This window comes from Chionomys nivalis, chromosome 2, assembly GCF_950005125.1.
Source record: "Chionomys nivalis chromosome 2, mChiNiv1.1, whole genome shotgun sequence".
NCBI lineage: Eukaryota > Metazoa > Chordata > Mammalia > Rodentia > Cricetidae > Chionomys > Chionomys nivalis.
In genome coordinates, this window is record NC_080087.1 from 69,188,212 (window position 1) to 69,260,300 (window position 72,089).

The window sequence follows — 72,089 nt, forward strand, 5'->3', positions numbered from 1 at the left end:
GGAACTAGCTCTTCTAGGCCAGGCTGGTCTCGAACTCACTGAGATCCGCCTGGCTCTGCCTCCCAAGTGCTGGGATTCAAGGCATGCGCTACCACCACCTGGCGAGGTGTGTTTCTTGTAAACAGCAGAACGTTGGATCCTGTTTTTGTATCCAGTCTCTTAGCCTGTGCCTTTTTATAGGTGAATTGAGTCCATTGTTATTAAGTGATATTAATGACCAGTGGTTGTTGACTCCGGTAAGCCACCACCTTGTGGTGCTACACACATTAATAGAATTGGGTTAATCAAAATGTGAGAGTTAGATAGTAATAGGCTAGAGCTAATGGGCCAGGCAGTGTTTATTTTTTTTATTATTATTATTATTATTTTTTTTTTGGTTTTTTCGAGACAGGGTTTCTCTGTGGTTTTGGAGCCTGTCCTGGAACTAGCTCTTGTAGACCAGGCTGGTCTCGAACTCACAGAGATCCGCCTGCCTCTGCCTCCCAAGTGCTGGGATTAAAGGCGTGCGCCACCACCGCCCGGCCCCAGGCAGTGTTTAAATGAATACAATTTGTGTGTTATTATTTCAGGGGCTAAGCTAGCTGTGCGGGAGCCGGGTCTGATGGAAAGCAGGTCTGCTCACCTCATCACTACAGTTTATTATACTTATAGTTAGACTAATCAGGTTCTTTTTTTTTTTTTTTTTTTTTTTTTTTTTTACATGGGCTATGACGGATGGTTTATTTGCCTTTCCGGGCTTTGATCTTCCTCAGATAGAACTCCAGCTCCTTGCCTTCTAGCACATAGCCATCTGCTCTGCCACACTGGCCTGGTCTTGAGGCGATACAGGCCAGAAGCTTGCCCTGCTGGAACTGCTCCTCCAGAAGACTGCTGATCTTGGCGTTCTTTTTCCTTTCATCGTATTTCTTCTGAATTTTCTTTGATCGTTTTTTGTTTAATATTTCTTCCTCCTCAGGAGTCAGCTTGGCCCCTTTCTTGCGGCCCAGGGGCAGTGCATAGTGGGACTCGTACCACTGTCGGTACAGGGTGCTGTCAATGAGCACAATGCAGTTCTTGACCAGAGTCTTGGTGCGGACCAGCTCGTTATTGGATGCATTGTAGACGACATCAATGATCCTTGTTTTCCGAGTACAGCACTCAGAACCCCAGGAAAAGTTCCCCACATCCAATCTTAGGGCACGGTACTTCTTATTGCCTCCTCGCACACGGACCGTGTGGATGCGACGAGGGCCAATCTTAGTGTTAGCCGCAGGCCGTCCCAGCTCATACTTCCGCTTCTTGTGGTAGGGCTTTCTCTTACCCCCGGTCTTGCGGCGCTTGTGCCAGTTGTCCCGAGAGATGCCCATCGCTCGGCGCTGGCAGGAAAGAGGAGGCACTAATCAGGTTCTTTAGATACATAGAGATTATATTCTACATAGATTAGTTTTGTTGCCGCAAGACACAAGTGCTCCTGGCTACACCAATTCCTGAGAGAATGTTGAGCACTGAAGACACTCCACTTGGAGCTTGTTTTCTTCTTGGCACAGTTGGCCTTTGAGCAAAGAACCACCCAGGCCTTGACCACTGACAACATGCATGGTGTCTGGACACGACAAGTGGGATACAAGAAAAAAGACAGTCAAATCTTTCCCAGACAGAGTAAGATGGTTTTGAAAATTTTTCTGCCTCTGAAAATGGTCTGTCAGTTACTCTAGGCCTTAGCCAAAGTTAATTGTTCCAACATTGCAAATGAGACTTTGGGTGACAACCCAGGTAGCCAGTTTGTCATTTTTTCTGCACATTTTAGAAGTTGATTCATTGCACTTCTTGTTTACTCAGGTAATATTATTTCCCTTCTCATTTCTTCAGTGGGGTTGAAGACTGGATAGTCATAGCTACTTTCCTCTCAGGACTTGGCCAAGCGCGCATCTCTCTCTCTCTCTCTCCTCTCTCTCTCTCTCTCTCTCTCTCTCTCTCTCTCTCTCTCTTTCTTTCTGGATTTTTGAGACAGGGTTTCTCTGTGGCCAAACTATTTCTAATACAAGACTTAGACTCTTATTAGTAAAATTATCAAAACATTTAGCATATATTTCTTGCTTGTTTATGCTGGTTATAATTCTAATTTTTATACTTGGTATTTGTTCTTATTGTATATAGTTTTGTATTAGGCTTAGAACTGTCTTATTTAAACAAAAGGAGGAGGTGCTGTAGGAATTTCTTCAGTCAGAAGCCTTTAAGATATCAGCATACTGGAGCATGGCCTCTTATACTCTAAATGCCGAAGTAAAGCATGTGCTCGCTCTCTCTTCTGACTGCTGGATTTGGTTCTTATTTCCTGTTTTTTCAGAGGACTGTGATCTGTGAGTCTACCCCTAAATAAATAACCCTTTTTAATACTCAATTCTGAGCTAGTGTTGGATTATTTTGCAACTCCCATCTTCAACTTGGAGGACACTTGCAATAAACATGCTAGAGTCTGGGACAGCAGAGTCCTCCAAACTCCCAGAATCCAATTTTTTTTAACAAGTTTAACAGCATACAACATTGTACCAATGTAGAGTACATTGCATTCAATCTAGGAGAAATTAAGTTGTGATACATCCTATAATAATACAATAATATGAGATGTCTTGTTGGACTCTAGCGTCCAAACACCGAGGAGGAGTTGCCCCCAGAGACGCATCTCACACACCAGAGCCGATGCAAAAGCATGAGGATTTTATTAATTCTGTCATGACAGGGTCCCTCAGCATTCGGGGAAGCCAAGAGACCTCGAATAGCTAGTACAGTCTACTTTTAAAGGGGCCACAGAAGCAAGGGGGGTTGTTTTTTGACTATTATGATTGGCTTATTTGAAAGGGCTATTACCAATAATTGGCTGGAGAGCTGTTGCCAGATCAGATGAGGTAAGAGGTCATTTTGACCCCATTTCCCAGGGGACTGAACCAAAACACACGTATATGGGTAATTGTTCAGGAACGGAGTACGTGCATGTGTAGCTGTTAGGTCTTTGGTTCCCAGGGGAGGAGAGGAAGCACTATGGCACAGAGGCTGAGAGGATTCAGAATAGTCAGAAATGGCTTCAGGATTGTCTTAAAGTCTTACATTCCCTCCTCTTATTTGGTCAAATATCTCAATCTTGAGATATTAGTAAATTTAGGGGACTAATTGGATCTGTACACAGAAATTAGCAAACCAGTGTTGTAGGCCCATCATAGATCAATAGAAGGCACCAGGTCCTCTTGTTGTGGGACTTGGGAGAGTTAGGTTTGTCCCCAATTACAGGACGTATAAGAGCTGATATGGTTGAAACTGCCAGATGAGGCTATTTCCTCATACTAGGAAGGTCCTGCTGACAAGCATAGCCAGCAAGATTGTGTCAAGCTGGGATCAGTACTATTTAGCAAAGAAAAGAAAAGGTTCCCACTATCAGATTAAACAGTTGCTGGCCTGTATTAGAGCTTGCCAGCAGTGAAGTAGGGGTTGCAGAAGGGTTCTTAGGACTAGGAGTGGGGCCCAGGGCCCTGGCAAGGGGAGCTACCTCAGTAGGGGCTCGCTGGCCCTGGTCAGGAATACCGGGTTGGGCCCTAGTACTATGGCCATTGGAGGTGTTACAGCAGCTCACAGGGCGAACAGAATCCCTATGTCTTTTCTTTCTGGATCATACAACCATAAACCCCAAATATTGCCTGTTAACCAGTTAGCTTTTTTTTTTTTCCTCAGTGAAAGTGATTGTGATTTCAGATTTTTTTTCTGGTGTGGTACGGGTGAAAGAGACTAAGTTCTTTTTATTAACCCTCAACCAGGAGACATTGACGTTGGTTTTACATCCCAGGCAGCACAGTAAAATACTTTAGGCCCCCCATACTGCAGAGTTTGCTTTTTCCCTCAGACAAATATTCAGAATATTTGCATACAGGATAAAGGTTTCCGGGGCTTTGCTCAGTATCCTCCCAAGAGTCTTTTGCTAAAACACACAGGTCAAAAGTTAGCTGGGGGAACCAGGTATTTAGGGGATGAACTCCATAAGGCTCGCCCAGTATCAAAGTTAGTCAGGGTCCAGGTTAAGTCCTGAGGTATAAACATCAGGGCAAAGATCAGCAAACCTGGCAGAATCAGGCCTCTTTGAGAGGATTTTGGGTATGCTGAAACTTTCATTTGAAAGGTCCTGGGTCATCCTGTGGAGGTGCAGGCTTGACGTGAGACGCATGGATCCAGGCTGCAATACTTTGAGGGTGGTAGGTGTAGGGTCCCTTTCAGCGAGTTTCAAGGTTCTGGGACCAGTGTCTCCGAACGTACACAGAATCGCCAACCTGGAACAGGTGTGAGATTTCTGGGTGCCCGGGCTGGTGTTGGGAGGTGCCAGCAAAGAAGCAGGGAGAGTAGCTTAGCCCAACAGGCAGCAGCAGGGATAGCTAGGGCCCCTTTAGGGAGGGTCTAGTCCAGCCGGCAGCAGCAGGCTCTGGTCAGCTAAATACCATTTCGTGCCCCAAGTCCTTCCCGACACCCATGGAGACAGTCTCGCTGCTCGCCCCTGGGAGACAAGTGGGGGAGATGTCACAGGTCCCTGTGCTTCACATGGAGCATTGTTTTGGGGAAGTATAAAAATCTAGCTCTTTTAAGTGGCATCTATGTTCTGGACCTCCATGCCCAAATATCTCCTCCAGGGGAAAATCTTCTGCCAGCCTCCAGGGACAGCTGTGGGGGATATGTATCTTGGATATCCCAGGAGGCTAGCCCTGCCACCAGTTGACAGAAATCAGGGGTGAGGGCAAGGGTATCAAAGCAAGGGCTTGAGGAGGCGTGGATTGCAGGTATGAGCGGGCAGCTGCTGTTCTGGCTGTGGGGTGCTGCAGCTTTTCTCATGTCCCTCCGGATATACCCCAGGCATCAATTCTGGAATGACTGCGAGATTTCCAGGTGTCAGGGTGGTCAGGGGTTTCTATGCCTGCGCTCAGAGATCTGGAGAGCCTTCAACCGCACCTGCAGATCGGGTTTGTTAGCAAATGGGTCATGAGGGGCCTTAGGAAACCAAGGGGGGGAGGTCCCCTATATTGGATCTTATAGGGGGTTAGTCCAAGCTGAGACGGGGTATTTTGCACACAGAACAGGGCTAGGGGAAGGAGCTGTACCCAGTCTCTAGTGCCAGATTCCAAAGGCTAATCTGGTTTTATTTATCCTTTTTACCTTTCCTGAACTCTGGGGTCTGTATGTACAATGTAATTTTCCCCAGTCTTACCTATGCCCTGACTTTTCTGAGCAACAAGGCAGTTTTACCATCAACTTCGGCTACCTTGAGCAGGCCAAACCTCGAGAAGATTTCTTCTTTGATCTTCTTAGTCCTGGTAAGAAGAAGCTTTACTGCCATCCGGCCGATGTCCCTTTAAGTAGGCTGCCCAGCTCATTCACCATTGCTGCCCTGCCTTCTTACCAGCAGCGTGCGCCTCCAAAACCAGTTCTGCTTGGGCATTGCTGTACCCCAAGCTTCCCACAGCTGCAGTCTGGGAGCTGGGGGCAGTTGTTCTCTCTGAAACTTGCAAGCAGCTCGGGAAAGTTGTTTGGAATTGGGCTCTGGCATTTCCAGGGCCCTCCTCGCTTCAGTCAGTCGCTACCTGCCAGGGCAGGTGACTGTAAGCAGAGTTCCCAGGCTTGTGCTGTGACCAAGGCAGCAGGAAGGAGGATTGAGCTGGCAATGGCTGCAAAGCCTTCCTCAGCAAGGTGGACATGACAAAGGCAGAGAGCAGCCTGCTATTCTTTACAGCCCTGAAGAACAGTAGGGGAAGTCAAAGTCTCCAACAGGTCTTTTTCTAATAAAAGCGTGGGACACTCAGGAATAATCAGTCCTTGTGTCCGTGGCCAAATGTTTTAAACATAGCGAGGGGAAACTCTTCCCGTTTTTCCCCTGTACACCCCAGAATCGGACACCTGGGTGCACAGCCTAAGCAAGGGGGGGATTTCAGTACTGTCACTGTGACTCCCTCTCAGGTGGGCAGAGCGCTGCTTCAGTAGCCGGATGTGTTCGGCGCCGTTCTCCGACCCGCTTCTGCTCAGCAGCTGCTTTGGGAAGTGTCTTGAGTCCAAAGTCCTGTAGGGCCACTCCTCCTCACTGAAGTTCACATTTGGTCACTCAGGGGCTGCTCTGTCTGAGGTGCGCAGTCTCTGCAGCTGTTGTCTTCTGTTGCCTCCCTATCTGTCCCTTTACTAAGTCCTGGAGGGGAGCATCTCTGTAGTCCCTCCATTCTCTGCAACTTGCTGTCTGAAGCTGACTGGCCTATAAAAGACATCACTACATCGGCTTGGCGATCTGCTGCTGTGGGATCAAAATGGGCGTACATCCTGTACCCCTCCAATAGTCTTTCTAAAAATCCTGTAGGAGTACTATCAGACCTTTGTACTATTGCTCTTACCTTAGCCAAATTAGCAAATTAGTGGGGTGCTTTACAACCCCCTTCCTTTTTTTTTAGACCCACCAATTGGACTCTGGCAATAAAGATGGAGCTGCTCCCTACCAGCTGGAGTATTGAAGGCCAATCCTCTATCTTGTCTGGTGATTGGGTTGGCTTGCTGTCAGCTCCTGGGACATTCTTTTGAGCTTCAAAGAGAACTCACTGCTTTTCCTCTGTGGTTAGGAGCACCTGTAAGAGCTGCTGGCAATCACCCAAGTGGGCTGATGGGTAACCAGAACAGAGTCTATAAGCCCGGTCACGGCCTGAGGGTCCCGAGAAAAGGAAGGGTTACAAGTAAAGATTAGAGGCAGAAAAAGGCAGTATTGTAATTGGCCTGCTACTGAGCGAAGGGGAAATGCTTGGGAAGTCACTCTCATCCTTCCCCTGTCCCAGCGTAGACGCTGAGTACTGAAGTTTTCAGGGCTAGGGCCCTACCAGCGGGGCTCCTCAGGAACGAAGTGCGTCCTCCCGGGGAGGAGAAGGGAGAAGTCTGCCATGCTCGGCTGGAGATCAGGAAGAACCAGAGGCGCCTGGATTCTGGGTTTCTTTCACTCCTGTACAGGAAAGAGAGAAGACAAAAGGCTCACGGATGGGCAGCAACCTCCTCCTCCAGTGGTGGGGCTGCTTTCAGAATCAGGGGAACTGATGATGGCCAGGGGCTGGTACCAGGTTCTGAATTCCTGCAGGTGGATTTTAACAAAGACAAACCAACATACAAACACAAAAATACAAAGAGACAGACATAAACTCAAAACCAGAAGCTGGTGCTCTTGCCACCACTCTGATGTAGAACTGAAAATACACAAGAACAAAAAGACAGACATAGCAGAAGTCGCACCATAGTAGATCCAAAAACACAGATGGAGGATCACGTCTCCCCTGGAGATTAGGGCGACCTGGTCGCCCCTCCCTCCCACAAATGCCCATGAAACGTCTTTCAGTGCTAGGGCAAGGGATCTCAGGACACGTCTGCCTCCTCCCTGAGCCCCGTTTCAATACAGACCCTGCGCAAGTACAATTCTCAGATTACTGATTTACAATTACACAGAAACAGAAACACAATACACAAACAGACAGACATAAAAATGAGCTCGTTTCTTTATACCTCCAACTGGGTCTAGAGCGTGTCTGGGAGCGACTCGATTCCCGGTCAGGGAACCAAATGTTGGACTCTAGCATCCAAACACCGAGGAGGAGTCACCCCCAGAGACCACCTCACACACCACAGCCGATGCAAAAGCATGAGGATTTTTATTAATTCTGTCATGACAGGGTCCCTCACCATTCGGGAAGCCGAGAGACCTCAAATAGCTGGTACAGTCTACTTTTAAAGGGGCCACAGAAACAAGAAGGGTTGTTCTTTGACTATTATGATTGGCTTATTTGAAAGGGCTATTACCGATAATTGGCTGGAGAGCTGTAACCAGATCAGATGAGGTAAGAGGTCATTTTGACCCCATTTCCCAGGGGACTGAATCAAAACATACGTATATGGGTAATTGTTCAGGAACTGAGTACGTGCATGTGTAGCTGTTAGGTCCTTGGTTCCCAGGGGAGGAGGGGAAGCTAAATGATAGAGTATGATTAATCATGTCATTAACTCTGTATTTCATGGATAAGGCACATCCACAGGACAGGGATTTGGGGGAAGAAGAAATAGAGCAGCATAGGAAAGGGAATGGGGAGGAGGACAAGTAAGAACAGAGTATGGGAGGATGGCTCAGAGTTTAAAAACACATACTGGTTTTGTAGAGGACTGGGATCAGTCTCAAAACCACTTGCAATTCCAGTTTCATTTCGGGATCTAGTGCCCTCTTCTGGCTTCCAAGGGTGTTCTACTCATGTGTACACCTCCTCTCACGTACCCATAATTAAAAATAGTAAAAATAAATCTTCACAAAAGTAGAATTGCTTTCTACACTAGTTTGAAAAACAAATTAAAATAATATTCACTTATAAGCAACAGCTCTACAGTTGTGGAAATCACAAACTACACAGTGGACAAGCACAGTGTCTGCTTTGTGGGCATGGAGTTCTTTTTGGGCTGGTGACAGCTAGATTAGATTATGGTGGTAGCTGTGTATCATTGAGAATTTATTCGGTGCCGTTGAATTACATACTTTGAAGTGCTAATAGTTAAATTTATGCTTTATGAGCTATAGTCCAACAGGAAAATGAGGAACCAACAACACATAATCTTTATAGCAGAAAGAGGTTCACATTAATTACTCTTCTGTTGCTCTGATAAAATATCATGACTAGAAGCAACTTATAGACTAAGGTTTGCTTTTACTTATGGTTCCAGGGGGTTAGATAATCCCTAATTGAATGGACAGCATGATGGCAGGTTGTGGGACTAAGATGCCCACCAAGAAGCAGAGACATTGAACCAGACATGGGTCAAAACTATTATTATCAAAGCCCACCTTCAATGACCTACTTTCTCCAGAAAACCTCCCATGTCCTAAAAGTTCCATAATCTCCCCCCAAATAATATCACCAAATGGGGACCAAGTGTTCAAATACACAGGTCTATGGTAGTTCTCATTGAAACCACCGTAGAGGTGCACCATGCTTCAGAGGTCACAGCAATTAAACATTGCTTCCTTGGCGAAACTTTAAAAAAATAACTTTTTATTTATGTATAAGTGTGAATGCATGCCCCCCTCTCTCTATGTGTATTGTGTTCACACATATGTGTGTCGCCACAGAAGCTGCAATATGGTGTCAGATCTCCTGGTGCTGGGACACTACACAACAGACAGTTGTGAGCCATTCATTGTGGGTGCTGGGAATCAAACTCAGGTCCTCTGGAAGAGCAGGCAGTGCTCTTTACTCCTGAACTTTATCTCCAGTCTCTTTGATAAAATTTCTAAAATAAGCTTTGGTTAATAATTTTCCTAAGTGTGGAGCTTGTGTTGTATAACATCTGCCTTTCTACCCAGGATGCAGTATGGCATCTTATGTTCCTGTGCAGCAGGGGGCAGATGTAGAGCACTAATGAGTTATTTCTACCACAAGTACTCTTCCCATGTCTTATTCTGAAAAAATGAGAATGCGACTATATTGGATGATCCTCACAGCCACCTGAGAGGTGGTGTCACGTTGTTTTCACCTTGAAGAATATGGGATGGAGGCCACTGATAAATATTTCCCTCATGTCTCAAGGGGAAAGTGGAGAATTTCTTCTAGTGAGCATTAGTATCTAGAAATGCAGACTTTATCAGGCTAAGATTTGTTGTCAGGAGAGAGGAGAAAGTGAGGAAGGAACAAAAGGGTGGGGATGAGGAAGAAGAAACGACATGAACTGGTCCATAGAGAAGGGTTAAGAGGAGCCATAATGTCCTACAGAAATGAAGAAGCCAGAAGGAGGAAGTTTGGGGCAATAAACCATAGCCTTACTCCAGGAAGGAGGCCAGCATCCTTCCGCAGAACAGATTTTCTCAGAGTTGCCACATTGTGTTTTTCACTACTCCTTCTGTCCTTCTATTTGTTCTATTGAGAACAAGTGCTTGAACCTGGATTGCGAGGGGTTTTGGGGTCCTGACTACAAGCCCAACAACTCTGGGGACAACAAGTGTGATTTGGTAAGAAAAAGCAAGTAAATGAGAAAGGAGCATTTCTTATTCCTCTTCATGCCTCCAGGCTCATATCCAGAATGAAGTGTTTTCCTTGAAACACCGACATGTATCTTCTTCAAAATACCTTCAGGGTTTGGAGGATTCTGGCCATGGTAAGGACCATACAGTGCTGTGTAGATACATGGCAGGATGAAGGAGGGAGGGAGACCCTATGGTAGTCTTCTCAGGTGGACGACCAGCCCTCAGCCTCACTCACCTGAGGGGTTTATATCCTGACTTATTGAAATGAGCACCATTAAGTCCTATGTCCATGGACCTGGGAAAGACTTTCTATTTAAAGTGTCAACAGTTTTGTTCCCACCACTGCCTGTGCCCCAGCCCTAAGAAGATGAAGACCAATCTCCTGAGGTGGTCAGTTCCTCTTCCTGTGGGGCTGTTAGTGTCTTTGTCTCTGGGAACACAAGGCCAGCAAAGGCCACACCCTGCCTGTCTGTTCATCAGACTGCCTGCACAACATTAGTTAGTGAGAGAAGATACCGTAGCTCTCACCCTCATGGTCCTGTTCAGCCTCAGTAAGATGTGAAAAGGGAAAGAATTCACCTAAGTCAAGGAGAGACCCCACTCCAAGACAGGATTTGGCATGTGAGGAGAATCCAAGGGCGCAGGAGGCTCTTGGTAGGAGGGGACCTCCTCAGCTTTCAGGATGAACTTCTCACAGGACAATCCCTTTCAGGGCTGAGTCTGGGCTACAAGAAAGCAGTATTGGCTGGTGAGTGTATTCCCAGCTGTCCCAGATATCTCCACTGTACTTGGGACAATGTGTCATACCAGGCAGAGGGGATGGAGAACAGTAGATGTGGGCTGATATTGGGAAAGGCTGGACAGTTCTGAGCTTGCAAACAATGATCTGAGAAATCAGCGTCCTAGTAACTAGCTTCTGGCTTCTTTTCTGGGACACCCTCTGTGTCCACCATCTGGGCTGAACCAGATTTTGTGATCACTTGGGGGACAACTATGAGCATCTGGTGTCAGGGTACCTTTGAGGCTCTTGAGTACCATCTGGAAAGAGAAGGAAGCCCATCATCCTTATGCAGACAGACTTCATTGGAGCACAAAAACAAGGTGAATTTCACTATTTTATTTTTATCAGATCATCACGCAGGTGGTATCATTGTTACTATCTGAGCCATGCTGGCTGTCTAGAGCGCAGTGACCCCCTGGAGCTGGTGGTGACAGCTAAGGGGACACTCATGGATCCCAGTCCCCGGATCTGCTCTCTAGATAGGATATTCTTTCAGGAATGTTTTTTCTCACAGCCCAGTCCTTGAGGAAGAATCTGAGTCAGTTTGTCAGTTTACACATTCTGGCCACCTTCTCCTTCCTCCTCCTTCCTTTTTCTCCTTTTCCTCCTCCTTCTGCCTCTCCCTTTTCTTTTTATTCTCATTCTTGTTGTCTTTTTGAGACAAGTTCTCTCTATTACACAGCTTCGGCTGTCCTGGAACTTGCTATGTAGACCAGGCTAGCTTTGAAGTCACAGTTCCACCTGCTTCTGCCTCCTGAGTGCTGGGATTAAAAGCTTGTGCCATGACACCTGGGCTGCCTTCTTCTCTTGTAGGATTCTACAGAAAACCCACCATCTCAGTCTTGCCCAGCTCTGAAGAAACCTCAGGAGGGAAGATGACAATTCAGTGTGATTCCTTGCTGGGATATGATAGGTTTATTTTGACTGAGGAAGGAGAACACAGCCTATCCAGGACTATACATGCACAGCATGTACCCACTGGACAGTTCCAGGCTCTGTTCTCTGTGGGTTCTCTGACCTTTGGCCAGAAATGGACGTGCAAATGCTATGGCAATTACAAGATCAATCCATATGTGTGGTCAGAATCCAGTAGCCCTTTGAAGCTCCTGGTGTCAGGTGAGGAAGCTCCGTAATTGACACAATAATTTTTGAGGTTTCCTCCATACATTTCCATGAATCTTGCTTTCAGGGAAACTAAAATGGGATGTGGCTAAAGGGAGCCACAGAAAACACACACACACACACACACACACACACACACACACACACACACACAGAGGGTCTGGGGGAAAGGAAGAAAGGAAGGGAAAAATGCTTTTTCAAATTGTAAGACAGGGTCTCTCTATGTATCTCTGGCTGGAGATGGAGGAGGAGTGGATGGGGGTGTAGAAGGGAGGTAAGGGGAGGGAACAGGAGGAGAGGAGAGAGGGGAACTGTGGCGGATATGCAAAATAAATAAATAAAAAGAGAACACTGGTTTCTCTCCCAGAGGATCCAGTTTGATTTCCAGCACCCACATGATGTCTCCCAACTGTCTATACAGTTCCAGGGGATCCAACATCCTCACACAGGCACAGCACCAATGCTCATAAAATAAAAGATAGTCTATCTTAAGCCATGAAAATAAGATATAAGAAGTCCTCAGGGGAACATTTTGCATCTCATCAGGATAAATATGCTCTTCTGCTTCTTTATTTCCTGGGAACAGTTCAGCCCATTACAGAACAAGTCAGACACTCAAACACCTGACCAAGGAGAAGCTTTAGATATGGCAATAGATAAATACAGAAGGTACAGTCTTGTCCATGGGAGGCATGAGCCCTGTGTGAGCATTCATGTTTACTCTGACCTTCTTTTGTTGTGATTTCTTTGTACAGTTCCCAGGATCACAGAGTGGAGAATCTCATTCAGATCACTGTAGCTGCTTTGGTTCTGGTGAGCCTTGGAGTTCTGCTTTTTTTAGGTCTCCCATGGCCAGAGAAGAAAATGAGACCTTAATGGTTATATTTAGACAGAAAAAGGGAACTCACACACTGGAGAGGGGAAGTGAAGATAACCTAATGGAGGAGTATGAACAAAGTACACGGATAAAAACATAAAAACTATTATTTTGAAACATGTTCTCTTGTATGGTAACAAAATTAGTAAAATAACTAAATTCAAAATGGAGCTATCTAAAAATTTTGTACTTTCTATCTAGGTTCTTATGCAAACATACTGATGTCAAGATCACAAGCACACTCAGGTTTGTGAAATTCATACCTACAATCACCAAGCAATGGCAACTGCCCAAATAGATGTCAGCACATGAACTTATTAACAGATAAAACTGGAGTGTATTTCACCTCAAGACCCATTTCCATCAGTGCAGGGTGTCAACCAAGTGCAGGATGTCTTTCTTCATGCCTTCTCCTGTTGAGAGTTAATAGCAAAAAGCCCTATGATTTTCAGCAGATCATTTGATCTGACCCATCTATTTGTAACTGAGTCACATTAAATAGGTGGAAATCCAAAACAAACCCCGAAAATGAAAGAGTGAAGATAGGCTTATTGTTAGTGCTAGTGGTTTTTGGAGAAAGGAGGTATAGGATTTTATGCAGGGAGCCCATACAATAACAGCTTTAAGTGTGTGCAACTTCTTGATGTAAGGTCAGAATATAAGAAAAGAAGATTGTACACATATTTTGGGTAGCCCAAGAAGATCGTGGAATGGAACATATGACTCAAAATCTGCAACAGTCATCATAAGCTCTTTGGGACATAGTCACCTTGCAGCACAATAATAACAGAAGAGAGCCTACATGTAGACATGCTCAGTGTGTGTCATTAAGATGGTCTCTGTCAACCTGGAAACTACCTAGATGCCCCTCAACTGAAGATTGGATAAAGAAAACATGGTACATTTACACAATGGAGTACCACACAGCAGTAAAAAATAATGACATCTTGAAATTTGCAGGCAAATGGATGAATCTAGAAAAAACCATATTAAGTGAGTTAACCCAGACAATGAAAGACTAATATCATATGTACTCACTCATAAGTGGCTTCTAGACATAAAGCAAACAAACAAACAAACAAACAAAAAACCAACCTACAGTCCATAACCCCAGGGAATCTAGACAACAAAGAGGACCCTAAGAGAGACATACATGGATCTACATAGGAAGGAGAAAAAACAAGATCTCCTAAGTAAATTGGGTGATGGAGTTATGGGAGAGGGTAGAAGGGAAGAGGAGAGGAAAAGAGAGGAGCGAAGAAAAATGTATAGCTCAATAAAAACAATAAAAAATGATGGTCTCTGTCAAAAAGAGAAATACCTCTAAGCAAGCTTACTCGGAATGAATCATACATATAGCAGACATGAACACTGGGGATTCTCAGACTATATTATAAAAGAGAGGCAGGAAAGACTTTGGGCATGCTCGGCAATCTTTACAATTTTATCTTTGTGCAGGAAAGACACTTTGAAGGTATTTTAATACAGAAGCTTTCTTGCAATGGTGCCAGACTCATTCAGTGGTTAACAACAGTGTAAAAATTCACCTTGCATTAACTAAATAAGTTCTAGAAATATATTGTATGGTTGACAAAAGCGTTTAGTGTAATTAGACAACTGCAATCATAGTTGGTGGTAGATACTAGTATACCTAGTACCATTTTACTCAAGGCACTGAAGTCAAAGAGTCTCTTTAGGTCATGAGTTCAAACCCACCATGAACAACTAAGTGAGACCCCATTTCATAGAATATTCTCCTAAGAGAGTAGATATCAACATCTTGTTATTTGATACTTGTTTTCTTTTAAAAAGATACATTTACTTATTCACGTACTCTATATGCATGCATGATTTTATGCCAGAAGAGGGTATCAGATACCACTAGAGATTATTGTGAGCCACCATGCAGTTCTTGGGAATTGAACTGAAGACCTTTGGAGGAGTAGTCAGTGCTCTTAACTGCTGAGCCATCTCTCTAGCCTCTCAACATCATGTTATTACAAAATATGTAGCAACAGAAAGTGAAGGCAGTACAAGGAAACTAAGAGAAATCAGATATGTTTATGATATAGGTTTTACTGATAATTTCATAAGAAACATATATCTAATCACATCAAATTATTGATGTTAAATATGTGTTTTTAAAACTTATTTACTTCAAAATTATTTTTAGGTGTGTGTATGTGTGTGTGTGTGTGTGTGTGTGTGCATGTGAGTATATGCACATCAGTGCAGATGCTCTTGAATGCCAGAGGTGTCGGCTTTCCAGGTTATCCCTGGAGCTGGAGTTAACGAGCAGTTGTAAACTCATGCTGGGAATTGAACTCAGGCCGTCTGGAAGAGCAGCCAGTACTATCATCCAAAGAACTGTCTCTACCACCCTCTAGAACTTTTTCCATAAGTTCGAAATTGTGTATTTTAAAAAATTATTTTTTTTTAAAAACAGATAACACCAGAATCCAGTGAACACGCAAAAGGAAGACTTCAACACCCTGATCCAGAAGAAGTAGAAGAAATTGATTTTAAACATAACATTATGAAAATGATAGAGACCCTTAAACAGGATGCTGCTTTTCAGGTTGTTGCAAGAATTCTTGCATTGTTGCCTGCCCATCAAATGCAGCCAGGAGAGTCTTGGCCTTTGGTCCAATCTTTGCTGTGGCTGACTGTGTACTTTGGGGGGGGTTTCTTTGTCTGCCCCCTCATAGGTTCCCTCAGCACTGGAGCTGGCTCTCAGATCCCGTTTGCCCTGAAACAGGCTGTGGTGGTGGATCTAAGGACCCCGCAGATGGAAAGGGGTGTTCGGGGGCAAGATGGAATGGGGTAAACAGAGAAAGCCAGTAGCCGGGATACACATCGCTGAATGGCCAGAAATGTTTAGGGAATTGGATGGGGCCTGTTCTCCATTCCCAGGGCGTCTGGCTGGCTGGGTGGGCACACACTTACCCCTCTGGATGGATCTCCTCAGTACAGGAGCAGGACCACTTACTGGGCCAAGGACCTTGCAGACAAAAGGGCAGGCTTGGTGGGGACAGGCTCAAGTGAAACAAAGAAGCCCCTGCTGCAGGAGCACTTACTGCTGCTGGCTACCCAGACCCTCAGTCCTGATGTAGGCTGAGTTGGGGGATCCTAAGTCCCCACAGATGGAAAGGGGTACTTGGTAAATAGAGACAGCCAGTAATCAGGGAGATGCCACCCTGAATGGTCAGAAATGTTTAGGGAATTGGAGGGAGCCTGTACTCTATTCCCGGGGCATCCAGTTGGCCTGGCAGGCACACACTTAACCCTCTGGATGGATCTCCTCAGTACAGGATCAGGGCCACTCAGCTCTTAATATTCTTTCTTTATTCTGTATGTTTTGTGGTTGGATTAATATAAGGTGAGGGATTTTTTTTTTTTTTTTTGATCCAGTCTATTTGGTGTTCTGTAAGCTTCTTGTACCTTCATAGGAATATCCTTCTTTAGGTTGGGAAATTTTGTTGAATATATTTTCTGGGCCTTTGAGCAGTAATTTTCCTTCTACCCCTATTATTCTTAGGTTTAGTCTTTTCATGGTGTCCCAGATTTCCTGGATGTTTTGTGTTAAGAATTTGTTGGATTTGCTTTTTTTTTTTTTTTTTTTTATCAATGAGTCTATTTCCTCTACAGTATCTTCAGCATCTGAAGTTCTTTCTTCTATCTCTTGTATTCTGTTGGTTATACTTGTCTCTGTAGTTCTTGTTAATTTACCCAGATTTTCCATATTCAGCCATCCCGGGTTTGTGTTTTCCTTATTACCTTGATTTCAGTCTTCAAGTCCTGAACCTTTACCTGTTTGATTGCTTTTTCTTGGTTTCCTTGGGTATCTTTGAGGGATTTAATAATTTCTTCTAACTTTTTGTTTGTCTTCTCTTCCATTTCTTTAAAGGAATTTTTCATATCCTGCTTAAGGGTCTCTATCATTTTCATAAGGTTGTGTTTAATGTCCATTTCTTCTACTTCTTCTGGGCTAGGGTGTTCAAGTCATCCTGTTGCATGTTCGCTGGATTCTGGTGTTATCAAGTTGCTTTTCAGGATGTGGAGGAATTCTTGCATTGGTGCCTGCCCATCAGTGTCTTGGCATCTTGGTCCAATCTTTGCTGTGTCTGACTGTGTACTTGGGAGTTTTTCTTGGTCTGCCCTCTCTTAGGTCCCCTCAGCAGTGGAGCAGGCTCTCAGATCCCCTCCACCCTGAAGCAGGCTGTGTTGGGAGATCCTAGGACCTTGCAGATAAAAATGTGGGCTTGGGGGGCAGGGTGGAATGGGGTAAAGAAAGCCAGCAGCAGGGAACTCACCCCGCTGGATGGACAGAAAAGCTTAAGTGTAACACCCGATTCTGTGTTACACCCTCAGTACAGTTCACACGCCACTGTACCGTAAGCGAATCAGGCAAGGGCCTGGAGATTGAAAGAACACACAAAGAGACCAGGGTCATTCCAAAGGAGATCAGCCGAATGCCGTTTATTCAGACTTGGGGAAGTCCTTAAGTATCTAGCTACTGCACAAGGACCCCTGCCCAGGCAGGTGGGAAATTACCATATTAACAATGGAGTCAATGCCCTCCTCCCATTCCCTCCACACACCCTGCCACCCCACCCCCTCTAATCCTAAGAGAAGATAAGGCACTTTGCTTTGTGGAAGGTCCAAGGCCCTCCCTATAACATGTAGGATGACCAAGGTATACAACCAAAGAGAACAGGATCCCCAAAAGCCAGTACATTCAGTAGAGATGAATGTCAGTGCCACTGCCAGTGGTCCCTCAGTCTGCCCCAGACATAAAACTGTCAACCACATTCAGAAGGACTAGTTTGGTCTTAAGCTTTTCCCTTCCCAGTCCAGATGGAGTCAGTGAGCTCCCTTTAGCTCAGGTAAACTGTTTAAGTGGATGAACTCTTCATGGTCTTGACCTCTTTGCTCATATTCTCATTCCTTGTACTTTTTAACTGGACCTTGGGAGCTTAGTCCAGTGCTCCAATGTGGGTCTCTGCCTCTGTTTCCATCTGTTGTTGGATGAAGGTTCTTCTGCTTCTCCCCTCCCCTTCAACCCTCTCCTAAGGTCTCCATGCTCCCTATTTACTCAGGAGATCTTGTCTTTTTCTACTCCCCATAAGATCTATGTATGTCTCTCTTAGAGTCCTCATTGTTGTCTAGGTTCTCTAGGATTGTGATTTATGGGCTGTTTTTCTTTCCTTTATGTTTAAAAACCACTTATGAGTGAGTACATGTGATAATTGTCTTTCTTACTCTGGGTTACCTCACCCAAAATGATGTTTTCTAGCTTCATCCATTTGCCTGCAAAATTCAAGATATCATTATTTTTTCTGCTGTGTAGTACTCCATTGTGTAAATGTGTCATATTTTCCTTATCCATCCCTCAGTTGAGGGGCATTTAGATTGTTTCCATGTTCTGGCTATGACAAACAGTGCTGCTATGAACATAGTTGAGTACATGTCCTTGTGGCACGATTGAGCATCTTTTGGATATATACCCAAAAGTGGTATTACTGGATCTTGAAGAAGGTTGTTTCCTAATTTTCTGAAAAATAGCCACACTGACATTCAAAAGGGCTGTGCCAGCATGCATTCCCACCAGCAATGCAGGTGTGTTATCTTTACCACACAACCTCTCCAGCATAAGTTGTCAACAGTATTTTTGATCTTGGCCATTGTTATAGGTGCCACTTCACTTGTGTTTTCTTTATTGTCTCTATTTCAGTTTTCAAGTCTTGAATAGTTTATTTCATATGTTTGATTGCTTTTTCTTAGTTTTCTTTAAGGAATTTGCTGATGTCTTCCAATTTTTTGTTTGTCTTTTCCTCCATTTCCTTGAGGAAATTTCTCATTTTCTCTTTAAGAGTTTCAAACATTCTCCTGAAGTTATTTTTTAGTTCATTTTTTCTGCTTCATCCATATTTGATTGTTAAAGTCTTGCTGCTGTAGGGTCTTTAGGTTTTACTGGAATTGTGTTGCTCTTTGTGGTGTTGTGTGTGTTCTTACCTTTTCTACTTATGTTTTCTTCTAATAGGTGTTGTTGTGACTGTCTGTGATTCTGTTGATTAATCTTCTAAGTGCCAGTGAATCCAAGACTCAGATGGTTGTTCCTCATGGTACAGTCAGTGCCATGGTTCTAGTTACTCTGTCTTCCTGGAGGTCGCTTAGTGCTCCCATGCTTTGCTTTACTCCCTTGGAGTTTGCTGTCTCAGGCCTCATGTAGCCTAGGTTGTCACTCAGACATGTTTCTGTAAATGTCCCTGGTCTGGATCCATTCCTGCAGAGGTTCCTGGATTGGGGTTGGTTTTATAAAGGACTCTGGCTCTGATCTACTCCCTCAGAGTTTCCATGCTTGGGTGCACCCAGACCTGCAGAGGACCTGGCTTAGGCCTACTCCCTTTGAGGTCCCAGACTCATGCCTTGACCTGTAGAGATCTATGGTTCTTGCCTATTCCCTTGGAGGTCCCAGATTCATGCCCAGATCTACAGAGGTCCTGGCTCAGGCCTAGTTCCTTGAATATTCCTGATTCATGTCTGGACTTTCAGTGGTCTCTGTCTCTGGCTCACTTGCTCATAGGTTGCTTCCCTGTACCTCATCCTGTGGAGTTCCCTGTCTCAGGTCTGCTCTGGCCCAGGTTGCTGGCTCAGTCCTGATCTGCCAATGTCCCTGAACTGTATAGGCTACCACTCCCATGGAGCTTGCTTGGAATTTGAAGTTTTAAGGAAAATATTCTGTATAATGTCATCGGCTCATATGACCCATTTTATTTTGTATATCACTAACATGGGAATTTAAAATGGATCAACAGTTAGGTGAGTCCAACAATGTATTTAAAAGTATACTGTGATTAAATAGGAGTAATCTAATAAAATAAAGATATTTTAAAATAAAAATAATCTGTGCATGTGACCCATTATATTAAAAGAAAAAGATGTGATTATCTTGGTAGGTACAAGCTGAGATTTTGATTTAAAATTTAATGTGTTTGTACTTTAAAAGGTATTTAAAAACCAGAAGAAGTAGGCTTTCTCAGTCTGGCAAAGATGATATATATAAAGCTTCATTTGCTACAATTTATTTATGCATTTTAATACATTTTAAAATTATAATATAATTACATCAGTCCCCTTCCATTTCCCTCCTCCAGCTGCTCTCATGTCCCCCTAATTTCAAACTGATGATCTCTTTCCCTTTGATTATTGCTACATATGGATTTACATGAACATACATATTTATATATAGATGTTCAAATAGTAAGTTCTAAAGTAATAATTATTTTAATAATCAGGAGAAGATAGGAAAATTGTTCTAGCTATTAATTACATTTTTCCTCTAATTTATTCCTTGAAAATTTCATACATGCATGAAAAACATCTTGATCATATATCCACTCCTCACTTCCACAGTTCTACTTCAACCTAACCCCTGAGCTCCTCATTGTGTCTCCCTCCCAACTTCATTATTTTCTTTTTATAATTTTGTTTTTAACTTTATGGAGTCCAATTAGTGGTGCACACGTGTTCACGGGCATGGGGCAATCCACTAGGACATGGACAACCTTTCAGTGGCCATACCGCTAAAGAAAAGTGACTTCCCCCAACTGTACAGCAACAGCAAGTGCCAGTAGCAAACACACACACACACACACACACACACACACACACACACACTGATCTTAGCTGCTCTGATTTTGTTCAGATCTTCTGCAGGGAACCACACTTGTTCTTATGTGCAAGAGCCTTACTCATGTCCCCAAAACAACATTTCACAACACTCCTCCCCCTCCTCTGGCTTTTACCCTCTTTCTATCTTCCCCATAATGTTCTCTCAGCCCTGGAGGAGGAAATGATAAGAACTGAGCATTCACAATCATTGCTGTCAGCTTTTTGGTCAGTCCATTGCAAAAGGAAGCTTTTCTAACCACGACTGATAGAAGCACAGATTTATGAAGTGAATTACTTGCATGATTTTGTCAGGTTGAAAGCGATCTTCTCAGAGGCTCCCCCACCCTCCACCAGCTTTAATAGGTTCTGTGTGGTGCTGTGGAGGAGGCAAGAGTGGAAAACATTCTCGTTCTGGCAGCCTTAAGGTTTGTGGAATTCTGGTGTGTGTGGGAAGGGCACTCTTTCCTGGTAGCCCCTTAGACTCTCACACTCTACCATGGTCTCTTCTTTCACTTATTCACTTAAATAGAATTACTTTTAAGTGACGTAATTCAACACAACTTCTCACTAAAATAATATTTCTAGTTCCCCATTTTTCTGATATGCTGTGTTCTACCCATTGATGTTTGTAATCTCACCATCCTGACCATGATTTCCCACAGAGGGTTCTACCCAGTCTGACCCAGGAAACAGGCCGGACTGGGGAGATTGGACATCAGCCCTGCCCTGTGGTATCTACTCTTCCACACTTAGCATCTGCTCAGAATTGTGACTGTCAGGGATGGCTCCAGTGTGACACTCACAGTCAGACTCAAATGACACAGATGGGCATGGGTGACAATACTGGAGTGGATCTGCCTTGCATACTCACAGAGGGAAGCAGCTTAGTGTTGATTATAGGGCCTGGCCAATCATGCCAGTGGTTCTCTGCAAACAAGGGGATTGGAGCCACAGATGCCTGATTTTGTCAGGATCCCTGACCCTACTTCTACCACACGGAGAACAACCTTCCCTATGGACCTCTGAAGATCCTACACCTACTGATCCCATTGTGTTCTGTGAAATGGGTTCTTCATTCAGGGATCTTTTTTTTTTTTTAAATTTTTTAAAAAAGTTTTATTTATTTATTTTGTACACAGTGTTCTGTCTACACATATGCCCTCAAGTCAGAAGAGGGTACCATATTGCACTACAGATGGTTGTGAGCCACCATGTGGATGCTGGGAATTGAACTCAGAACCTCTGGAAGGATAGCCAGTGCTCTTACCCTCTGAACCATCTCTCTAGCCCCCATTCAGGGATCTTTTGTTTCTCTTTTTCTTTCTCTGACCATGATGATCTTCAGTTTTCACACATATTATAACGGACCATCTGTAAATGCTCAGAGCAGACACACACACACACACACACACACACACACACACACACCAGCGAGCATTTAAAGTGTGTAACAACATAAACATTTCATGTTCCAAACTCATGCTGTACCCTGGACAGGAGATCAGTGATGGCTGAAATTCTTAATGTCCCAGACAGCCCAGCAAGATGCACAATCTGCATAGTGAAGTGCTTACAACAGACTCCAGAAGAGGAACTTTAGGGATGAGACGCCAGTGTTCCTAGTGGCACCAGCAGTGAGTAATGTGCAGGCACTATAGAGAAAGCAACCCTTAATCCAGCAAGATAACTCAGTCCCATGATGAAAGTAAACAGCGAGGAGGCAAGAACAGCTCTGAAGGTTGTTCCCAGAGAGATGGGGGTGGTTGATACTGCTAAGACAGGAAATGATGTTGAGTGCAGGAGGCTGTTTCCCACAGACACACACACCCAGAACCACGAAGAACAGCTTTTTCCTTCTCTATCTCCTGTGTTTTCCTTTCTGCCCACCCCCAAGATGAAGCTCCACATATGGGACATGGTTGTGTGCTCAGTGTGCCAGCTCCTCTGCATCCACACTGCAACATCACGCTGGATCTTCTCAGAAGTGTTTTTAGGGCTAGGATTTGACTGATGACCATCAGGACCCCACAGTGCTGTGCAGATGGATGAGCTGAAAGACTGGAGAATGTTTAAGAAAGAAGAACCCATCTTCAATCATCCTCAATTGCTAGGTGGTCTAGCAAATGGAAGTAACAGATCTTTTTGCTGTTCCCTTCTTAGTGAGAGAGGCCAGAGGAGATGACCATTTCTCTAAGAAGTTCTGGAGTGAATCCAAGCCACAGCCCTAGGGAAATGAGAGGCAGTTGCCTAGGGAGGGTTGTTTTCTTGTGTATATCTGAAGAAACAGCCATGTGATGTCAGGCGTCCAATCTCTCTCTAAAGATCTCATCCTTGTTGCTGTTTGGCTGTCCAGCCAGGCTCTGTGGTCTCTTCCATAAGTACAGTTGCAGCTACGGAGAGGTGCCATGACTTTCATCTTCATAGTCCTGCTCTATCTGGGTAAGATTTGAAGAAGAGAAGGGGATTGTGGTCCATAGTCAGGCTCTAGCCAATCGAGAAACCCCAGGGTGTGTAAGTGGTTTCAGTGAAGCTCGCTTATGTTGGCAAAGTTCTGACAAGGGACTCTCTTCTAGGGCTGAATCTGGGCCAAGAGACCTCAGTGTTGGCAGGTGAGTGTGTGTCCAGCCGTTCCAGATCACTCCTCACTGGGAACTTGAAGATAACTCTCCTCAGTGGAGCTTGGGAACATATGATAACTGGGGCATGCTGAAAATGAAGGCTGACATCTGAGGTGAATGCCCTATGACAGAGCCCTCATTTCATTTCAGGGACTCCCCCCAAGCCAACCCTCAGTGTTCAGTCAGGATCAGTGGTTGCCAGAGGGAAGCCGGTAACCATCTCATGTGAGGTGACCAAAGGGGCCCGGGAATACCGTCTTTACAAGGAGGGAGGTCCACATCCCTGGCGCACACAGAACACACTGGAGGTCACAAACAAGGCTGAGTTCTTGATCCCATCAATTGAACAACAGTATGGAGGGAGATACCGATGTTACTATAAGACCGCTGCTGGGTGGTCAGAGCACAGTGACCCTCTGGAGCTTGTGGTGACAGGTGAGAGAACACCCAGCCCCAGGCCCTGCCCTCAGGAAAGAGTCTGTTTTCACCGGTTTCCCTTGTCTCACAGCGCAGCATTGGAAGCCAACATGGGCTGCTTATGCCCACTTAATAATGTTACTACTTTCTTTTCTAGGACTCTACAGTAAACCCAGCCTCTCTGTCCAACCCAGCAGTGTGGTGACCTCAGGAGAGAATATTACCTGCCAGTGTGGCTCACAGCTGGGATTTAGCAGGTTTGTTCTGACTAAGGAAGGAGAAGAGAAGCCCTCCTTGATACTGGATTCAGTGTTTATAAACTCCACTGGGCAATTCCAAGGCTTGTTTCCTGTGGGCCCTGTGACTCCCAGCCAGAAATGGACATTTAGATGTTACGGCTACCATGTTATCAGCCCCCAGGTGTGGTCAGAACCCAGTGATCCCTTGGAAATACATGTCTCAGGTGAGGAAGCCCCATCATTGACTCAATCAGTTGTTGACAGTGTTGCTTTTTGCCGTGATCCCTGATTTTTTTCTAAGGGAGCCCCAGGAGTTAGGAGGATGAGGGAAACTCAATCAGAGCTCCAGTGTATGTATGCGTGTGGGGTGGGGGTTATGGCAGTGGCATCTGCATGTAGGATGTGAGGGGACAGGTGTTGGACAGACACTGGCGTTTCCACCAACACCTAGCCCATTTTTCCTAAAGGGCTGACCAGGAAGCGCTCACTGCTGACTTTGCATGACCCTTACTCTCCCCCCTGGAGAGAACCCAACTCTCCAGTGTTGTTCTTACTTAAGTTATGAAAGGTTTTCTTTGTCAAAAGGATGAGGAACTGACCTCCTCCACAGCCCTGGACTGTTTTACCAAGCTGGATTCTCAAGGCCAACTTCCTCTTGGGTCCTGTAGGCACCTCCAAAGGGGTGTACAAAATATCTTCCCAGTGGACATTCTGATTATAGTTGAGGAGCTGAGCCAAGTGGGTCCACTTAGAGACTAAAGACTACACAAGACCAGATGATAATGGCCAGAGGAGATAATGAGCAAGATGAAATATGGGATCTAGGACCAAAGACCAGAAAGTTGGGTAAGAGCAAAGTCATAGAAAGCAGAAATAGAGCCAAGTTCCCAGAAACAGGTTCAGAATAAGATAAGCAGCCCCTCACCCATCTTTCTTCCTCTAGGGCATCTCCCTGTTGCACATTCTCAGTGAAGCCAGGCTCCATGTTATTCCCTGAAGAAAAAGTGACTCTGCAATGTCAATCATTGATAATGATGGACACTTTTCTTCTGATCAAGCGGAGAGCAGCTACTTCCTTTTTTGTCTAAGATCAATGTTTCCTCACTCAGCAGTGTTAGGCAGAATTCTGAATGTGTGTTGGGACCTTCCGTCTTGGAGACACCCAAAGACTGTAGTTGTTAAAGCTCATCACCCTACCTGTTGCCATCCCACAATCCTCCCGTAGAACTCAAGGTCTTAGATCAGAGGAATCTTAGCTGTTCTGTCTGTGCTCAACAGTTCACTCACTGGGAGAATTCTTGTCTCTAATTAGATGTTTTAGTGAAATTCAGGAAAGCTTTTTTTTCTAAAGTGAGACTGATGCAAAATTTGAACACAAAGATCAGAGTGGAGCGTCCAGCAAGGAGACCAGTAGGAAGTCCTACAAAAGGGAGGGTTCATCTAGAGGTTCATGAAGTCATGTGATGAGAGGTATGCACAGGAAAAAAGAGACACAGGAAATGGAGCCAGGGAATGGCTCAGTTGGTAGTTAATGTCTAGCACACATGAGGTCCTGGTACTAAGTAAACTGAGGACCATGATTGGTACCTGTAACTGCAGCACTTAGAAGGTGGAAGCAGGAGGATCAGAAATTCAAAGTCATCCTAGGCTACATAGTGAGTTGAAGACCAATTTGGGCTAATAAGATCCTAGCCCAAAGAAAAGAAAGAAGGAGAAGAGAAGACACACATGAAGGAAGGAAAGAAGTGAGCCAGAAAGGGAAAGGGGGAGGGAGGAAATAAGAAAAGCAAGGACAGACAGACAGACAGATAAAAAATACATACATACATATACATACTATATATATGGGATATGGGAGAGAGGAAAGCAGGAAGGGAGAAACAAGTAAGGAATTAAATTGAGAAATTTGGGCTTGTCAGGCTTGGCAATGCACACCTTTAATTCCAGGATTCAAGATGCAAAGGCAGGCAGATCTCTGTGAGTTCAATGCCATTCTGGTCTACCTAGCAAATTTAATGACAGACAAAACTACATAAAGAGATTCTGTCTCAAACAAACAAACAAATAAAAATTAAGATTTAGACTACTTTATAAAATTATTTTATAAAACTATTACAGCAAAATCAAGCATAAACAAAACCATTTTTTCCTTCTTTATTTTTATATTTATTTCAGTTTTAAAAAGAATTTCATACCTAGCTGTATTTACACTATTTCTACCCCCTCCTCTTCTTCTCCAACTCCTCTTAGGTATTCTTCATTCCTTCTAAAATTCATGACCTTTTCTTTAATTATATGTTAGGTGTGTGTATATATACATCCAATATGCTATATATAAAAGCAGTGCTACATTTAGTGTTGTGTGCACACACGTGTGTGGGTGTAATTGTGTGTAGGGATGACCAGGGATAAAACCACCTAACAAGGGTTTTTCCCTGGAAAAGACTGGCTCTTTCTCTCCCAACAGCCATCAATTGCCTGTAGCTTCCTCATCTAGGGGTGGGATCTTTTGAGATCTCACCCATTCACACTGCCATGTCAACTGGTTTTATTGTTCAGGTCTTGTTTAGGGAACCATATATTTTTCAGGTCTTTGCCATATATGGAAGACACTGTCTCAAAGCAGATGCTCTAGTGTCCTAGTCCCCTCTCTTCTGAGCTATTTCTTGAACTTTAGGTGTAGGGGTTGCATCATAACTGTGTCAGTTAGGGGTGTGCAACTCATGGTAAGCTGTTCTCTGTATTTTGATCAGTTGTAGGTTTCTGTGTTGGCCTTTGTATTCTGCACAACCCACACCCACAGAGAGAGAGAGAGAGAGAGAGAGAGAGAGAGAGAGAGAGAGAGAGAGAGAGAGAGAGAGAGAGAGAAGCTTTTGAGAGAATGAAGGAAGGTCTTACTGCATAGGCTTAGCCTGGAACCCATGTATAGATCAGGCTGGCTTTGAACTCACAGAGATTCTCATGCCTCTGCCTCCCAAATGCTGGAATTGAAGGCATGGACCACCGCACCTGATTTGGCTTTTTTTTTTTTAAAATGTCCCTTCTCTTAAAATAATGGTAAGGTGGAAGGCAAAGGAAGAAAATAAAAACACAAGACTTAGAAAACACACTTAGGTCTTTACAATCCTACTTTTTTTTTTTTAAAAAAAATCATGTTTATTTTTATTTTGTGTTCATTGGTGTTTTGTCTGCATGAGGCAGAAGCCCTGGAACTGGAATTACAGACAGATATGAGCAGCCATGTGGGTGCTAGGAATTGAACTTGGGTCGTCTGGAAGAGCAGGCAGTGTGTTTTTTATTTTATTTTATATTTTCAAGACCAGATTTCTCTGTGTAAAACTCATGTTACTCTGAGTTCCTGGAACTTGCTTTGTAGACTGGGCTGATCTCAAATTCACAGAGATTTGCCTCCTTCTGCCTCTTCAGTGCTGGGAGTAAACCATGCACCACCACTGCCTCACAAGCCAGTGCTCTTCATCACTGAGTCATCTCTACAGCCCCTCATATCCTACTCTTTTTCTTTGATTCTTAGAAGCAGTTGAGCCCCTAAGGCTATCACCAAACATGTCAGACCCAAAAACAGGTGAGTAAGGCGAATTCTCAGCCAGAGGACTCAATACAGAAGATGAAGTCCTGTCCAGGGGAAGCAGTCTTCTGGGGTGATCTCATCTGGCCTGACCTCAGTGATTCTTTTTTCCTACAATCTCCAGTCTCACAGCCCCAGGATTACACAAAGGAGAATCTCATCAGGATTGGGGTATCTGTCTTGGTCCTTGTACTCCTTGGCATTCTTCTGTATGAAGATCAGCACAGCCAAAGACGGATCCAATACACAGCCAGTAGAGAAAATAGTGCATCTGTCAAGGTGGCAGAGACCTCAGAATAAGTCCAAGGATTTCAGGTAGTTCTGTGAGAAAATCTGGAGCATTCAGTGGGGAGCCATTTCAGGTTCCAGGGAGCAAATGTGCTTTGAAAGTATGGAAACATCTGGGTATTGTGGTGGAGAAGTCTTCTACAGCAAATCATGTTATTTCCTCACTGGTATCAAGGGTCCTCAACCTGTGGGTTGGAACCCTATTTGAGGTCACATATCAGATATACTATATATCAGAAATTTACATTACAAGTCAAAACAGTAGCAAAATTATAGTTATGAAGTATCAAAGACAATAATTTTATGGTTGGGGGACATCAGAATGTGAGGAACTGTGTTTAAGGTCACAGCATTACAAAGGTGGAGAACCACTCACCTAGATGTATACTTAGCTGACTATCTCTCTTTCCATCTCCAGTGATTCAGGGGAGGGATAACCTTGTCCCATGAGTTAGGCTTGGATCCTCACCTTTGTGAATCTTCTGTTTTCCTCACTCTCATGTAATATTCTCATTTACTATATGCTATCATATTCCCCACCTGCATCATGAGTCTTCATCTTCTCTACTGAGAACAAAGATCTTGGCTGAAATAGCAAAACCAATGCCCAAAAATCAGATTCCACAATGGAAAACAAGATCTGGATGCATGTGGTGACCCAGCACTCTCCCTTGAATCACAGCTTTTAACACATGCTCTTTGTGTGGTTTTCTAGAAATGTGAAGGTGTGCAATCAACACACATGTGCTTGGAGGAAGTCTCTGGTGGAGTACTGCTGACATGGCTTTGGAAATAGAATTTTCTTTTCTTTCTTTCTTCTTTTTTTTTGTGGTTTTTCAAGACAGAGTTTTCTCTGTGTAATAAGCCTGGCTGATCTGGAACTTGCTTTGTAGACTAGAATGACCTCAAACTCACTCAGATCCACCAGTTTCTGCCTCTCAAGTGAAAATATAATTTGATTAATAGTAATTAAATTCATGAATCTGAGAGAATGTGGGAAGACATGAAAGGAATTGGAGGGGAAAAGGGAGGAGTAGAAATAATGTAAATGCAGTACTTATATAATATATTTGGAGAAATTAAATAACTCATCTCACAATCCTGGTCTTGTATAATTACTGCATATAATTACAGTAACAACTTTAAGGAAACTTCACAACACCAACTGAACGTCATTTATTTGGAGTTTAGAATTGATGTATAAAACAGATGTATTTTTAAAGCATAAATTCCATTGTTCACTGCTGGTATTTATAAAAGAATCTGGCATGTACATGAATCATTCTTAGGCCACCATGCTATAAATGCTGAGTAGTTCCACAAAGTCATTCTATGTTCCTAATATGGGTCTTTAATTTACACACTGCCCTTGCTGGAATAGTTAGGGCTTCAAGTACAAAGCTGAGCAATATATGGAAAGAAGGGATATTGTCATCTTCCTCCTGATTTAAAATGAGATTTTTGGGTTATAATTGTTAAATATAATGATTCTATTTTATGTTGTAATTAATTTTATTGAGCTATACACTTTTTTGTTCCCTTTCCTGACTCCCCCCTCCCCTCAACCCTCTCTCAAGGTCCCCATGGTTCTTATTTACCCAGGAGATCTTGCCTTTTCTACTTCCCATGTAGATTAGATCTATGTATGTCTCTCTTAGGGTCTTTATTGCTGTCTAGGTTCTCTGGGATTGTGAATTGTATACAAGCTGGTTTTCTTTCATTTATGTTTAAAAACCACCTATGAGTGAGTACATGTGATAATTGTCTTTCTGGATCTGGGTTACCTCACTCAAAAGATGTTTTCTAGCTCCATCCATTTTCCTGCAAGATTCAAGATGTCATTATTTTTTCTGCTGTGTAGTACTCCATTGTGTAAATGTATCACATTTGCTTTATCCATTCTTCAGTCCAGGGGCATTTAGGCTGTTTCCATGTTCTGGCTATGACAAACAGTGTTGCTATGAACATCGTTGATCTCACTTCCTTGTGACATGATTGAGCAATCTTTGGATATGTACCCAAAAGTGGTATTGCTGGGTCTTGAGGAAGGTTGTTTCCTAATTTTTTGAGAAATCTCTACTCTGACATCAAAAGGGGCTGTGCCAGCTTGCATTCCCACCAACAATGCAGAAGTGTTCCGTTTACCCCTCAACCTCTCCAGCATAAGTTGTCATCAGTGTTTTTGATTTTGGCCATTCTTACAGGTGTAAGATGGAATCTCAGAGGTTTTTTTGATGTGCATTTCTCTGATGACTAAGGATGTTGAACATTTCCTTAAGTGTCTTTCAGTCATTTTAGATCCCTCTGTTGAGAGTTCTCTGTTTATGTTCATGTTTTATTGGATTATTTGTTCTTTTGATGACCGATTTCTTGAGTTCTTTGAATATTTTGGAGATCAGACCTCTGTCTGATATGGGGTTGCTGAAGATCTTTTCCCATTTTGTAAGCTGCCATTTTTGTCTTGTTGACCATGTCCTTTGCTTTACAGAAGCTTTTCACTTTCAGGAGGTCTCATTTATTAATTGTTTCTCTCAGTGTCTGTGCTACTGGGCTTATAGTTAAATATAATGTTAATTTCAGTAGTATCATATTATCTTATTGAATATAAGAATATAATAATGGAAACACATCACTGTTTCTAATTTTCTGTGACTGCGTGAAAAAATTAACATTTTTGTATCTACATAAATGTCTTCATCATGTATGTTTTCATTTTTTCCTTGCTGATGTAAGGGATTGTATTAGTTTCTGAATGACCCAGATTTACAAGTTTGTGTAAAGCCATTATTGATAGTGTATAAATCTTTTACATATATTGGATTGCATTTGCTAATATATCTGTGTGCCATTAAAAATAACATGTTCTCTCACATGACAGTCTCATCACATATAAGGTTCATGCTTTCATAATTAACTCTCTGTTTCTGTGATAAAGCATCATGAGCAAAAGCAACATAGGGAGGAAAGTGGTCACAGTCCATAATGAAAGAAAGTCACAACCTCAAGCAGGGCAGAACTTGAGACAAGAACTGAAGTGCAGCCATGGAGGAATGCTGCTCACTGTCTCCTTCTTTTTCGCTATAGACCTGTCTTTAATAACAACCACCCAGGAGAATCAATATTATTTTGTCTTGAAATGATTTCTACCAGAGAAATTAGCCCATTACTTTTTACTTTAAGCATCAGATAAATTCTTAGGATGGGCAGAATAAAACCAGATCCTTTGCCCAAATATCACAGAAATGGTCTCTATCCCAGTTTCAGCTAAACTCCTCATTTCCCTCTGAAACCTCTTGAGTTAGTTATTTCCAGTCTGCGTTAGTCTCAGAACTGTTTTCCAGACTTGCACTAGGATAGACTGATAAACTTGGTTATAGAATCCAATTTCTTTTATAATGCAATGACCCAGAGTCTTCCACATTACTTCAAAAACCCAACAGGTCCAGGATCTTCACAGCAACAGCCAGCTCTTTGGTCATAGCTTATGTATTAGTTACTTTTCTGTTGCTGTAATAACATAGACTTTATAGAAGAGTTTATTTTGGCTTATGGTTCCAAAGGGTTAGAGTCCATAATGACAGGGCAGAGGCAGTAGTCTGGCATGGTGGCTGGAGCAGGATGCTGACAGCTCACCTCTTGAACCATAAACACAAAAAGAATAAACTGGAAATGGAAATGGCTCAAGTCTTTAATCTTTCAAAGCCAACCTCCAGTAGTTGGGAGCTAGACATACCTGAGGTTTTCTCTGAGGTTCCAAAGAAAAGACAAAGAAAGAATTGGTTCTATGTACTAGTCCAGAAGCAGTCTTAGCAAGCCTGGTCTGGGGCAAGAGCCAGTATCTCTAATGAGTTAAGTTGTGGTTTCTGGCACTTCCTACCCTAGGCTGTGATTACAAATCCTAAGGAAGCTACACCTGTGGTATTCTGTATTAGCTCCCTAACATTGTCTGATTTAGCTCTCTGTTGACCTTGAACATTATCCCCTACAAACAGAATATATGATGATATACTTCTTTTTAATTTTTAAATTCATTTTACATACCAACCATAGCTTCCCCTCCCTCCATTTCTCCCACTCTCCTCTCAGTTACCCCCATACACTCCTCAGAAAGAGTAAGGCCTCCCATGAGGAATCAACAATGTCTGAAACATCAAGATGAGGCAGGACCAAGGCCCTCCTCCCTGCATCAATGCTGAGCAAGGCATCCCACCATCGGAAATGGACTCCAGAAAGTCAGTTTATGCACCAGGAATAGATCCTAGTCCCAGTGACAGAGACTCCACAAACAGGCCAAGCCACAGAACTGTCACCCACAAGCAGAGGGGCTAGTGTGATCCCATGTAAGCTGTTGGTCTAGAGTCCATGAGCTCCCAAGAGCTTGGGTCAGCTGTCTCTGTGGGTTTCCCTGTTATAACCTTGAACCCATTTCTCATGTAAACCCTCCTCTCACTCTGTAACTGGACTATTAGAGCTCAGCCCTATGCATGGCTGTGGATCTTTGCATCTGTTTCCATCATTTCCTGGATGAAATAACCACACAGAAATTGTATTAATTAAATCACTGTTTGGCTCATTACCTCTAGTTTCCTATTGGCTACCTCTTACATCTTAATTTAACCCAACTCCATTAATCTGTGTATCACCATGTGGCCTTGGCTTACCAGGTTAAATTCCCAGCATCTCTCTCCAGTGGCTCCATGGAGTGTCTCTCCTCTTTCTTCCTCCCAACATTCAGTTTCATCTTCCCTGCCTACCTAAGTCTACCATATCAACAGGCCAAGGCAGTTTTTCTACTCATTAATCACAGCACACAGACTCCCACATCACCTAGTGCTTTCTGGATTGGTGCATTATAGAATGGTTATCCTTTACTTTACATCTAATGTTCACTTATGAGTATTTACCATGTTTTTCTGTATCTGGGTGTCCTCACTCAGAATGATTTTTTAAAAAAATTATTTATGTATTAAAAATTTCCACATTCTCCCCTCTTCACATTTCCATCCCCCTCCCACTTTCCCCTCCCTCTCCAGTCCTAAGAGCAGTCAGGGTTCCCTGCCCTGTGGGAAGTCCAAGGTCCTCTCCCCTCCATCCAGGTCTAGGAAGGTGAGCATCCAAACAGACTAGGCTCCCACAAAGCCAGTACATGCAGTAGAATCAAAACCCAGTGACTTTGTCCTTGGCTTCTCAGCATCCCTCATTGTCCACCATATTCAGAGAGTCCAGTTTGATCACATGTTCCATCAGTCACAGTCCAGCTGGCCTTGGTGAGCTCCCATTATATCAGTCCCACTGTCTCAGAGGGCGGGCACATCCCTCGCAGTCCTGACTTCCTTGCTCATGTTCTCCCTCCTTCTGATCTTCATTTGGACCTTGGGAGCTCAGTCCAGTGCTCCAGTATGGGTCTCTGTCTCTATCTCCAGCCATCACCAGATGAAGGTTCTATGGTGATATGCAAGATATTCATTAGTGAGGCTATGGGATAATGCCAGTTCAGGCACCCTCTCCTCTGCTGCCCAAGGAACAAGCTGGTAACCCCTCTAGAGTCAAGACTCTTGCCAACCCTAAAATGGCTCCCTTAATTAAGATATCTTCTTCCCTGCTCCCACATATACCCTTCCTCCATCTCAACCATCCCATTCCCCCAAGCTCTCCTGAATCCTCCCCTTCTCACTTTTCTCTCCCCATCTCCCCTTATCCCCACCAAACACCCCGTACTTTCAACTTTTGCCTGGCAATCTTGTCTACTTCCAATAACGAGGAGGATAACTATATGTTTTTCTTTGGGTTCACCTTCTTATATAGCTTCTCTAGGATCATGAATTATAGACTAATGTCCTGTATTTATGGCTAAAATCCACTTATGAGTGAGTACATACCATATTCCTCTTTTTGGGTCTGGGTTATCTCACTCAGCAAAGTGTTTTCTATTTCTATCCATTTGCATGCAAATTGCAAGATGCCATTGTTTTTTTTTTTTTTTTCCACTGAGTAAAACTCTAAAGTGTATATGGACCACACCTTATTTATCCATTCTTCTATTGAAGGGCACATAGGTTGTTTACAGGTTCTGGCTATTACAAATAATGCTGCTATGAACATAGTTGAACAAATGCTTTTGTAGTATGATTGGGAATCTCTTGGGTATATTCCCAAGAGTGGAATTGCTGGGTCCTGAGGTAGGTTGACTCCCAGTTTCCTGAGAAACCGCCACACGGATTTCCAAAGTGGTGGCAGAAGTTTGCATTCCCACCAGAAATGGATGAGTGTTCCCCTTACTCTACATCCTCTCCAGCATAGGCTATCATTGGTGTTTTTGATTTTAGCTATTCTGACAGGTGTAATATGGTATCTCAAAGTGGTTTTGATTGCATTTCCCTGATCACTAAGAAGGTTGAGCATGACCTTAAGTATCTTTTGACCATTTGAACTTCTTCTGTTGAGAATTCTCTGTTCAGTTCAGTACCCCATTTTTAATTGGGTTAATTAGAGTTTTAATGTCTAGTTTCCTGAGTTCTTTATATATTTTGGAGGTCAGACTTTTGTCTGATGCAGGGTTGGTAAACATCTTCTCCAATTCAATAGGTTGCCTTTTTGTCTTACTGACAGTGTCCTTTGCTTTACAGAAGCTTCTGTTTCAGGAGGTCCCATTTATTCATTGTTGTTTTTATTGTCTGTGCTACTGGGGTTATACATAGGAAGTGGTCTCCTGTGCCCATGTGTTGCAGTTTACTCCCCACTTTCTCTTCTGTCAGGTTCAGTTAGGTCGGATTTATATTGAGATCTTTAATCCATTTGTACTTGATTTTTGTCCATGGTGACAGATATGGATCTATTTTCATTCTTCTACAGGTGGATGTCCAGTTTTGCCAGCACAATTTGTTGAAGATGCTTTCTTTCTTCCATTGTATAATTTTGGCTCCTTTGTCAAAAATCAGGTGTTCATAGGTTTGTGGATTAATATCTGTGTCTTTGATTCAATTCCATTGGTCGATGTCTCTGTTTTTATGCCAATACCAAGCTGTTTCCATTACTGTAGCTCTGTAATAGAGTTTGAAGTCTGGGATGGTAATGCCTCTGGAAGTTCCTTTATTGTATAGGATTGTTTTAGCTATCCTGGGTTTTTTGTTTTTCCACATAAAGTTGATTATTGTTCTCTCAAGATCTGTGAAAAATTTTGATGGGGATTGCATTGAATCTATAGATTGCCTTGGTAGAATTGCCATTTTTACTATGTTGATCCTCCCAATCCAAGAGCAAGGGAGATCCTTCCATTTTCTGGTATCCTCTTCAATTTCTTTCTTCAAATCCTTAAAGTTCTTGTGAAATAGATCTTTCACTTTTTTGGTTAGTGTTACCCCCAGATACTTTCTGCTATTTGTGTCTATCACGAAAGGTGATGCTTCTCCGATTTTCTTCTCTGTTTCTTTATCCTTTGTGTATTGGAGGGCTACTGATTTTTTAAAGTTAATCTGTGGAGACACAGAACTGGCTTAGAGTGCAGGCTCCTCCTGGGACAGATGAGACAAAATTGGGAAATGGTTGCTTGGCAAACCAAGCATAGATGATAGCAAACTTTTTTTGCCCATTTCTCAAATGTTCTGTCAGAATGTGTACCCTGGATAAGGAAGTGGCCTTTGAGCTCAGTCCTTCAGGCTCTACCCGTTACAAAGGAGTGCTTTGCTTCTGTATACATTTTACCTTGTTTCTATGTACTTCTTTTCATTTCTATTACTGTTATTAATTGAGATATTATTTCTTGCAAGGAGAGGCAAGAGTTTCTCATGATCATGTACGTGAGTAAATGGGGGTTTCAGAGTAGAGGTAATGCTTTTTAGTCTGTATAAAAGGCCATACAAAATAAAGCTCATTATGCAGTTGTTCACACTCTGCATCCTCTGTGTCCTGATTTGCTTGAGACCCTTACCCAAGAACCCCAATGTACTAGATATTGACATTGATCTTGTATCCTGCCACATCACTGAAAGTACATATTAGCTGTAGGAGTTCTTTGGTAGAGTTTTTGGGGTCACTTATGTACACTATCATATCATCTGCAAATAATGAAAGTTTGACATATTCCTTTCCAATTCTTATCCCCCTGATCTCCTTATGTTGTTTTATTGCTATTGCTAGAACTTCAAGCACAATGTTGAAGAGGTATGGTGAGAGTGGACAGCCTTGTCTTGTTTCTGATTTTGTAAGCATATAGGCATTTTAGTAAGATCTAAGGATTCTCTGAATTTCTCTGTGTTTTTTGTTATGTCCCCCTTTTCATTTCTGATTTTGCTAATTTGCATGTTCTCTCTTTGCCATTTGGGGGTTTGTCAATCTTGTTGATCTTCTCCAAGAACCAGCTTTTTGTTTCATTGATTCTTTGGATTGTTTCCTGTGTTTCTATTTTATTGATTTCAGCCCTCAGTTTGATTATTTCCAGTCTTCTACTCCTCCTGGGTGAGTCGGCTTCTTTTTTTCTAGAGTTATCAGGTGTGCTGTTAAGTCTCCAATGTGTGCTTTCTCCATTTTCTTTATGTGGGCACTTAGTGCTATGAACTTTTCTCTTAGCAGTGCTTTCATAGTGTCTCATAGGTTTGAGTATGTTGTCTCTTTATTTTCATTAAATTCAAGGAAGACTTTAATTTCTTTCTTTATTTCTTCCTTGACCCAGGTATGGTTCAGTAGTTGACTGTTCAGTTTCCATGAGTTTGTAGGCTTTTTGGGAGTTGAATTGTTGTTAAATTCTAACTTTCCTCCATGGTGATCTGATAAAACACAGGTGATTACTCTAACTTTTTTGTCTGTGGACTTTTGCTTTGTTACCAAGTATTTGATCAATTTTTGAGAAGGTTTCATGAGATTCTGAGAAGAAGGTATATTGTTCCCTGTTTGGGTTGAATGTTCTATAGATGTCTGTCAAGTCCATTTGATTTATTACATCTGTTAGTTCTTTTATTTCTCTGTTAACTTTTTGTCTGGTTGACCTGTCCAAATGGTGAGACCTGAGTATTGAAATCTCCTACTATTCGTGTGTGGGGTTTGATGCATGCTTTGAGTTGTAGTAATGTTTCTTTTATGTATGTGGGCATTTTTATGTTAGGGGCATAGATATTCAGGATTGAGACTTCATCTTCATAAATTGTTTATGTTATGCGTATAAAGTGTCCTCCATCTCTTCTGATTGATTTTAGTTTGAAGTCAATTTTGTTAGCTATTAGTATAGCCACACCTGCTTGTTTCTTAGGTCCATTTGATTGGAAAATCTTTTCCCAGCCCTTTACTCCTTGGTAGTGTCTGTCTTTGAGGTTGAGGTGTGTTTCTTATAAACAGCAGAATGTTGTATCCTATTTTTGTATTTATTCTCTTAACCTATGCCTTTTTACAGGTGAATTGATTCCATTGATATTAAGTGATATTAATGACCAGTGGTTTTTAGCTCCAGTTATTTATTTATTTATTTATTTATTTATTTATTTATTCATTCATTTATTTATTTATTTATTTTGGTGGTAGTGTTTGTGTGCTTCCCTTCTTCGAGTTGTGTGGGTGGAGGGTTTTCCAATGTCTCTGGTATAGTGGGCGTTGTTGGCTCCTGGTGTTGTGGTTTTCCTTCTAGCACTTTCTGCAAGGCTAGTTTTGTACCTACGTATTGTTTAAATCTGTTTTTGTCCTGGAATGTAGAAGGAACACTGGGCTGCATTCCTGCTGCCCAGCTCCCAGTTACCAGGCTAGCTTATGCCTCGAAATACCAACACACAAATTGTATTCTTTTAAACACTGCTTGGCCCATTATTTCTAGCCTCCTATTGGCCAATTCTCACATCTTGATTAACCCATTTCTATTAATGTGTGTAGCACCATGAGGTGGTGGCTTACCAGGAAAGATCTTTTTTTTTTTTTTTTTTTTTTTTTTACAGTTCTTAGTTTTTATTCATAATCATAAACTTAACTCTGCAATCCAGCTAGACTTGAAGGGGAATGAGGAAAATATGGAACCCAAAGAACTTCAGTGAGAGCAGAGATTACAGGGTACTGCGAGCAGATGGGGCTGGGGTGCTCTCCTGAGCTACAGAAGGAATGGTCTGGTGGGTAAGAAGCCCGCAAGTCAAAAGAATTAGAGTTGTCCACAGTCGGAAATGGTGATCTTCTTGCTGGTCTTGCCATTCCTGGACCCAAAACGCTCCATGGCTTCCACAATGTTCATGCCTTCTTTCACCTTCCCAAAGACCACGTGTTTGCCGTCCAGCCACTCAGACTTGGTGGTGCAGATAAAAAACTGGGAACCGTTTGTGTTTGGTCCAGCATTTGCCATGGACAAGATGCCAGGACCTGTATGCTTCAGGATGAAGTTCTCATCCTCAAATTTTTCTCCGTAGATGGATCTGCCGCCAGTGCCATTATGGCGTGTGAAGTCACCACCCTGGCACATGAATCCTGGAATAATCCTGTGAAAGGAAGAACCCTTATATCCAAATCCTTTCTCTCCAGTGCTCAAAGCACGAAAGTTTTCTGCTGTCTTTGGAACTTTGTCTGCAAACAGCTCGAAGGAGACGCGGCCCAAGGGCTCGCCATCGGCCGCGATGTCGAAGAACACGGTGGGGTTGACCATGGCTGCAGAAAGCGGTAAGAAAGGACAGCCTGCGTCCATCTTGGAGAGGAGAGTTATGGCATCTGCCTCATTGCCTTCTTCCCAGCATTCTGTTTTGTCTTCCCTGCCTACCTATGTTCCGACATATCAGGCCGAGCAGTTTTCTTTATTAATTAACCAGTGAAAGCAGCAGATAGATAGAAGGCACTCATACATCATTTCCCCCTTTTCTGTTTAAACAAAAAGGAAGGCTTTAACTTTAACATAGTAAAATTACATATAACACAACAGCTATCAAACAAGAATTACAATTACAATATTTATATCTATTTTATCTTTTACCATAACAAAGGAAAACTATAACTAACAATTCTTCAACTCCATCAAAGACTCCAGAGAATATAATATTACCTAAGTAAACAAGAAATAAGCAACTTCCAAACTCTAGAAATGACAGAGACATCTCACTGCCTGGACAGTCACCCAAAGTTCCTTTGTACCATTGAGCATCCATCTTCAGCCTACAAGCCCATAGTATCCAGCAGACATTTCCATGAAGCAGGAAATTTTAAAGGCAGTTCAGTCACTCTCTACTGTATCCTGCAGAATGTCTCACAGACGCTTTCATGAATCAGGAACCTCAATAGACCATCTCACCTTTAGGCAAGTTCAGCAGTCCTCTCTCTGAGGGTTCTCTGTGTCCAGTTTATGCAACAGTCCAGGAAAGAGCAGTTTCTTGCTCAAATGGCTATCAAACTCTATAAGGAGCCTCTTTGATGCTCATCTTCCTCTTGAAGTAGATTGGTGCTGCCAGGAGCAGATGTGTCTCAATGTCATGAACAACCCTAAGTTATTAAAACATTAAGTGCCATATTCTGTAGTCTTTGAAAGATATGAAGAATGCATATCTTACTGAAATATATCTCTATATATCTAGAAAATCTAACTAACATGACTACAAGCTTGACTGTTATTGATGCTTATCCACTAACAACCTATATTTCCTATTATACATTACATTTTTAAATGAACTACACAATCATAATACCTTAATCAAGATCAGAAATACATATACAAATAACAAAATTGACCTTAAATTTCTATCAATAAGGCAAAATTTATACCAATGCAAAATTATTCATATCTATATCATATCCCCCTTTAAATGTAAAAGAACATTTATAAACAATATTTGGGAATATGGGTGCAGCTATCTCTCCAAACTGCTTTGTGCTGAATGGAGGCACTGTTATTTAGGCCTTTCATGGTATAAGCTGTCTACTAGGTTCATCTCAGTTGGCAGTTGAGCAAAGTAATTTTTTGAGGGTGTTCACAGCAACCTTTCAGGAGGGCATGATCTATCATACCATATTGGGATAGAAGCAATCCACAGGGTCTCATCCTCTGTGAAAACAAAAGAAGAAACTCTTTTCCAAAGCATGATATCTTTAGATCCAAATTCTGAAGTCAAGATACCTTTAGAACATATATGCAGGTTCAACTTAGTAGCCCATTTAATTAAATGTTTTTTTTTTGTACTTAGCTCCTTCACAGTCAAAAGTTTTAAAGAAAACACAATAACATACATAATCCAGACTCTCTGTGAATTTTCCATTTTTCCATGGCTTATTTTTCTTTATTTCTTTTAGCCTATAACTATCTTTACTCTGTCTCTTTAAAGACTTTACTTTTTTTTAAGTCATTAACTTTATTTTCTATATTCTTTTTCTTCTCTTTCCCAAGCCTACGTACACTCATCCAACACTGTGACCCATTTAGAGGTCTTTTATGTCTGAATCTGTCCTGTTGTGAATCTGTAATTTTTTTTACTATCCAGGAGCATTTTTGCTTTGTAGTTTTAAATTACTAAGCACTTACTAAGCTGTGACATTACTAAGTCAAAAACAGGTACTGCCTGCTTGCCCCACCCAGTCCAACAAGGCAGTGACTAAATCAGTTGTGCTTCTGAGCTGCAGAGCAGCGGGCTGCTCTGTATGTTCGCTCCACCTCTCTCTAATTTCAAAATGGTAGACGTACCATTTTCTACTAGCTCTGGGGCAGTCAGGTAGGAGCCGCATTTATCACTTTAACTCTGAGACTGAGCGTGCAGCACAGAAACTCTTTTCATCCAAGTTACAGCCAAATCTGACAGGCAGAGCACTGTGCAGCCTGGGATCATCTCTCTGTATGGTGGCTGGAATCTGCCATGCTCTTCTGCTTGTGCACGCCTAGTAGACCTGATCCTGCTGCCTGCCCAGGTGCACGCGGGGAGAGCTGAACCATTGGCATGGTCCCAGAGTACTTTCTTCCTGAACCTGAGCAGGCACACAAATACCCAGTCTCATAAAAGCCATTGAAATGCTTTAAGGCTGGAGTTCATACTGGCAGCACAACCCAGGAAGCTGCATTTTAAAATGGCACAGCTTTTTTCCTGCTCAGGCTGAGTCAGGAAATTTTCTCTGCAGCACACTCTAGCAAACAGTAAAAAGCTGTGTTAAACTCTGTTTTTTTCTGTGTTTAAAATTAAGCTCTCTCAGGTTTTACGTGGATTTAGTCCATCACATTGGGCGCCAATTTGTACCTGGATAAACAATGAAGTCAACTAGAATGCTGGGAAGAAGGCAATGAGGCAAACACCATAGCTCTCCTCTCCGAGATGGATGCAGGTTAAGATCTTTCCTGGTAAGCCACCACTTCATGGTGCTGCACACATTAATAGAAATGGGTTAATCAATATGTAAGAGTTAGCCAAGAAGAGGCTAGATATAATGGGCCAGGCAGTGTTTAAATAAGTACAGTTTGTGTGTTGTTATTTTGGGTAAAGCTAGTTGGTTGCCGGGAGCCAGGCAGTGGGAAGCGGCCTGCTGTTCCGTCTACACTGGAATATCTTGTTTTTTCCATCAATGGTGAATGCAAGCTTTGCAGGGTATAGTAGTCTGGGATTACATCCATGGACTCTTAGTGTCTGCAGCACATCTATCCAAGACCTTCTGGCTTTCATGGTTTCTATAGAGAAGTCAGATGGAATTCTGATAGATTTACCTTTATATGTTACTTGACCCTTTTCCTTTGCTGCTCTTAATATTCTTTCTTTATTTTGTATGTTTTGTGTTTTGATTATTATATGGTGAGGGGATTTTTAAAATCTATTTTATTCTGTGTAAGCTTCTTGTACCTTCATAGGAATATTCGTCTTTATGTTGGGAAACTTTCCTTTTATAATTTTGTTGAATATGCTTCCTGGGCCTTTGATCTGTAATTCTTCTCCTTCTACCCCTATTATTCTTAGGTATGGTCTTTTCTTGCTGTCCCAGATTTCCTGGATATTTTGTGTTAACAATTTGTTGGATTTGCTGTTTTCTTTGATCAGTGATTTTTTTTCTATGATATCTTTGGCGCCTGAGATTGCTTCTTCTGTCTCTTGTATTCTGTTTGTTATCCTTGTCTCTGTAGTTCCTGTTCATTGATTTTCCATATCCAGCCATCCCTCAGTTTGTGTTTTCTTTATTACCTTTATTTCTGTCTTCAAATCTTGAACTGTTTCCTTTACCTGTTTGATTGCTTTTTCTTGGTTTTCTTGGGTATCTTTAAGGGATTTATTAATTTCTTCTATCTTTTTGTTTGTCTTCTCATCCATTTCTTTAAGGGAATTTTTCACATGCTGTTTGAGTCCCCTTCATTTTCATAATGTTATGTTTAAAGTCAATTTCTTCTACTTCTTTGGGGTTAGGGTGTTCAAGTCCTCCTATTGTGTGTTCACTGAATTCTAATTTTATCATGTTGCTTTTCAGGTTGTTGGAGGAATTCTTGCATTGTTGCCTGCCCATCTCTTCCTTCAAATGCAGCTAAGAAAGTCTTGGCATCTTGGTACAATCTTTGCTGTGGCTGAATGTGTACTGTGGTGGTGGATCTAAAGACCCCGCAGATGCAAAGGATTGCTTGGGGGCAAGATGAGGTGGGGTAAATAAAGAAAGCCAGTAGTCAGGAAGACACCCTACTATATGGACAGAAACGTTTAGGGAATTGGAGGGGTCCTGTCCTCCATTTTCTGGACCGTCAGGCCGGGCAGCCAAACACTCACCATTCTGAATGGATTTCCTTAGTACAGGAGCAGGGCCTCTTGCTGGACTTCCATGGACTTCACAGACAAAAGTGTGGTCTTTGGGGGGGCAGGATGGCGTGGTATAAAGAAGGCCCAGTGGCAGGAGCACTCCCCACTGGCTCCCACAGATGGAAAGGAATGCTTGGGGGCAAGATGCGATGGGGTAAATAAAGAAAGCCAGTAGCCATGAAGATGCCCCTCTGGGTGGCCAGAAAAATTTAGGGAATTGGAGTGGGCCTGTACTCCATTCCCCAGGACCATCCAGCCTGGTGGCCACTCACTCACCACTCAAAATTGATCTCCACAGTAAATGAGCAGGGCCTCTTGCTGGGCCAAGGACCTTGCAGACAAAAGGGCAGGCTTGGGGGGGCAGGGTCATGTGGAACAATGAAGTCCCTGCAGCAGGGGCACTCACCACTGGCTCCCCAGACCCTCATCCCTGAAGTAGGCTGGATTGGGGGATCCAAGGACCTGGCAGATGGAAAGGAGTGCTTGAAGGCAAGATGGGATGGGGTAAATAGAGAAAGCCAGTAGCTGGCGAGATGCCCGGCTGGATGGCCAGAAACATTTAGGGAATTCGAGGGGGCCTGTACTTCATTCCCGGAACTGACATGAGTGGCCACACACTCGCCACTCTGGATGGATCTCCTCAGTACAAGAGCAGGGCCTCTTGCTGGGCCAAGAACCTCACAGACAAAAGGGAAAACTTGTGGGTGCAGGGTCATGTGGAACAAAGAAGTCCCTGCAACAGAAGTACCCAGACCCTCAGCCCCAAAGCATTCTGAGTTGGGGGATCCAAGGACACCACAAATGGAAAGGAGTGCTTGGGGGCAAGATGGGATGGGGTAAATAGAGAAAGCCAGTCAATGCTACACTTCTTAAAGTTGCTTAGCATAAGTCATCAGCTTTTGCAGGACCTCCTGATCCCAGTTATTGCTTTTAGTTTTCTGTACTTCTTGTCTCTGTTATTATTCAATCCCTCCCACTAGACCCCTCACCATTGAGAACCCCTATTCCTGTGAGTTCTCATAATTCTGTTGCATACTTCTTCCTACAACACTATACCTCCTCAACTTCTCCAATCAGCATTATGACTTGGAAATCCAGTGTTCAAATCCCTGAGACTTTAGAGGATAAATTTAAAGTACCATACCCTCATTCTCTTTAAACTTCTTCTCAACTCGATTACCCACCCACTTCAAATTACTTTCCCACACTCACATCTTTTTCTTACCCACCCCTTGCTGAATTATTTACTTCTGTCTGATTGATTCTGGGCAAGGGGAATTAATTGTCTCTGTGTGAGTCCAGCAAAGAACCTCAGCTTCAGGAAATAGTTCCAAAGCAATGGTGATACAGATGATATTTGTTAAACTTAGTGGGTATTAAGGTCGAACAGTAGAGATAAACTATGTTCTCAAGTGACTCAGATGCATGTACTGAACACCTTCCATATAGTGAGGATGAAGAACACAATGAAAAAAAAATCAGGATCCTAGCAAGCTTGCAACTGCTGCAGTCAGTGCAGGCTGGATAGCCAAGACTGTCAGAAGGTGCTGGGATTGGGACACAGAGGCATCTTTTCAGGTGGAAGAACAGCAACTTTTATTTTGCCCAGCAATTTTTTATACCTCTACTGTTTCTGTGGAGACCCACTGGCCAGAAAGAACACAAACATCCTTGTCAATTACAGACCACAAGGAAGTTCCCCTGCCGATCAGGGGGAGTGAGGGCAGCTGGATCACAACAACTCTCCCCCCCATTTTATTTTTATATTCCCTGTCTTAGGTAGCATCCTGCCCCCAAAGTATTGCCCATCTGTGGCTACCCAGACACATAGCCCTAAACCAAGTATCCCCAGGACTGACAGTGCCAAGGAGCCAGACCAGTGCTGCAACCATCTATCATGCACTAACTGGGTGGTAAAATTAACAAAAGCAGTATTCCAAACCCTCTCATATGATGGTTGAGTTCCATAACAGTAGCAGAAGCATGCAATATAGTGCCATGAGTAACACATATAACATGATTAACTGTTGAAAAGTCCAAAAATAGTCCACTTGCTCCTGAACCAGAGCTACTTGTTGGTTCAAGGTCAATATGCCCAATTGAATTTTGAATGTCCAAAGCATTGCTGACTCTTTCAGCCTGCTGGTTGATAGTCTCAACCATCTGCACAGTCTATGAGAGAGCAATTCTGGCAGCAGTAGCTGTGGTGACAAAGCTCTGCTCCAGCTGCCTTCTGGCCCCAGCTGCACTCACTCTGGATCCAAACTGCTGCGTGGAGTAGAGCAAAACTCAGGAAATCAGGCTTACTGCTCCTGCTCTGGAACCATTGAAGGGGCCCCACTTTAACTATCTTTTAGAGTTTGGGCATCATCAGCCTGTCTGGCTACTTCCTGCTGAGCTGGGATGCTGCATTCTTGGGAGTATTTTACGTCAACATTTCAGGGGCTCTTGGTGATTCAAACCATGTAAATTTGCAATGAATCCACAGGTTCTCATCCTCTGTGGAAACAAAAGCAGAACCTCTTTTCCAAAGCATCAAATTCTTAGGCCTGTATTTTAAAGTCAAAATACCTTTCTTAGCAGTTCCCAGATCAAATGTCTTTCTCCAGTCCAGAACACAAAAGACAACACAATCAACACAATAACATATATCTCTACACATTCTATCTTTTGAGGCCCTCAATTCACCCTCCTGCCTCCTTTTTATTCCTTCCCTACTGGCCAGTCTGACAGAGGGTGCCCTTTTGAGTGTCTCTGGGGATGAATAAACACATACTCATTTTAATCTGACTTGGCCTGTTCCCAGTTTGGAACGTTTAAACCCCCTCCTGTACAAAATCTTTGGCTGTCTTCCTTGTCACTTCCATGCCTTCTTGCTTTAAGAGTTTCAGTTACTTTTTGAGGTCTTTCAATTCACCCTCCTGCCTCTTTATACTTGCTAATCTTTTGGAGGATGTTCCTCAGAGTTAGCCCTGGGGATGAAAAATAAAAACACATTACCTTCCCCAATATGCTCCTCAGACTGAGCTACCCCATTCATGAATTTCCACTTTCCAGATCTCGGTGGGACCCCCACTTGCTGCAGCCAGCGCAGCCTGGATAGCCAAGACTAGAGGGGGGTGCTGGGATTGAGACACAGAGGCTTCTTTTCAGGTAAAAGAACAGCAAGCTTTATTTTTCCCAGCAACCTTTTGTACCTCTACTCCTTCTGTGGAGACCCACAGGCCAGAAAGAACACAAACATCCTTGTCAATTACAGACTACAAGGAAGTTCCACTGTCAGTCAGGCAGAGTGAGGGCAGTTGGATCACAACATGCAACAAGTCTTTCTTCTTGAGAATAACTGGTATACATGGAGAAGTCAAGTAGAGGTTCCATATGTACTTATTCACATATATGCTCTCCAATTTTTCTTAGATAAGGTCTTAGTTACTGTTCTATTGCTGTAAAAATCCACCCTTAACATGACAACTCTTATAAAAGAAAGCATTTACTCTATATCTTACAGTTTCCGAAGTTTAGTCAAGTATCATCATGGTGGGACACACATGGTGCTGGAGCAGTAATTGAGAGCTATATCCTGATCTACAGGTTGAGGGGAGGAGTAACTGGCTCTGCCCTTGACTTTTGAAACCTCAAAGCCCACCCCCAGTGACACATTTCCTTAAACAATGCTGGATCTCCTAATTCTTCTAATACTATCAAAGAGTTCTGCACCTTTGTTACTAAGTATTCAAATATATGAGCCTATATGGGATACTCTTATTGAACCACAACAGATAAACACACTGATATTTGGAAGAAGAAGTGAGGGCAAGCTTGTGGTACTGAATTGATTGGTGGGCATAGTGTTAAAGCTGAAAACATGCTCCCCTGTTACATTTCTCTGAAAAAGAACAATAGCCTTAATGCGTTGTCAAATATGTTAGCCTAAAGTCCAAATGATAATCTATCATGGTTAGAAAGGTAGATTAAAAAGGTACTATCTACCAAGAAGGACTTCAGGAAGCATTCTTGTACCCATAATCCTATATAAATACTGATTTCTATAGCCTCAGGGACTTTGCGGGATCCCGATAGGCAACATTTAAAATCTGCAATTTCAGGGATTTCTCATGATTTTGCACAAATAGCACTGTAGATTTGTATCTATCAAATGCTCAAACTACAAAGCACATAAGGTGAAGAGTGGTTTCCAGGGGAGTCACACAAACACTAACAGAGCCTCTTCTCACTCAAGACAAGGCACATAGATCTTGCACAAGACAGATACAAGGTTAATACAGAAAGACTTTTAGTTCTTATCAAGAGCCCATCTATGAGTACTAACAGTAATAATCCTCTGCTGGTTGGGCATTAATTGTAGGACTAAGGCAGCTGAGTTCACCCAGCTATGTACTTAGTGACTGCAGTGCATACAGAGTGACTATGAATGCAGTGCCATGTGACAAAAATTGCAGACAAGCATAGACCCCAGTTCCTGGGGATTTGCTTTTAATTTTTTATTTTTAATCAAGGTCCTTATTGTTACTGCTGTGACTCAATATCTGACTCATTACAGGAGGCTAATAAAATGCTATTTGTGGCCATCAGTCATCCTAGAGGCAAGTACATTACATAAAGCTCATTGCACCAGTAGATGGAAGCATGTGCTCCTTCTGAGACTGATGCTTGTGGGGCAAATGGTGACTAAGTTCACAACAATTAGTGTTCATCTGTTAGTTCAAAAGAAACTTCTCAGCTGAGGCTATAGCTCAGGTAGAGCATTTTCTTAGTGTGCAAGAGGCTTTGGGTTCAAAGGAGGGAAAATCCCATCAGTTATTCTCAGGCCAAGGAAATCAGATACCCATCACAACATGGTACTGTGACATACTGGGGATGACTAGTTATAGGTATATGTACAATGAAGGGAGTAGGGTGGTGTTGGTACTGATAGATTGTGGGACTATCTCTTTTGGAATGGATGTAGTAAAAAGTTTGGGGTATACTGTATTGTGTACATTTACCTTTATACTCAACATACACAAATGGTACATATAGAGAAATAGAAGTTATAAATATAGATTACGAAAAGTTATTGATATCAGTACAAAGAGATATGATGTTGTTGTCTTTGTTTTGATTTTTATTAAGCTCTACATTTTTCTCTGCTCCCTTCACTGTCTCTCCCCTCCTCCCTTCAACACTCCCCCAAGTTCCCCATGCTCCCAATTTACTCAGGTGATCATGTCTTTTTCTACTTCCAGTGTAGATTAGATCTATGTAAGTCTCTCTTAGTGTCCTTATTGTTGTCTAAGTTCTCTGGGATTATGGTTTGTAGGCTGGTTTTCTTTGTTTTATGTTTAAAAACCACCTATGAGTGAGTAAATGTGATATTTGTCTTTTTGTGTCTGGGATACCTCACTCAAAATAATGTTTTCTAGCCCCATCCATTTTCCTGCAAAATTCAATGTATTGTTATTTATTTCTGATGTGTATTTATTTCTCCATTGTATGTACCACATTTTCCTTATCCATTCTTTGGAAGAGGGGCATTTAGGTTGTTTCCAGGTTCTGGCTATGAAAGACAATGCTGCTATGAACATAGGTGAGCAATGTCCTTGTGGCAATATTGAGCATTCTTTGGAGATATCTCCAAAAGTTGTATTACTGGATCTTGAGGAAGATTGTTTCCTAATTTTCTGAGAAATTGCCACACTGACATCCAAAAGGGCTGTATCATCTTGCATTCCCATCAGCAATGCAGGAGTGTTCTCTTTTCCCCACAACCTCTCTAGCATAATTTGTCATAAGTGTTTTTGTTCTTGGCCATTCCTACAGGTGTAAGATGGAATCTCAGATTTGTTTTGATGTGCATTTCTCTGATGCCTAAGGATGTTGAACATTTCCTTAAGTGTCTTCAGCCATTTTAGGTTCCTCTGTTGAGAGTTTTCTGTTTAGAACTGTAGTCCATTTTTTAAAATTTAATTGTGTGTTTTTTTGTTGACCAATTTCTTGAGTTCTTTGTATATTTTGGAGATCAGACCTCTCTGTCTGATGTGGGATTAGTGAAGATCTTTTCCCATTCTGTAGGCTGTCATTTTGTTTTGTTGACTGTGTCCTTTGCTTTACAGAAGCTTTCAGTTTCAGGAGGTCCCATTTATTAATCGTTTCTCTCAGTGTCTGTGCTGCTGGGGTTATATTTAGGAAGTGGTCTCCTGTGCCAATGCGTTCAAGTGTACTTCCCACTTTCTCTTCTATAAGGTTCAGTGTGGCTGGCTTTATGTTGAGTCTTTGATCTATTTGGACTTGAGTTTTGTGCATGGTGATAGATATGGGTCTATCTTCATTCTTCTACATGTTGATATCCAGCTATGCCAGCACCACTTGTTAAATATGCTTTCTTTTTTCTATTTGATTTTTTTTTTGTTTCTTTGTCAAAAATCAGGTGTTTGAAGGTGTGTGGCTTACTATCCAAATCTTCTATTTGGTTCCATTGGTCTTCCTGTCTGTTCTTATGCCAATACCAGGCTGAACTTGAGTGAACTGAGTGGTTTGAACTTCTGAATGTGTAAGTCACCATAATACCATGGACAATCTAAGGAGTGAAGTACACACAGAAGGCTCCACATGAAAAATCTGAAACATAATATGTTAGTATTCAAACTGACATGGGAAGTGAATGAAATATAGACATGAAAAAGATATCAGCCCTGATTCCATCAAGAAGAATTCTACCCCCCAAAACAAAACAGAGAGGAGGCAAGATGAACTCTGAAGGGTTTTCCTATAGAGATGGAAACAAATGACGTTGCTAAGAAAAGAGGAAATTCCAAGCAGGAGGCTGCTCTTCAGAGGAAACCCATACCCATAACCAAGAGAACAGCTGTATTTCCTATCCCATTTCTGTGTGTTCTCTGCCCATCCCCAAGATAAAACTCCATGTGAGCCATAGTAAGTGGCTTACTGTTCTTTTTTTTCTGTTGTTGTCTGCCCTACATAACAAACCTGGATATTTATGAAGTATCCCCAGGCTGGTTAGATGAATGTCCATGATGAGGACCTTACAGAGGTGTGCATACAAATGGATGGAAAGCCTGAAGGAAAGCACATGATGCAGTTGTGCAGGGCAATGACCTGCCATCAGTCCTCCTCCACTGGAAGGGACCAATAAAACAAGGGAGGCTCCAGTTATGTTGGTTGCTACAATTGAGGACACAGCAAGCATATGTTGAGTAGTATTGGGGGAGGTGAAATTTCTGTGAGAAGTGACTGCAGAATCTGGAGTCCATCCAAGTCAAATTACCAACAAGATGAATGCTAGTTGCTCTCATTTCCCTATTCTGTGTGGATGTGACTTTTCAACAAACTGATGGGAAATGCTTAGCTCCCCCAAACCCAAACACCTTGCTTTGTTGTGTGTTCATAAGCACAGTTGGAGCTACTGAGAAGAGATACCATGATTTTCACTGCCATAACTATACTCTGTCTGGGTGAAATATGAAGAGGGGAAGAAGACTGTATTGTTTGGGACTTGCTTGGGCACATAGCCCAGCACTGACTGGACTTCTGGAAATCCAAGAAAACTCATGGGGCTCTTGGGATGGAAGGGTCTGCCCAATGAGAGATAAACTCACAGGGAAATCTCTTTCAGGACTGACTCTGGGATTCAGGTCTCCAGTGTTGGCAGGTGAGTGTTCTCTGCTGTCTCAGATCTTTGCACCTCACTTGGAAGCAGGGGCTAGCTAAAAGCTGAACAATGGAATGGAGAACAGCGAAGATGAGCTAGACCTGAAGAAACCAGAAGGATGCTGAGACTGAAAAACGAGATCTGCAGGTGGGGGATATAGGACTGAACCTCTGATTTCCTTTCAAGGATCCAAGCTATCCTCAGGGTTCAGCCGAGCTTTGTGGTCCTCAGAGATATGAAAATGATTATCTAATGTGAGGAGATATCAAGGGCTCACAAGTATCATGTATATAAAAAGAGATGCCCCAATCTCTGGTGTAAACAGACTCCACTGGAGATTAGGAACTAGACTTTGTTCCTCTATCAAATAGTATCGTTGAGGGTTACATGTTGTTATTATGAAAACCTTGATTTATCAGAGCACAGTGACCTTCCTGCAGCTGATGGTGTCACAGAAGGTTATATTTAGAATCTCCAGTGCAGGCTCTAACCATAGGAAAAGAGTGTTCCTCTCACATCTCACATCTTACTGTGAGACTGTAAGTACATTAACATATTCTCTCCATCTCTTCTAGGAGATCCCTACAGCAAACCCAGATTGTCAGCCCTTGACAGCCATGTTGTGAATGCAGGAGAGAATGTGACCCTTCAATGTATCTCATGGCAGAGATACGGATGGGTTTATTTTGATCAAGGAAGGAGAACTCAAGTTCTCCAGAACCCTGGACTCACAGTATATTTTCACTGGGCATTTACAAGCCATGTTTTCTTTGGGTCCTATGACCTCCAGGAATAGTGGGACATTCCGATGTTATGGCTACTACAAAAGAGATCCACAGAAGTGGTCTATGCCAAGTGACCCCCTGGAAGTACACATATCAGGTGAGTCAACTCCATCAATGACTTGATCATTTATTGAGACCCTAAACTATATGCCAGGAGTCCTGCTGTCATGGGAATGGCTTGCTAAGTGGTGTTTCTATCTCCCAAGTAAGATTATCAGAGTTTTAAGTTCAGTAGCACTTCAAGGGAAAGATGGAAGTTGACAGATTATTTGGCACAATCACCTCAACACCAATGTCACATTCCTCAAAATCTGGCTAGGAGTTGCTCTCTCCTGTGGGAACCTTACCCTCTTATATTCCTTGGGCATTATCAATGATGTAACCATTCTATGCCTTGAAACGAGAAGTGAATTCTCCCAGTACCTTGTCCTCCAGTCCTATGTTGGTTTCTCTTAGGTTGATTTCTTCAGAATCTTTTAGCTTCCCCATAGAGGCTATTACAGAAACTCAGGGTCACATGTCCATTTCCCCAAATTGTCAGCTCCAGTTACTTACTGGACTTCTTGTCTGAAGATGAGGAGCTCATCAGGTCCAACTAGGGACCCAAATCCTGCACTTACTCTGCGGTGAGAGCCAAAGAAGAGACAGGACTGATAATGGATGTGACTTTCAGGAAGCAAGAGAGATGAAGATAGGGAATGGAATAAAAGAAAAAGGTCAGAGAAAATAAGGAGACAAAATTTTCATATTTCAGTCACGATTAGATGTCTGATCAGAATAAGGGCAAACCCTCCCCTATCCTTCACCCTTTTTCTTTCCAGGAGAGCTCTGTCACAATCCTGTTCTCAGAAATTAAATAACACTACTCTGCTAATCACAGAACCTGAATAATTCTCTTCTTATGTTCAAATACCCACATTTCTAGACCCCAATACATAGTAAGTCTGACCAGACAGAATTCTCTATGAGTGCTGTGCTCTCTAGACATGCATACGTCATGAGTCTCAAGGATTTTCTCCATATATCACATTACACACTAGTGACCCATGATTCTTACAGTCTCTGACCTAACATTTCTGTACTTACAGGTTCACTTATTGTCTATCCCACAGAACTCTTAGACTTGAAGGAAATGAGAGGGCCTAGGGAATCAGCAACAGGGGATATCCACCACACCCCACCCCACTTCAATGCCTTCTTGGGTGTTTCTATTCTATTTTCTTTGTTATACTTGCATATTGTTTCTCTTTTTTAGAAATTTATAAATGTGAACTTTTTTGATAACTTTGAAAATTTTCTGAAAACAGGAAAAACAAGATATATTTTTTTTCTAACACTTCCACAACAGTAAGCTCTTCCTTGATGGCTTTTTTCCTACCTGGGAAATTGATAGGCCATTGGAATGTCTTTTTACAGAAGAGCAAATCAAAAAGCCCTGAACACATAAAAAGAATATTATATAGACTTAATTGTATATATATATATGTCTGTGTATTTATGTGTTTGTTTTGTGTATGTGTTTGTGTGTGAATAGCTAAAGAAAAATAGGCCAATGGTATGAAATAGAATAAACAGGTGTACATAGAGAATTTGAAAGGAAGAAAGGGAAGGAAGAAAGAATATAGCTATATTATGACCTCTAATTTTTTTAACAAGCCTATACTAAACCTAGATTTATATAGTTATCAATTATTGACCCTCCAGATAGTTCAGATTATCATGTCTCCTCCCACCCTCAGAGATATGAGTTGGCTACTATTCTCTGACCAGTATTATAGTCCAGAAATTTTGATCCTTTTTATTTATTTTTTTTAAATTTATTTATTTATTTCTTAAAGATTTCTGCCTCTTCCCTGCCACTGCCTCCCATTTCCCTCCCCCTCCCCCGATCAAGTCCCCCTCCCTCGTCAGCTCAAAGAGCAATCAGGGTTCCCTGCCCTGTGGGAAGTACAAGGACCACCCACCTCCATCCTTTTTCAAAACTGTTTGCAGATTCTGAGGGCAGAGTCTAGCTCCAATATTCTCTAACCCAACTAACATAGAACTATCTACCTAGCAAAAACTATTGGCCCAGCCAAGTGCAAATTAGTCTTGGTGAATTTTTTTTGAAAGAAGAGAGAATTGGAAAGATGGCTCAGCATTTTAGAACACTGGATGTTCTTCCAGAAACCCAGGTTTAATTCTCAGCACCCACATGGTAACCTATAACCATCCATAACTCCAGTTCCAGGAGATTCAACATCCATTTCTGGATTTTATGGGTACCAGGCATTCATGTGGTATACATACATACATACATACATACAGGTGAGGAATTCGTATACATAGAATGAAAAAATAATATTTTGAAGAGGGTGGTTCTGAGATTTAGGAGCAGTAATAGAAGGTGAAGGTGATCCAAATACACTGTATGCATGCATGACATTCTAAACAAACAAAATGTATATATGCAGTGCATTCTCAGAAAACAAAGTATACTGTATGTATACATGACATTCTCAAAAAACAAGATATAATGTATATAATCAAGGTTATAATTTTCCATGCCTTCCCTGTCAGTACTCTGTCCCTTTAAGGGACAAGCTCCACCCATTCCCAATCTCTTCCTTCCCCAGGTAAGTTGGCCTTCACTGTCTTCTATTTCTCTTCAACCCCATTCTTCTGAGAAGGCAGCTTTCGGTCTCTTCTATTTTCCTTTATTTTTCTCCTCTTCCCCCTCTCTCTGTCCTTCTATTACTGTCTCTTTCTTTCTCTCTCCCTGCCCTCATACTCCGTGCCCTCCATGCCCCTCCCAATACTCACTAAATAAACTCTCCATACCCCTGCAAAAAACTACTGGCCTAGCAAAATAAGACTGCATAGTACAATATGGGTGAATTTCGAAGTAACTCAAGAATTTTGGTTTGTTCACTTGTAGCTAGATTAATAGACTATTTACCTACAGATCTATGACAGTATATGTGAGGGGAACTTGATCTTCAGAAGCTCTCATTTCTGTTCTTTGAACTAAAGTAAGTGAAACTTCTAGAGATAGAGAATATTTTACTTAAAAAAATCACAGAATCAGGATTCATTTCAAAGGAAATTTCCACATAATGACAATTTGATGGACCATTTTATTATTGACTTCAGTGTTAAAATTAGGCTTCCATTTTTCTGCTATCAAATTTTCTACAAATAACTACCTGGTGTAGGAGGTCTTCTGTCTATGTGCTGCTTTCATTGGTTAATGAATAAAGAAACTACCTTGGTCTGTTGATAGGGCAGAGTAGAACTAGGTGGAGAAAATTATACTGAATGCTGAGAAAGAAATAGGAGTCAAGAGAAGCCATGTAGTCCTGCCAAAACTTCACTTGGTAAGCCACTGCCTCATGGCAATACACAGATTAATTAAGATGGGTTAATTTAAGATATAAATTTGATAGAAATATGCTTAAGTTATTGGCCAAACAGTATTGAAAATAATATTGTTTCTGTGTGATTATTTCATGGCTGAGAAGCCAGGAATAAACAAGTGGCTTTCCTACTATAACCACCTTCTAAGAGAAATCAAAGGATAAAAAGATAATTTTTTTCCTTTCCTTATCACACAATTTTTAATTGACTTAATATATAATACAGAACACAGATTTGTCATTTCTTAAAGTTTTTTTAAAAAATAAATTGATATTTTTTTTTAAAAAAACTACTTTTTCTCATGTTACCTACCAATCCCAGTTCCCACTCCCTCCCCTCCTCCACCACCCTCCACATTTCATCCAATCACTCTCCCCATCGACTCTTCAGAGAGGGTAAGGTTTCCCATGGGAAGTCAACAAGTCCAGCACATTGTTTGAGGCATGACCAAGGCGCTCCCCACTATATCTAGGATGAACAAGGTATCCCACCAAAGAGAATGGGTTCCAAAAAGTCAGCACAAGCAGTAGGGATAAATCCTGGTCTCACTGCCAGTGACCCCACAGCTTTCCCCAACCACAAAACTGTCACCCACATTCAGAGGGCCTAGTTTGGTCCTATGCTGGTTCCCAGCTGTCAGGCCAGAATTAGCTCAGATAAGCTGAATCAGAGGGTATCCCCATCATGGTCTTGGCCCCTTTCTTCATATTATTGTTCCTCCTTCTCTTTGACTGAACTTTGGGAGCTCAACTCAGTGTTCTACTGCGAATCTCTGCATCTGCTTCCATCACTTGCTGGATCAAGGTTCTATGATGACATTTAAGATAGCCATCAATCTGGCTACAGGGCAAGGCAAGTTCATGCACCCTTTCTACAATTGCTTAGAGTCTTGGCTAGGGTCATCCTTGTAGAAATTTGTGAATTTTTCTGGTGCCAGATTTCTTGCTGGCGCCATAATGGGTCCCTCAATTAAGATATCTCTTTTATTGCTCTCATCTCGGTCCTTCCCCCATCTTGACCATCCTTTCCCCTCAAGTTCTTCTTCCCCTTTCTTTTTCCCCTTCTTCTCCCTTTCCACCCTTCCTTCTACTCCAACTCCCACTTTTTCAATTTTCTCAGGAGATCTTATCTACTTCCCCTTCCTAGGGGGATCCATATGTGTTTTTCTTATGACCTCATTACCTAGATTCTCTGGGTTCATGAACTATAGGCTCATTATCCTTTTTTATGTCTAATATTCACTTACTAGTGAGTACATACTGTGCTGTCTTTCTGGGTCTGTGTTACTTCACTCAGGATGGTCTTTTTTTTTTGGTTCCATCCATTTGCATGCAAATTTCAAAATGTCATTTTTTTTTAACCACTGAGTAGTACTCGATTATATAAATGCACCATATTTTCTTTATCCATTCTTTGGTTGAGGGGCATCTAGGTTGTGTCCAGGTTCTCACTATTATGAACAATGCTGCTATGAACATAAGCAAATGTCCTATAGTATGATTGAGCATTCTTTGGGCATTTGCCGAAATATATTGTTGGTCTTGAGGTAAGTTGATTCCTAGTTTTCCTCATCCTATACTCCATACTGGGCAGAGATCAAAGCAGGCTTCATTAATTCTGAAGTGGGAGAAGTTTTTTTTTTTCCATTCTTAGCTTTTAGGAGTAAGATAAACTTTCTTCCAAAGTAACTTATACTTAATTTCTGACCAAATAGGGATCAGTGGAATTGTAGAATTTATTAAGACAACCACAGGGAACTCTGCCATAGTAGGGAGAGGATCTTTAAGAAATTTTGTGATGAGAAAATTATGCAAGGAATAAAGGAAATAACATGAAACACAAAGAGAGAGAGAGAGGCTCAGATCTCCTAAGTACTTCATACATCCTATCTCTTTTGCTTGTTTATCAGGAGCATCTAAGATGATCAACTCATCAGAAGTCAAGATAGGTGAGTAATGGGAGTTCTTTATTAAGGGATGGATGCAGAAAATTAAGTTTTTCTCATCCAATGGAGTCAGGTGCTGAGGGTGAATATCCACTCTTCTGGGAGTGACCTTGGTCTGCCCTGACTTATTCATATACAATCTCCAGCTTCACAACCCAAGCATCATACAGTGGACAACTTCATCCGTATGGCTATGATTGGCTTGCTCCTCCTGCTGTTTGGGATTCTGCAGCTAAAGACTTGGTACAGCCAGAGATGGATCTTATATGCACCTGGGAGGTAAACAGAAGAGACAGCAGCGTCCTTCTTGGAGGCAGATTCTGAGAAATGTATCTGAGGATTTAAAGGGTTTCTGTAAGAAAATCTGGAGTTTTGGGACCCTAGTTTATTTGTCTATTTGGATACAAAGCTTCCTAGGACTAGATGTGGTGGGTGGGGGGGTGGGGGGTGGAGGGGTGGGAGGGCTTGGACTTCCCACAGAGCAGGGTTCCCTGCCCTCTCTTAAGGAGGGAGAGGGAGGGAGGAGGGTGAGTGGGGGAGCAAGAGGGGAATGGGAGGATGGGAGGAAGTGTAAATTTTTTGAATGGAAAAATTAAAAAAAAAATAAAATCTGGAGTTTGTGTTGGAAACTGTTTTCAATATTGTTTAGGGAGCAAGTGTGTTTTGGGTTCAGGGAGAGGCCTGGATGTTGGGGTTCAGAGTTTTTCCCTTCCAGATTAGTTTTCTTTTTACCATATTGTGGGCTGTTCTTACACAACACAAGGGAAATCCTGTCCTGTAGCCTGGTTGGGTCCCTACCCTCATGCATCTTCTACTTTCCCTCACTTTAATGTAACATTTTCTTTCATTGTAAATTACCACATCCCTCAAGGACTTTGAGAGTCTGTCTTTCCTAGTGAGAACAAGGTATTTGGCTCAATAACAATAACTGTGAGCGTAAAAGAGATATTATAAAGAAAAATGACTGAAGAAACTAATGAACTCTTGAAACTCTCTCTGAGACCCTCAAACCCTTCCATCTTTACTATATGTTCTTTGTGTGGTTTCTACTAAAATGTAAAGACTTGCCAGTCATCAGTGCACTGATATTGGAAGGAGTTCTCTGGTGGGGTAACATTGGCATGGCTTTATAAATGTCATTTTCTAAACAAGTTATGAGACATTTGCTGCTTGCTGTATAGAATATAATCTCTTCATGGCCAACTTCATAATATACATGCAAAACCATGTGTGAGAAGTTTGTAAATGATACATGTTATTGATAAACTTTCAATCAAATTCAACTCTCAATTGCTGTCACATTCAAAAACAATTAACATGTAAATAAATCAACATTGAATCCCTTTGATATAATCACTGTATTGGGGACTGGATAAATAGCTCAGTTCTTAAGAGAACTCAGGTTCAATTTATAGCATCCATATGTCAGCTCACAATTCCAGCTCCTTAGAATTTAACATCTTGTCTCCATTGATGTGAACATTCATACAGGCAAAATATTCATACAGACACAAACAAAAAATAAAATAGGATAAATGATTTCACTGCTTAATTCTATAAAGCTAATTTGCAAAATTAGTTTAGAATGTCTATGTAGAAAATCATGCAACAAACAAAATTGACAGTTGTAGATCTTCCTTCTGAGTACATGAACCTTAATTTCCTGGTCTTACTTATTTAGCTGGGACTTCAAGGACAAGGATGAATTTTCCTGGAGAGATTGGGCATTGCTGTGTTTCCCCCAATTTAATGTGGAAGGAAGCTCTCATTTCTCACCACCAAATATAATGCTAATTTTAGATTTCCTTAATATGAGCTTATTCAATGGAGAAAGTTCTTTATATTTAGTTTACTGTGAGAGTTTATGATATACAGATTTGGGGCATTGGCAATTGTTCTTTCTTTATCTCCCTTCATTCCTTGATTATGTTTTTACATTTTTTTTAAATTTATTTTTAAAACAATCTTTTCTTATTTTATGTAGCAAACCCAGTTTCTTTTCCATCTCCTCCTTCTACTCCCCCCCACCTTCTACCCACCCCACCATCCGCCCACTTCTTAGAGAGGATGAGACTTCCCATGGGAGAGTCAACAAAGTCTGGCATATCACTTTGAGGCAAAACTAAGGTCTTCCCCCCTATATTTAAATTGAACAAGGTATCCCTTCAAAGAGAATGGGCTCCAAAAAGCCAATTCAAGCATTAGGGATAAATTCTGGTCCAACTGCCTATTGCTCCACAGACTGCCCCAACAATAAACTGTCACCCACATTCAGAGGACCTAGTTTGGACCTTTGCAGATTCTCCTGCTGTCAGTTAGGAGTCAGTGAACTCTCACTAGCCCAGGCCAGCTGTTTCTGTGGGTATCCCCATCATGGTCTTGACCCCTTTGCGCATCCCTCCTCTCTCTCTTCAACTGGACTCTGGGAGCTCAGTCCAATGATAGGTATGGATCTTTGCATCTGCTTCCATCAGTTGTTGGATGAAGTTTCTATGATGACAATTAAGGTAGTCATCAATCTGGTTACAAGGGAAGGCCAGTTCAGGTACTTTCTCTACTATTGCTTAGGGTCTTACCTGGGGTAATATTGTAGGTTTGTGGGAATTTTCCTAGTTCCAGGTTTCTTTCTAGCCCCATAATGGCTCTCTCAGTCAAGATATCACTGTTTTTGTTCTCCATCACTGTCCTTCCCTCATCTCAGCCATCCTGTTTCCTCAAGTTCTCCACCCCTTTTCTTCTCCCCATTTCCTTCCCTTATGCCCTCCACTCTTATTCCCCACTCCCATTTTTTTCAGGAGTTCTTATCTATTTCACCTTCCCAGATGGCTTGATTTATACCTTTCTTAGGATACTCCTCAGTACCTAGCTTCTCTGCGGTCATGGATTATATGCTCATTATCCTTTGCTTTATGTCCAATATCCACTTATGAGTGAGTACATACTGTGTTTGTTTTTCTGGGTCTTGGTTACCTCACTAAGGATGTTTTTTATTTTTTTATAGTTCCACCCATTTCCCTGCAAATTTCAAGATGTCACTGTTTTTCCCTCTGAGTAGTACTTCATTGAATAAACATACCACATTTTCTTTATCCATTATTTTGTTGAGGGGAATCAAGGTTGTTTTCAGGTTCTGGTTATTACAGATAATGCTGCTGTGAACATAGTTGAGCAAATGCCCTTGTAGTATGAGTCTACATTCTTTCGGTATATGACCAAGAGTGATATTGCTGGGTCTTGAGGTAGATTGAGTCCCAATTTTCTGAGAAACTGCCATACTGTTTTCCAAAAAAAAAAAATGGCAGATGAAATCTCAATTCTGAACATCTATGCTTCAAATACAAGAGTACCCACATATGTAAAAGAAACTTTAGTAAAGTTTAAAGCAAACATCAAAACCCACACACTAATAGTAGGAGACTTCACCACCCCACTCTCTCCTATAGACAGGTCAACAAGACAAGCAACTTAAAAGAGATATAAGAGAATTAACAGATGTCATGACTCATTGGACTTAACAGACATCTATAGAACATTTCACCCAAACACAGAAGAATATACCTTCTTCTCAGTACCTCATGGAACCTTCTCTAAAATTGACAACATACTTGGTAACAAAGCAAATCTAAACAGGTACAAATATATTGGACTAACTCCCTTTATCTTAATAAATCACCATGGCTTAAAGTTAGAATTCAACTACAATACTAATTGCAGAAAGCCTACAAACTCATAGAAATTGAACAGTGCTTAATTGAATCACCCCTGGGTCAAGGAAGAAATAAATAAATAAAGACTTCCTAGATTTCAATGAAAATCAATGCACAACATACCCAAGCCTATGGGACATTATAAAAGCAGTGTTAAGAGGAAAGTTCATAGCACTAAGCACCTACATAAAGATAGTGAAGAAAGCTCACACTAGTGACTTAACAGCATACCTGAAAGTTCTAGAACAAAAAGAAGGAGACTCACCCAGGAGGAGATGACATGAAATAACCAAATTAAGTACTGAAATCAATAAAATAGAAACAAAGAAAACAATACAAAGAATCAATGAAACAAAAAGCTGGTTCTTTGAGAAAATTATCAAGATAGACAAACTCTTATCCATACTAACCAAAAACCAGAGAGAAAGTATCAAAATTAACAAAATCAGAAGTGAAATAGGGGACATAATAAGATCATTTTATCTTTACCGACCTCTGACATGTCTCAGTAATTCAGAGATTGCCTTGAGAGGAGGGATCGGGAACACAGAAAGTGAACCAAGAGACAAAGGAATAGACTGATGGAAAAGAAATAACTAGTGTCCTGGAAAGTATCAGGACTCTACTCTGTTTTTTTTACTTTTTATTTATTTTTTGTGAGTTTCATCTCATGTATCTTGGTCTCATTCATCTCCCCATCCCTTCATATCTGCCCTCGGCATTTGTGACACCACCTCCACCAAAAATAAAATAAAATTTAGAGGAAAAGAAAAAAGAGCAAGAGAGAGAGAGAGAGAGAGAGAGAGAGAGAGAGAGAGAGAGAGAGAGAAAGAGACAGAGAGAGACACACACACAGATCTCATCAAGGAGTTGTAATGTGACACAGTGACTCACACTGTATATCCTTTCGTCCATATATCTTTGCTTGCAAATGTTCATTGCAAGGAGTCATTGGTCTGGCTGAGGCTTATTGTTTCTATCACACTATGCATACTTGTCCTTCACTGGGACTCCTCTTGGTTATCATATTGTTGCCCTGTGTTGTGGATATCCTGAAGCTTTATATCTGCAGGACCACCCCCTTCATGCACCTCAGGATATCATAGATGTGATGAACATTGGGGTTAGCCAACTCATAGCTGTGGTTCTGGTCCTGGGTGGTTGCAGGGTTGGTCAAAACGACAGATCTCCCCCATCCTCACCATCAGGCCGGCCTCCCCAGCAAAGTCCTTGCTAGTTCACCTTATGATGCAAGGAACATGAGGAAGTGCTGATTCTTTAGCTTCCACACCTCCAGGGCTGGCCCGCCCACATCAGCACCAATAGAGCCATATCTACAGTGTTGCCTATGCAAGGTGGAGGGTCTGTTCTTCTGAGTGCTATAACTGTTGAGGAGCAGTGACAGCTCTCATTTACTCATTACTTCAAGGCCAGTTTTCCCTCTTGCCACAGGCAGTGAGGGGGGCACATCTGCCCCTTTCCCACATCGCCATATGGCAGATGAGTGGTGGGGCTACATCTTCCACATTCACGTTCTGTCAGTTCTACTGCCATCTCCTCTGGCCAGCTCTACTGTGCTGCCAGGTGTGGTGTAGGGATGGGTCTCTTGAGTGGCAGCTGATGAGCAGCTGGGTCAACTTCCCCCTTGCTGCAGGTTGCATGGGGGGAAGGGGAAGCCTGGCTCGCCTCTTATACCCGAGTTAGGCAATTCTGTATGCGGGACCAGAGAAGAGGAAGTTGCTATTGCAGAAGTTTCCACATGGTTCTCACAGTGAGTTGCATGGGATGGGGCGGGGTAACATGTGTTCATGAGTCTCAGCAGAAAGATCTGTTTTTCTCCTGTTTTATGCTTTGGTTTCTCTGCTCTGAGAAATTGCTGAAGTATTAATATGAAGCCAGAAAATATGATTTTATACAACAAAGCACTGTTAGATATTGAACTCTGGGTGGGTTTTGAAATGTGCTCAATGAAAAAGTGGAACACAAATTATCACTTATTGGGTGAGGAGATTGCTATGATGTATCCAGGCTAGACAGATCAACAGAGGCAGAAAGCAGCATCTGAGAAGCATGTTCAATGGAAATGAATGTGGAATTTGCACGTGGTTCTCTTGAGAATGGTGGCAATGTTCAGACTAGAGATGGATAGTTTTCTGAATGTACACTTCCCTAAGTGTCCAGTATCCTTACATTCCGTAAGTCTTTGCCTTTCTTCCAAGGATTCACTATTGCTTTTCATGTATCCTTGTAGGGGTGGGGGGCACGAATATAGGACATCAGTGAGCCATTATCACCACATTGGGTGTTGTAGTTTGGGTTCTTTTTTGAAGAATTAGAATACCAAATTAAAGTCTTTCATAACGTTTGATTGGCTGACCTTTCCTCTAACACTGAAATAAACTGTATCATTATCAGAGTCTGAGGGAGGAAGAATGGGGGCCATTACCTGAACCTTGATGAATGCTTTTCCCATAGCTTAATGAAAACCAGTGAATATCCTCCAGTGAGCATTAGTGCCTTGGTGTCATGAGATGTTGAGGGCCATAACACAAATATGGAAGATGGCAATTGATAATTCAGATGTCAACTCACCAGATGCATAATTGTGTGGTGGAGAGAACCTCATTCAAGCAAGGCTTATGACACCACTGACTATGGAAACCAACTGCTTCTGTCTGTAAATTCACATGTTCACAAACAACTGTGGAATTTCTCCATACTGTGACTTTTTATGTAATTTGTACATATAATCTCACGGTAACAACTCAATCTTATGGGCACAAATATCTATGGATAGTCAGAAAGATGACTTCTCATTAGTTTGTATAATTGCTTCATAACCAGATCTATAACCACGAGCACTGTAGGACCCTTAGGCCCTGTTTTTTATCACTGGCTCAAACTGGCATAAAGAAAACAATTTCCTCTCAGTTCTAAGATAAGCCAAATACAATTAATTGATTGAAAACCTCAAGAGCAAATTCAAAGTAGACTGAATGTCTCTATAAACAGATTGCAAGTCAGTCTTTCACAGATTATGCTCAAGGACAGAGATGCAGGTGTCTAATTTGCTGAATCAAAGTCTTTTAGACACAGAAGTGCTGTGCCAGCTTCTTCAGCCAGGCCTGGATGATAACAGAGACCAGCAGCTAGTTCCTACTCAATTCCTTAGCAATTAACACACTGCACAAACTTCTAACCTCAGTTTATGATACAAAATTCAATGCTCAGCTAACTAACTGCTTATGTTTAAGTCCTAAAATTTATATGGAGGACAAGGATAACAATACCTAATTAACCAAGTCTAGAGAGATTTACATGGGAAAAGTTTCACAGATTGCCAGGGGTACAAAAGATGGTCTGGCCTCACAGCCTTGATAGTCAGGGCTACAAAAAATGATCTTAACTCACAACTGTGAGTGAACAAGTTACAAGTTTTTGCCCTTCTGCTCCGGAGCTGCATCAGGATATGGAAATGCATTTTTAGGTTTGGGATGCCTTCAATTCCACTGCCCATGGAAGTTACCAAACACCATGTCCCCACTTATGTGTGGTTGTGATAAATGGCTCTGCTCATTGTTTTTGCTTCAAGGAATGCATTGTGATCATGAGAAGAAGTTTATGTAACCTTTTTTATTAAAAATAGTTTGTTGTTGAATATATATATAAAAGCTAGGTGAACAAAGAAGTTAGAGAGAATTGAAATAAGAGAATTGGAGCTATAGAATTGGAATTAGAGAATGAGAGCTGGGAATAAAAAGAGCATGACTCTCAGATAGTGTATGTCTTTTTCCTTTAGATAGATAGTAAATTTTCTTCATCCCTCAGTGCTCTGGAGGTATTCTGTTCTGCAGTTTGTGTGCAATTCTGGGAGCTGGACATCGGGCCTGTAGTGTCAGATGTGGAGCTGTGGTCTGGAGAATAGATGGACTGAGGGAAGAAACATAGTGAGGAGGTTTAAATGCACAGGCTAAAGAGGGGAGGTTCTCCTTTATAACAAAGTCAGAGGAAAAAATAGCTTAGTTGTTTATCACTACTTTGGGGAGCAGTCTCCATCAGCACAGGGCTCAATGGGCATCCAGACAGTAAGTACATATTATGATTATTTTTTTTATTTGAGGAGGATAAGGAGAAAAGACACACATTTTCTTGATGGTTTCTTTCAGAACTTTTCTTTCTTCTTTTTATTCTGATTCTGTATTCTTATCTCTGTCTGGAAATGTCCTTTTTGCCTCTCTTGATGTTTTCCTTCTAACTCTCTTAATGTTTTTATTTAAATTCTCTTATTCTTAACAATTCCCTTTTAATTCTATCTTTATTTGTACTTATTCTCTCATTATTGATGCTTTCCTTCTACTTCTTCTGTATTCTCTCTCTTTTTTTCTATAGGTTATATATTTCCACAAAATATTTTAGAAATTACAATGTGGTTACATTTTGTTTTCAATGAATGATTACACTGAATACAAGTAAGAAACAGCATGTTTTCTATTCCCTTCACATGATTAAACATTTTATGGATTGTAGATGAAAACAAATTATCCTCAAAAACCCACATACATACATACCCAAGCAAATTGTTCTAGATTAACAGGGTGTAAGTAAGAAAGCAGGATATTCTTCTTTGTCAGTTGTTTTACTGGTAGGCTGCATTTTGCAGTCACAAAAAAGACCAACCACTTTATTACTTATTTTGATAGGTAATCTTATAAAAAATGTTTTTTTTGTTTTTGTTTTTGTTTTTTGTTTTTCGAGACAGGGTTTCTCTGTAGCTTTGGTGCCTGCCCGGAACTAACTCTTGTAGACCAGGCTGTCCTCGAACTCCCAGAGATCCGCCTGCCTCTGCCAGAAAAAATCTTAAAGGAATAACAAGCCTCAATTTTTAAAAAATTCAATAATATATTTATACAATCTGTTATGTATCTGTAATATTATCAGCATTCAATATAAGGCAGTATGTAATCAACGTAGAAAAAATGATTGAGGTATTTTACATTCTGATTTCTATACTTAGCTTTTGAAATCTATAATATATTTGTACCTACAATATATCTCACTTAAGGACTTCTATGTTTTAAGTGCAGAAACTCATATACGTCCATTGATACCAAGAAAGGACACGACAACCATAATTAGCAAGACACTCCTTGAGATAACTCATTTCCCATGACAGGATATTTTCCATATGTTGTGCATTATTTATATGAAAATTCCATGAAAGCAGAGATTTAGGTTATGTCTCCAGCACCTAGAATAGTGCTTATCACCCAGCAAGGGCTCAACAAATACTTGTTGTACATGTAGCTTATCTATGAATGAAGGAGAAAACAATCCATAAGAAGTTGGGCAGGATGGCACATATAATCACAGTACTTGTGAAGTGGAGGGAGGAGGATCAGGAGTTCAAGGTCATCTTCAGCTACTTAAAGTTTGCTGAGGTCAGCTTTGATTACATAAGACTCTATCTCCAGAGAAGAAAAAATGCTGTGGTTGCCTTGTACCCTCCATGGGCCTCATATGGGCAGTCAGCTTCTGCCTCAAGATTTTTGTGATTGGAGTTCCTGTTGTCTATAAGACATCCAAATAGTTTGTTTCTTCAATTCCAGCCTTTCTTTTTTATACATTGCAATCAGTCAACTCTATTTTAAATCTGTAGGTTGCATACCCACTCATCACTATATTTTATATCAGGAGATTGAGGGCAAAAGTAGGTACAAGGAATTAACCATCACCTTTGTCCATCAGACAACCCTAGCAAGAAAGGTACATCAGCTAATGATAATTGGGACGCTTTGGTCTTGTTCCCTGACCTTCTCAAGTTCCTCATTCAAGTATGTGCCTTTCTAAATCTTTAGATTGTTTTCTTGAGTTTTTCACCACAAAGCTATTTGACAAAAACATCTTAGCCAAATTTCAAGCTATTTTCAGAGCTTTGTTTTAGCTATAATGCACTCCAAAACCAGTGAATATGTCTCCTCACATTGTAATTAATAGAATTTGGCCTGAGAAAGCAAGCTCCCTGGGAGCAGGAGCAGATCTAGTCCAGGGACATTGGTGGACCAGGACTGAGCCAATGACCTGGGCCAGAGCAGACCTGAGACAGCAAACTCCACAGAAACAGATACAGGGGAGCAACTGCTGAGTAAGTGAGTCAGAGCCAGAGACCACTGAGGGTTCAGATGAAAATCTGGAACCTTCAAGGGAGTAGACCTAAGCCAGGACCCCTGTGAGTCAGAGCGTGATTCTATGACCTCCAAAAAACTAGGCCTGAGCCAGGACCTCTGCAAGTCTGGACATTAATCTGTGACCACTGAGAGAATCAACAGGAAACAGAGATCTCTGTGGGTCCAGGCATGAGTCTGGGATCTCAGAGAGAGTAGGCCTGAACCAGGACCTCTGTGGGTCTGGGTATTGTTCTGGGACATCAAAGGGAATAGACAGGAACCAGAGGTCTCTGTGGGTCCAGGCGTGAGTCTGGGACCTTTGAGGGAGTAAGTCTGAGCCAGGTCTTCTGCCAGTCTGGGCACACCTGAGCCTGGGAACTCTGTAGGAGTATACCAGAGCCAGAGTCCTTTACAGGACCAACTCTAAGCCAGGGACCTCTGCAGGAACAGATTCAGATCATGTATATTTATAGAAACAGGTTTGAACTGACAACCTAGACTAGAGAAGGCCTGAGGCAGCAAACTCCAAGGGAGTGGAGCAAAGCCTGAGAGCACTGAGCAACCTCCAGGAACACAGAGTGACCAAAGGGGTAACTAGAACCATGGCACTGACTGTACTATGAGGAACAATCATCTGAACCTTGGATTCACTGGCACCTAAAAGATTAATCAACAGAATCACAGACAGCCCCCAAACACACTATTAGAGGAAAAGATGAGTAGAAAAGGTAAGAACATACACAAAACTACAAAGAGCAACATGACACCAGTCAAACCTAAAGACCCTACAACAGAAAGACTTGAACCAAATATAGATGAAGCAGAAGAAAATGACCTAAAAATAACTTCAGGAGAATGTTTGAAACTCTTAAAGAGGAAATGAGAAATTCCCTCAAAGAAATGGAAGAAAAGACAAACAGAAAATTGGAAGACATCAACAAATCCTTTAAAGAAAACCAAGAAAAAGAAATCAAACACATGAAAGAAACTATTCAATACTTGAAAACTGAAATAGAGAAAATAAAGAAAACACAAACTGAGGGAATTATAGGAACAGAAATCATGAGAAAACTATCAGGAACCACAAAGACAAGCATGAACAGCAGAATACAAGAGATGGAAGAGAGACTCTCAAGTGCTGAAGATACAATAGAGGAAATAGACTCGTCAGTCAAAGAAAGCATTAAATCTAACAAAAGCTTAACCCAAAATATCCAGGAAATATGGGACGACATGAAAAGGCCAAATATAACAATAATAGGTATAGAAGAAGGAGAAGTTCAACTCAAAAAGCACAGAAAATATATTTAACAAAATTATGGAAGAAAACTTTCCCAACCTAAAAAAAGATATGCTTATGAAGATAAAAGAAGCTTACAGAACACCAAATAGACTGGATCAAAAAAAGTCCCCTAGCCACATAATAATCAAAGCACCAAACATAAAGAGTAAAGAAAGAATATTAAGAGCTGCAAAGGAAAAAAGGCCAAGTAACATATTAAGGCAGACCTGTTAGAATGATTAAAAGAATTTGAGTCAGCCTGACTCCTGGGACTCAATTGTTTTCCTTAATCATTAAACTAAGCCATGATATATATGACTTTTCAATTGAAATTCATGTGTGCTAGCCATCTGACACTTTCTTGTTCAATTTTTAAATCATCAAAACTTTATTTAAACTAATATTATTATTTATCATTTAGCCAGTACAGCTTAAGAAAAAAAATCATCTTCATTATAATACACAGGTAAAAATTCCCAAAAGAATTTCCATGAGATAAACACATTATATTGCAGGCAGGCAGTGGGGATCTCCCCACTCCCATTCATACCATGACAGATACTAGAAAAAGATGGCAACAACAAATATATAAGGGCGTAGCAGAAGCAAAAGACATTCTGGAGTCTGTGGTCTCAGGGCCTTGCCTATGTGGTATTAATTCATTAGGGATTTTCCTCCTGGTTGGTGGATTGACACCTTGAACTTCAATTGTCAGTTGCTGTTCCTCTGACATGGCCACTGGCATTTGTTGTGCAGTTCAGAGCGATCAGTCATGGAGTCATTTACAAACAAGACAAAAACAGACTTGGTTGTTTTTGTGTGTGTAGCATAATAATCAAAGATTTGAAGAAGTGTAGCTGGGAGAGGTTGGAAGAAGAAAAGGGAGGAGAAAGTGATGTAATTCTATTTCAATTAAATATGCATTTCACAAAATTTAAAGCAAGAGAAGGGGACTCTCTTTTGTGACCAGAAGAAATAAATAAAAAGCAAGTAAAAATTGCGTTCAGTTCATAAAGTAGGTGACCTCTCCTCAGTGAGCCAGCTAGGACTTGTGAACATCTTTTTAACAGGAAAGAAGTAGAAGGGACCACTCAGCTCCCCATACTTCCAGTTTCAGTTTTAGGGATCAATTTCCTACAATGTTACTCTGCAATATCTCTGTCATTTGATCATTGGCACAATCAAGACTCAGTGTGACTCAAGATGTCCTATTGCTACCATCACTTCAATCACCTCTTGTTCTATACTAGGCCTCTGTCCTCAATGAATTCCATTCCATTCACTGCTTTAGAGCCTCTTATGAAAACCTTTTCTGGTCCTCATGATCCACAATGCTTATTCCTTTTACAGGACTCCATTTTCCTGAAATATTTCAAGACTTCTCATCTTGAAATCCATAGCCAATTGAGTTAACCTTTCCCACAATGAACCTTGTTTATCACCACAAGGCAAGTGATTTACCAGTGTAACAGTTTTTCAGGAAATTGGGAGTCAAACTACCTCAAGATCCAGCAATACCACTCTTGGGACTATACCCAAAAGATGTTCAATCATACTACAAAAGTATTGTTCAACCATGTTCATAGCAGCACTATTTGTAATAGCCAGAACCTGGAAACAACCTAGGTGCCCATTAATAGAAGAATGGATAAAGAAGGTATGACAATATACATTTTAGAGTTCTACTCAGTGGTAAAAAACTTGAAATCTGGATGCAAATGGATGGAAATAGAAAACACTTTACTGAGTGAGATAACCCAAACCCAAAAAGATGAATATGGTATGTACTCACCCATAAGTAGATTCTAGCCATAAACAAAGGACATTGAGCCTATAGTTCATGATCCTAGAGAAGCTAAATAAGAAGGTGAACCCAAAGAAAAACATATATTTATCCTTCTGGATATTGGAAATAGACAAGATTGCAGGGCAATCTTTTTGGATTGGAGCATGGAGTGGAGGTGGGTTGGGGGAAAGGAAGATGGGGAGAGAGAAGGGAGAAGGGGAAGATTGGGGGAAAGGGATAGTTGAGATGGAGGAAGGGTGGATATGGGAGCAGGGAAGAAGATATCTTAACTAAGGGAGCCATTTTAGAGTTAGCAAGAGACTTGGATCTAGAGGGGTTCCCAGGTGTCCAAGGGGATGTCCCCAGCTAGGTCATTGGGCAGCAGAGGAGAGGGTGCCTGAACTGGCTTTGTCCCATAGCCAAACTGATGAATATCTTGCATATCACCATAGAACCTTCATCTGGCGATGGATGGAGATAGAGACAGAGACTCATCTTGGATCACTGGACTGAGGTCCCAAGGCCCAGATGAAGAGCAGAAGGAGGGAGAACATGAGCGAGCAAGTCAGGACTGCGAGGGGTGCATCCACCCACGGAGATGGTGAGACTGATCTAATGGGAGCTCACTGAGGCCAGCTGGACTGGGTCTGAATGAGCATGAGATAAAACTGGACTCTCTGAATGTGGCTGACCATGAGGGTGGACTGAGAAGCCAATGATAATGACAGAAACCCCAACCAGCAAGCCACCATGTTACAGAATGGTGCCCCCGTGGATAACTGTACCTGAGAAAGCTTGGGGAAGAATAGAGTAAAGCATGTTGTCTTGGTAGCAGCAATTTCTCGGGTCCGCTCTGCTTGTTAGAGACAAGCAAGTGCTCTCATTTAAGAGAGGCTTCCTGACTCAGCTTTAGCTGCAAAACCCTGCATCTCTTTAAAGAGGTCCTGCCACAAAACACTTAAATGGTATTTAATTAAATGGTATTGACAAATAGCTGACCACATGCTTTTTGGATTTTAGCCGTAGCAGGAAAAAAGCTGTGCTGTTTTTTTTTTTTTATCCAGAATGGCGAACTGTTTAATTCCATTACAACCGTGAATCCATTAAAAATTGCATAACTTATTTCCATTCAGCTGTGCTGTTTTAAAATGCCAGCTTTCTGGACCATCCTGCCAGGACAAACTCTGACTCTTTCAGGCAGGCAGTCTGACTACGGAGCATTTGAATGTGGTTTGTGAGCAGAATGCTGCAGCTTGCTTGCTGGCGGGAACCTTGAAACACCATAGAGCTGTGGCAATAAACATGGCTCCAGCTGGTACCTCCACCATGAGCCTGGAATCTCACAAAGGTAAGGAATGGGCTGGATCCAGCCATCAAAGCCACAGCTTTAATCCTATTCATATTCCTTAGTAAATTAAAGACTCATGTGGTCAGAAAAATAGAGAGATATACAGTGAAATAGATTCAAGGATGAAGGAAACCTTTAAATGGTTTAATGTGTGTTTAAAAATATATGCAGGCTAAAGGTTAAAGTCCTTAAAATAAAAAAGAGAGTAGTTGGGTGTGGTGGTACACACCTTTAATCCCAATGTTTGTGAGGCAGAGAGACCTCTGCAAGTTCAAGATGTGGCACTCAACTTCTCCCTCCAACAACAAATTTTCTAAAAGAAGCATGTGGATTTTTCACTAGGGGAAGTATAAAAACCACAGCTTCCTTGGATTGTTTCAAGTCTTTAGTAAATCAGTATTCTCTTGTGAGTTTCAGAACTGATAGGATGGGGTTAATACCATAGTCCCTGTCTTAGTAGTTGTTCAGTTGGAAGTTATAATTTCTTCCTGGCTTACTAGTGGGATATTATTACTTTATGAGGGAATTTCTAAGGATCTCAGAGTTTAATTTGAACTTTATAGTTATGCCCTGCTAGGATGGTATGCATATCAGGGCCAGAGACGTTTTTAATTTCCCTCTGGAGACAGAGTTTGATCATTGAGTATCCAGATCTTAAGATGATGCTGAGCTTGGTCATAATAATTTTTCGTAATAAGGGAACAGGGAATGAGGCAAATTAGAAATCAGGAAATAAGAGTTTAATAATATTTTTAAGCTAAAAGAAGAATAAGGTAACATCTCTGCCTTCCACTCCATTGACAGCTGTGAAACCAGAGGGGATGACTATCTGCAGAAACAGTTAACAATCAGTACTCTTCCCTGAATCAATTCCATAGGAAATTGAATTTGCTTGCTTGTGATTGCCAGAGTAACCCAGAGATCCTCAGTGGGTTCATCATCATCCTTTTATTCCATTGCCATCAGGTTTAGTAGTTACCTAGTTCCATTGGAACTTGAGGGTTACCTTTGACCCTCTTATTGTTAAACATTGAGACTCTCATTTCCCAGACTATTGCAATTTCTATATTCAAGGACCCCAGTACTCTGTTTCTTTGGTGATATAATCTGTGATATTTCTCATCTAGCTACAGAGAAATTTTCACAAGCTTATATCAAATATATGAAACATCTTATTGATTATATTAGTTACTTTTCTACTTCTACGAAAAAACTCTATGGCAAAGGAAGCTTATAGAAGTATGCATTTAATTTCAGAGGATTAAAAGGCAAAAGCATGGTGGCAGGAACAACTGAGAGCTCACATCTTGACCTGCAAGAGAACACTGGCAATGACATGAGGTTTTGGAATTTCAAAGCCTGCTCCCAGTAACATGCCTCTTCCAAGAAAGCTGTAATTCATTATCTTTCTCAAACAGTTCAACCCATTGAAGACCAAGTATTTAAATATGTGAGCCTATGGGGCCCATTATTATTTAAACCAGCACATTGATTATCCTTCTTTTATTTCTCATGCACACACTGAATCACGTTACTTGGATGGGTACATCAATTTCCAGGAATTTATCCTTATAATGAATTATCACCCTGAGGGACAGGTGCAACCTCTCCTTTAACTCTTATTTAGAGAGTAGCACAACACATGTGCCAATTGGAGGATGTTGAAAAGCCACAGTCAACAC

The 72,089-nt window shown here is 41.7% G+C and overlaps 3 protein-coding genes across 5 annotated transcripts; 1 reads left to right on the plus strand and 2 right to left on the minus strand.

The window, feature by feature from the left end:
* Positions 1-697: 697 nt before the first annotated feature.
* On the minus strand, positions 698-1,365 carry LOC130869996 (40S ribosomal protein S8-like). The gene has a single exon (XM_057762548.1). It carries the CDS (start codon positions 1,344-1,346, stop codon positions 720-722), a length of 627 nt encoding a protein of 208 aa, XP_057618531.1. The 5' UTR covers positions 1,347-1,365; the 3' UTR covers positions 698-719.
* A 21,496-nt stretch (positions 1,366-22,861) lies between these two features.
* On the plus strand, positions 22,862-30,404 carry LOC130869992 (leukocyte immunoglobulin-like receptor subfamily A member 5). 3 transcript variants are annotated; one of them, XM_057762539.1, is made up of 7 exons: positions 22,862-22,920; positions 23,055-23,090; positions 23,250-23,534; positions 23,674-23,979; positions 27,288-27,338; positions 27,466-27,656; positions 28,345-30,404. In XM_057762539.1, exons 1-6 carry the CDS (start codon positions 22,887-22,889, stop codon positions 27,639-27,641), a joined length of 888 nt encoding a protein of 295 aa, XP_057618522.1. In that variant the 5' UTR covers positions 22,862-22,886; the 3' UTR covers positions 27,642-27,656; positions 28,345-30,404. The 3 variants fall into 3 exon arrangements, with proteins under 3 accessions (XP_057618522.1, XP_057618521.1, XP_057618523.1); XM_057762538.1 differs by having other exon boundaries at positions 27,466-30,404; XM_057762540.1 differs by lacking the exon at positions 27,288-27,338 and having other exon boundaries at positions 27,466-30,404.
* Positions 30,405-37,535: 7,131 nt separating this feature from the next.
* Positions 37,536-38,253, minus strand: LOC130869997 (peptidyl-prolyl cis-trans isomerase A-like). Its single transcript, XM_057762550.1, has one exon. The coding sequence runs from the start codon at positions 38,233-38,235 to the stop codon at positions 37,741-37,743; it is 495 nt and encodes a 164-aa protein (XP_057618533.1). The 5' UTR covers positions 38,236-38,253; the 3' UTR covers positions 37,536-37,740.
* Positions 38,254-72,089: the final 33,836 nt, after the last annotated feature.

Excerpts from the sequence above, each read along its gene's own strand:
- LOC130869996 (XM_057762548.1), bottom strand. The coding sequence starts at position 1,346 with ATGGGCATCTCTCGGGACAACTGGCACAAGCGCCGCAAGACCGGGGGT.
- LOC130869992 (XM_057762538.1), top strand. The coding sequence starts at position 22,887 with ATGACTTTCATCTTCATAGTCCTGCTCTATCTGG. Across the intron at positions 23,980-27,287 it reads CTTGGAAATACATGTCTCAG|AAGCAGTTGAGCCCCTAAGG; the intron begins GTGAGGAAGCCC and ends TTTGATTCTTAG. Across the intron at positions 27,339-27,465 it reads CATGTCAGACCCAAAAACAG|TCTCACAGCCCCAGGATTAC; the intron begins GTGAGTAAGGCG and ends TACAATCTCCAG.
- LOC130869997 (XM_057762550.1), bottom strand. The coding sequence starts at position 38,235 with ATGGTCAACCCCACCGTGTTCTTCGACATCGCGGCCGATGGCGAGCCC.